Below are 72,089 nucleotides of genomic sequence, written 5' to 3' on the forward strand. Positions count from 1 at the left end.
TTATATACACCTATACCTATACAGTAATAATTCAAGATATCAATGTAAGTTGCTAGTGTTAATCATTAACTGTACAAAGTAAATATCAAACACTTGCTGCCTACTCCTTGGACATCAAATCGAGTTATCAGTTATGTTGGAGTGTCTCAGGGTGAACAGATCAAAAGCAGGGGACTATCTGCCGCTGGCGGACCGGGACGGAAGGAACTGTACCTATTTAACCATATAGCGGGAGCTTACAAAGAGACTTCTTGAGCTGGCAGCTTATCTAGATAGTTAAGTAGTGGTCTCCACTGAGTATAGAACCTGCCAGTTGACCCCCTAAGTGAGAATTTGATTTTCTCCAGTTTCAAAAGGCCTAAAATGTCATGTAACCAAACTTTGATTAATGGCGGTTGAGGGGACTTCCACAACAACAAAATTCTCTTGCGAGCAATAAGAGAGGCGAAGGCTATTATGTTATTTTGAGTGGTTGTGGTATGGATGTTGTCTGGGAGCTTGCCAAAAATAGCGATATGTGGGGTTGGAGTTATTTATGCCTAATATATTTGAAATTGTTTTAATGAATAGTCGCCAGAATTCAGACAACTTGGGGCATGTCCAAAACATGTGGGTAAGATTGCATGGGGCCTGCAAGCATCTGCTACAATTATCATCAAATTTGTCTGGATAGAGCTTTGACAATTTGTCCTTACTATAGTGTAATTTGTGAAAGACTCTAAATTGTATTAGTGACAGTCTAGCGCAGCTGGATGACGAGTTAACAACCCCCATGGCTCCCTCCCAAAATTTTTCCGAGAAATTCAATTGGAGTTCTGACTCCCAGTTCATCTTGATCTTATGTAAAATAGATTCATTGTTGGAGGACAATAAATTATAAAAAAAAGAAAATATGGCCCTTTGATAGAGTTTGGGCCTTAAGAGCCAGGTCCTTCCCACTGGGTGTTGGAATCTGTGGGAATAACGTGGCATGTGTTTTCGCAAAGTCCCACAACTGGAAGTATCGGAAAAAGTCTGATTTATGTAGATTGAAGGTAGAAATTAGTTGGTTAAAACTCGCAAACACACCATCAATGTATAGGTCCCCCAGACTACGCAGCCCTTTGTTTTCTAAAACTGAAAATCGTGAGTCCGTCTTTGCTGGAATGAACAGGTGATTGTTGCAAATAGGAGTTGCTGGGGGGGGGGTGAGCCATCCGAAGTGGCGTCTTATTTGCGTCCAAATTTTTAGAGTTCCAACTACAACCGGATTAGAAGTGAAGCTTGTTGGGGAAAAGGGCAAGGTATTACATGTTAAAGCTAGCAGCGATGAGGAGCAGGAGGCTGATTCACTCTGGCACCAACTGGATTGAGGGGAAGTAAACCAAGATATTATCTTATGCACATTGGCTGCCCAGTAGTAGCCAATGAGATTGGGTAGACCCAGTCCCCCAGCCGATCTATGCCTACAAAGCAGTGTACGTCTTGCCCTTGGCCGTTTACCAGCCCAAATGAATGATGAGATAATATTGTTTATAGCTGTGAAATAGGACTTGGGAGGAAGATGGGGAGGCATTGAAAAACATACAAGTATCTTGGTAATACATTCATTTTTATGATTTGTATCCTAACGGCTAAGGACAATGGAAGGTAATTCCATCTTTGTAAATCGGACTTGACCATCGTTGTTAATGAAGTAAGATTTTGCTCTCGCATTGTTCACAAGGATTGTGTAATTGTAATGCCAAGGTATTTAAATCCTGTGTTGGCAATTTTGAAGGGTATAGTTGATGGCGATATGGCTATGGCTAATTGGTTTATTGGGAAGTATCCGCTTTTAGAGATATTTAGCTTATATCCCGACAGACGACCAAAAAAGTTCAACAAAGTCAGGATACGTAGGATGCTTGCCAAAGGGTTACTTACATAAAGAAGCAGATCATCTGCATATAACGAAACTTGATGCTTTATGCCCCATCTTTCAATCCCCCCAAGTCCCCCCTCCATTTTTAAAGCAGCCGACAATGGTTCAATTGCCAGCACAAATAACAATGGGGATAACGGGCACTCCTGTCGTGTTCCCCGAAAAAGTGGGAATGGAATAGAACGTTGGTTATTTGTGCACACTGAGGCGCAGGGAGACGAGTAAAGAAATCTGATCCATGATATTAAGTTAGTATTTAAACCAAACTGTCTCAGGGAAAAGAGGAGGTAGTCCCACTCCACCCTGTCGAAGGCCTTCTCGGCGTCAAGAGATATTATTGCCTCTGGGATGTTAGAGGAAGCTGGAGAGAGGATGACGCCGAGAAGCCGCCTTATGTTGGAGTATCAATGTCTTCCCCTTATAAATCCCATCTGGTCCTCTGAAATGATTTTGGGCATGACAGATTCCAATCTCCGAGCTAAGATTTTTGCGAGTATTTTAACATCTACCGGGCGAAGTATATTGGTCGATAAGAAGCACAGCTAAGTGGGTCCTTACCCCCCTTATAAATTAAAGAGATGGAAGCTTGCATAAGAGTGGACGGCAGAGTGCCTCGATTAAATGAGTAGTTAAACATTTCAAGTAATAGAGGAGCTAACTGATCAGAGAATTTTTTATAGAATTCGACAGGGTATCCGTCGGGGCCTGGGGATTTGCCACTGTTCATTGAGTGTATTGCTTCTTTAATTTCTGAGAGAGTAAGAGCGGCGTCTAGTCTTAGATTGTCCTCGGGTGACACTTTGGGTAAGTCCAATTTTCCAAAAAAGTTATTTAGTTGGTTTTCATCTGTGAGAGACTCCGATGTGTATAGTTGGGAAAAAAATGATTTAAAAGTGTCATTTATTCTGTCCGGGTTAGCAGTTATTGAGCCTGACTCATCAATTATCTGAGTAATTTGAAATGATGCTGCTTTTGCCTTCAGCTGATGAGCTAAAAGGCGTCCAGCTTTGTCACCATGTTCGTACACTAACCCCCGAGAGTGAAGGAAAAGCTGTTCAGCTTCAGAAGTGAGAAAGAGATTAAGTTCAGTTTGGAGTCTTATTCTTTCTTTATATAAATCCGGTGAATTTGCGGAGGATAGTAGGTTATCTAGATTCGCAATAGCTTTCTCCAGCTCCTTCTGCCAAGCTCTGCGCAATTTATTCGTATGTGATGTGAAAGAGATAATTTTACCCCTTATGTAGGCTTTGAAAGTTTCCCATAATATGGATGGGGAGGTTTCATCACTCTTATTAGTTTCACAGGACAAAGTGATCGATTCAGAAATATGTTTGCAAAAGTTGTCATCTGCCAGCGAGAGAGGGTTTAGCCTCCAGTGTCTGAATCCCTTCTGCTTCATGCTTAAAGTGAAGGTCCAAGACCACTGTGGCATGATCCGACACTGTTATGGGTAGATACTGGGTGGAGACGATCGCTGGAATAAGCTTTTTATCTATCACAAAATAGTCTATGCATGAGAATGAGCGATGTGCGTGAGAGAAAAAGAATATTGTCTTACAGAGGGATGTAAAAATCGCCATGGGTCCACCAATCCATATTGACTCATAAACGTGGAAAAAGCCTGGGACATTTTTATGACCGAGGTTGATCTTAGACTAGATCTGTCCAATTTTGCATCTATCACAAAGTTCATGTCTCCTCCCATTATCAGAAGGTGAGAATCTAAATTTGGAATGGTAGCAAACAATGAACTAACAAAATTATAGTCGTCCCAATTAGGAGCATATACGGATACCAGGATTACCTGCTTTTCATATAATGTACCAGTAACAATAACATAGCGACCGTTCGAATCTGTCTTTATTTTATCTGAGGTGAAATTAACATTTTTACGGATTAATATAGCCGTGCCTCTTGATTTTACATTAAATTGTGAGTGAAAAATTTGGTCAATCCAAGGTTTATTTAATTTTCTATGGTCAATGTAACATGAATACACACATAACACAGAACACAAAATAAACAAATTCAAGTGAAAACTTCCCTCCCCATCCCTTCTCCCCTGTCCCATTCATCAAAACTAAAACCAAGTAGTCATACTTCCCTTTCTGCGTCGTCTTTCCTCTTATCCTTAATTTGTCCCAGCTCCTGCAGTTTAAAGAGCCAGTTGGGACCCCCAAAGTAATGAACGTGAACATTAAATTTTTCATAACGGTTATACAGGTCCTTCTAAAAAAATTAGCATACTGTGATAAAATTCATTATTTTCCATAATGTAATGATAAAAATTAAGCTTTCATATATTTTAGATTCATTGCACACCAACTGAAATATTTCAGGCCTTTTATTGTTTTAATACTGATGATTTTGGCATACAGCTCATGAAAACCCAAAATTCCTATCTCAAAAAATTAGCATATCATGAAAAGGTTCTTTAAACAAGCTATTAACCTAATCATCTGAATCAACTAATTAACTCTAAACACCTGCAAAAGATTCCTGAGGCTTTTAAAACTCCCAGCCTGGTTCATTACTCAAAACCGCAATCATGGGTAAGACTGCTGACCAGAAGGCCATCATTGACACCCTCAAGCGAGGGGGTAAGACACAGAAAGAACTTTCTGAACGAATAGGCTGTTCCCAGAGTGCTGTATCAAGGCACCTCAGTGGGAAGTCTGTGGGAAGGAAAAAGTGTGGCAAAAAACGCTGCAAAACAAGAAGAGGTGACCGGACCCTGAAGAAGATTGTGGAGAAGGACCGATTCCAGACCTTGGGGGACCTGCGGAAGCAGTGGACTGAGTCTGGAGTAGAAACATCCAGAGCCACCGTGCACAGGCGTGTGCAGGAAATGGGCTACAGAGAAGCAGCACTGGACTGTTGCTCAGTGGTCCAAAGTACTTTTTTCGGATGAAAGCAAATTTTGCATGTCATTCGGAAATCAAGGTGCCAGAGTCTGGAGGAAGACTGGGGAGAAGGAAATGCCAAAATGCCTGAAGTCCAGTGTCAAGTACCCACAGTCAGTGATGGTCTGGGGTGCCATGTCAGCTGCTGGTGTTGGTCCACTGTGTTTTATCAAGGGCAGGGTCAATGCAGCTAGTTATCAGGAGATTTTGGAGCACTTCATGCTTCCATCTGCTGAAAAGCTTTATGGAGATGAAGATTTCGTATTTCAGCACGACCTGGCACCTGCTCACAGTGCCAAAACCACTGGTAAATGGTTTACTGACCATGGTATTACTGTGCTCAATTGGCCTGCCAACTCTCCTAACCTGAACCCCATAGAGAATCTGTGGGATATTGTGAAGAGAAAGTTGAGAGACGCAAGACCCAACACTCTGGATGAGCTCAAGGCCGCTATCGAAGCATCCTGGGCCTCCATAACACCTCAGCAGTGCCACAGGCTGATTGCCTCCATGCCACGCCGCATTGAAGCAGTCATTTCTGCAAAAGGATTCCCGACCAAGTATTGAGTGCATAACTGAACATAATTATTTGAAGGTTGACTTTTTTTGTATTAAAAACACTTTTCTTTTATTGGTCGGATGAAATATGCTAATTTTTTGAGATAGGAATTTTGGGTTTTCATGAGCTGTATGCCAAAATCATCAGTATTAAAACAATAAAAGACCTGAAATATTTCAGTTGGTGTGCAATGAATCTAAAATATATGAAAGTTTAATTTTTATCATTACATTATGGAAAATAATGAACTTTATCACAATATGCTAATTTTTTTAGAAGGACCTGTATAGTACGAGTAGATATCAAGATAGATTTAACTAATTTATCAAATTAGGATTAAATGTAAATGGAGTGTAATACACAACACTAACATTAGCTTCTGAACCCGCTGAACTAGATACAGGGCTAATCCAGCATAACAGTTAAAAGGTAAACATCCAGCATAGGCCCCACAGAGTCCAACCAGTTCTTAAATCTCTTTGAGATAAATTCAATAACTCACTAAGTGTATTGTCTTTGTAAAAAATGCAGCGCGCAAAGGCTCAGCAGGTTCCCGTCTTAATCTTAAATCTTACCAATATGAAAACAGCTCATCCTGTAAGGAGAAAGCTAGCTAGGTTAGCATGGACCACGTTAGCCACGAGTAAAATAGCAGTCAATCTAGTCGGGCCTCGGGGTCTGTTGATATTTTGCAGCGAAGATAGTGGCTTCCTCGAGAGATGAAAATCTCTTCTTCGCTCCACTCTCCAGAGTAATCTGTAAACGGGCAGGGAAGAGAAGTGCTGGCCGAAGAGCGAGGTTGTAGAGATCGGCCATCACCGCTCGATATTTAGCTCGTTCGCTGGCGACTTCTGGTGTGTAGTCCTCAAAGATCTGGATTGGTGTCCCTTGGTATTGAAGTTTCCCACGTCTCTTACGAGCCTCTCGAATGATCAGCTCCTTGGTTTGATAATGATGCAGGTGAAGTATAACTGGTCTGGGCCGTGATCCGGGTTGAGGTTTATCGGTGAGCGTTCTATGCGATCGGTCCAATTCAGGAGGAGACTGAAGGATCTGGTCGCCAAGTACTTCAGCCAAGAGCTCGGCGAAAAAACTCGTAGGCCTGGGTCCCTCGATTGATTCTGGAAGGCCGATTATTCTAATATTATTTCTGTGGCTGCGGCTCTCAAGATCGTTCATCTTCGCTGTTAGTTTAGCGTTGTGATCTGCTAATGCGTCACACCTCTCCTCAAGTGCTTGAATTCGTTGGTCTTGCAGCTCAGCGTGGGATTCTAATGAGCCCATTCGCTGACCATGTTCTGTTATTGTTGTCTGCATTTTGTCGAGTCTCAATTCCAGGGCAGCGAATGTTGCTTTGAAGTCGGCTGCAATACTAGCTCTGTGGTCTTCTAGCATGTTAGCTATGCTAGCTAACGTTGTGCTGCTGCCTGTAGGAGAGTCGTCTGCTTCAGTCTTTTTGGACGCTTTTGACATTTTTCTAGGGTGTTCGGGGTTCTAATGTTAAATCTTCTACTCTTAGTTGGTTGGGGTTTTGAGGAAAAAGTAAGTTTTCAAAGTTACTGCTGCGGGAGCCTGAGACAACGCTGCTTTCACATGTTCACCCAAACCGGAAGTCCCCAAATTCTTATTACTTCTGAATTATACAGAAACTCTTAAATCATTTTCTCTAGTCTGTTTTGACTGACATTTCCAACAGTTCCTCTATATGATTTAAATATTTTTAGAGGTGCACTCAGCAATTTGTACTCATTAAAACATTTTATTTTTTGTCAAAAAAAGAACTATACATTTGAAAAATAGACCTTTTCTGTTTAAAGTGATGTACTATAGAGACTCTAGTCATAAAAACAGTTTAATAATAACAGTTTATTTTACACATCACACTATTGCTTACAGAACATTAATCATCAGGGCTGATGGCAAATAACTTTTTCTACAGTGACATTAATAACTTCATAGTTGAAGATGACTGACATATTAGCTACTATAATAACATTACTGAGATCATCTTTAAGGTACACTCTGAATGTGTGTAAATGTGTAATTATTTTTCTGCTGTTGAATTGGAAACACTAACAGAATGTTTGCATGGGAATTTGATGGCTGGAGAGCCCAGTATGGCATACATTAGTAATGTTCTGTTAATAGGAGGGGCAAAAACAATAAAATTTACAGAAAATAGAAACACTTTACAATAAGGTCCCATTACTCATGTTAGTTCACAGTGCATTAACTAATGTTAACAGATGTGTTTTTAAAAATGTATTAATTCTGAAATTAACTTTGAGGTTAATAAATGCTGTGGCAGTACTGTTCCTTGTTAGTTTGTTACTGATGTAATTAACTAATCTTAAAAAAACATGGAAAGTGAATCCCACAAAAAAAAAATGTTTTGATTAAATCATTACTCACCATTCAAATTACAATGATTGTAATTGCAGTTGCCGAAGTTGCTGAATAAAAACGCCTGCTAAATGAATAAATAAAGATAAATGCAAATGTTAAGTTTCCTTTAGAATGACCAAACAAAGAAGATTAAACAATTAAATAACAATAATTACAATATTCTTTCAAATGTGGGTATCAGAGACAGAGTAGATTACAGTGAATGTCTGTCTGATATCAAAGCTTTCAACTTGATACCATAATAATGCTTGTGACCTATGCTGACAAGTGGCAAAGCCCCAATGGCATAGCTGACCGACCAGCTATAGTTGTGTAATGTCCTAATATGGCCACCCTTAGGGAAAGATGCCTTAGAATTTTATTGACCACATGTTCCCATCTTATAGGGTGTCAACATCTTAGAATTTATTCCACAGCCTCCTGCCATCTTCTTGAAAAGCCGGATGCATTGCATTGTCCTTGAAAGGAAAAGCAAAAGGACAAGGGCATAATCCAAAGTCAGGCACACAGCAATCAGGGTGCTTTTATGATGCAATCATGTATTAGTGTTTTCATTACTGCTCAGAACCATAACACAAGACTCAGTTATCATGGATTTAGTCATCAAGTGATCATACATTTATCCCAGGCACTGACCCTACTCTCGCTTAAAACAAAACTGGCCAATTTGAATCATGCAATAGAACAAAACCCACCAATATTTAAATCTCTTAATTGCATTTACATGCTCAGATAAGCCTAAATCGGGTGCCCGGGAAGCAGTTGGGGGTTCAGTGCCTTGCTCAAGGGCACCTTCGATACCACCAACTGCTCCCCGGGCGCCGCAGCATAAATGGCTGCCTACTGCTCCGGGTGTGTGTTCACAGTGTGTGTTTACTGCTCTGTGTGTGTGCACTTTGGATGGGTTAAATGCAGAGCACGAATTCTGAGTATGGGTCACCATACTTGGCTGAATGTCACGTCACTTTCACTTTTTTAAAGTCAATGCGGCAATGATATATGTGCTAGTAGAGGATCACTTGTATCACTTTATATCATCATACTGTCCAGCCATTAGATAAGACATGATACCCCTAAAAGTATGACTTTCTGTAAAGCTGCTTTGAAACCATGTGTATTGTGAAAAGTGCAAAAAAGACTTTAATTGACTTTAATATGGAATACGACTTTGCGATCAACAAAATGTCACAAATGAACAGACACCGGAAGCCCAACAGATTAGCACAGACATTAGAAGAGCGTAAAACTGAAATAACAAGCTGGAAATAAGCAGAGAGATAGGAGAAGATAAATAAAATGCATGGCCAAAAACAAAGCTAGCTTTTAGTCCAAATAAGAACCAAATGAAACCAGATGATTTAATGTGTTTAACTGCTACATGTCTAATGTATTAGACATTTCCATTATTCAACTTATTAGGATGTCTAAAAGAGAAAAATAAATGACTAATTTCTCCAAACACATCTCATTCTTTTTCATAGGTTTGTCTAAACAGCAATGCAGCGTTAATGTGTCAGATTGCGGCTGGACTTTAGCATGAGTGTCACCATATGTAAAGTTCACAGAATGACAACTGCTGTGCTCAAATTTGCTCCTTTAACACATGAAAAGCTTCCAAGGCTTCTGGGAACAGTATCCTAGTGACATTTGAGAGCTTCTCCACAGCTAAACTGGGCTCTAATGTAGTGCCAAGGCACTTGAAGAAGATTGTGCTAAACATAAGACCCAAACAATGTCTGAACTCCAGTAACTGATACCCTTCACATAACATCCCTTTCTCAAGGTTAAGGGGCTTGATCACAAGTCATGCCCATAAATACATCAAGTATAATTTTTAATCACAGTATTGGTGGCTTATTTTCAAATATTAATTTAATACATCAGGATGTCAATTCACCTCATCTTAGGGAAGCATTCATTTAAACAGATATCAATATATTATGTTCTACAAGATGTTTTCTAACATTTCAGTATTACCTATAAACAAAACCAAAAAAATACAATAATTAAGGCTGGACATTTAACTAGCATATATTGATATCAGTGCAATGATATTGATGAATGTAACAATCAGTTCCAAAAATTCCTGTTGAAACAGAGCTAGGAATACATGACCAAATACAGTGAGTGTGTTCTGCTGAGTGAACATTATTCTGTCTATATAAGACGCTGCTTCAGGATCATCTAAAGACTGACTGGAACTCAAAGGTGGGTGAGTTTCTCAACATGTTCTCCTTCTACTATTAACCTAATATTACAGACTAGTGTTTTGCATTTTAGAGTGGATAACCCTGACTCATGGTAATTAGTTAAGTCAAGTCACCTTTATTTATACAGCGCTTTAAACAAAATACATTGCGTCAAAGCAACTGAACAACATTCATAAGGAAAACAGTGTGTCAAATAATGCAACATGATAGTTAAAGGCAGTTCATCATTGAATTCAGTGATGTCATCTCTGTTCAGTTAAATAGTGTCTGTGCATTTATTTGCAATCAAGTCAACGATATCGCTGTAGATGAAGTGACCCCAACTAAGCAAGCCAGAGGCGACAGCGGCAAGGAACCGAAAATCCATCGGTGACAGAATGGAGAAAAAAACCTTGGGAGAAACCAGGCTCAGTTGGGGGGCCAGTTCTCCTCTGACCAGACGAAACCAGTAGTTCAATTCCAGACTGCAGCAAAGTCAGATTGTGCAGAAGAATCATCTGTTTCCTGTGGTCTTGTCCTGGTGCTCCTCTGAGACAAGGTCTTTACAGGGGATCTGTATCTGGGGCTCTAGTTGTCCTGGTCTCCGCTGTCTTTCAGGGATGTAGAGGTCCTTTCTAGGTGCTGATCCACCATCTGGTCTGGATACGTACTGGATCCGGGTGACTGCAGTGACCCTCTGATCTGGACACAGACTGGATCTGGTGGCCACGGTGACCTCGGAATAAGAGAGAAACAGACAAATATTAGCGTAGATGCCATTCTTCTAATGATGTAGCAAGTATATCGGGTGTTATGGGAAGTGTTCCCGGTTCCGGTTTATCTAATTAATGCAGCCTAAAAATCCTTTAACGGATTTGGATATTAAAAGCATATTAGTGTGTTATGTGTATGCCAGGTTAAAGAGATGGGTCTTTAATCTAGATTTAAACTGCAAGAGTGTGTCTGCCTCCCGAACAATGTTAGGTAGGTTATTCCAGAGTTTGGGCGCCAAATAGGAAAAGGATCTGCCGCCTGCAGTTGATTTTGATATTCTAGGTATTATCAAATTGCCTGAGTTTTGAGAACGTAGCGGACGTAGAGGATTATAATGTAAAAGGAGCTCATTCAAATACTGAGGTGCTAAACCATTCAGGGCTTTATAAGTAATAAGCAATATTTTAAAATCTATGCGATGCTTGATAGGGAGCCAGTGCAGTGTTGACAGGACCGGGCTAATATGGTCATACTTCCTGGTTCTAGTAAGAACTCTTGCTGCTGCATTTTGGACTAGCTGTAGTTTGTTTACTAAGCGTGCAGAACAACCACCCAATAAAGCATTACAATAATCTAACCTTAAAGCTACCAACAGATTTAAAGTTAAAACAATTTAAACAGCATCATGGTTGGGTGATGGTTGTGGGGATGGTTAGGGTGTATTTGTTTGTTTGGGGCAAAAATTACAAAATGACAAAAAAAACTTTTTTTTAGAAATATCATGATTTTATCATGATCGTTTGTCATGCTGGTTTTTCTATTTTGCAAGCTGTTTGAGCATTATAGCCAAACTAATATCCATATAAAAAAGACAAAGCTTGTTACATTAAGGTAACAAATATATGAAAAAGTATGGCAGATATTTAGGCCAAAGTGGGAGAAGATCTTTGTCATTATTTGATCTTTGTTATTAAAAAAATAAATAAAAATAAAATAAAACAAAGATACACATTACAAATACACATAATACACAAATAAAATAAACAGTGTTTTGCAGGTACAATAGTTTTTAGCAGAAGCATTCAAAAAATTTATTTTTGTTTTGTTTTGTTTTTTTATATCTTCATGTACCCACACAAAAATAGTTTTAAACCTGAATGAGTTTCTTCTTCTGCTAAACATAAACTCTATTTTGAAAGAAGGTGGAAAACCAAGCAGATGCTGGTTCACAGTGACTTCCTGAGTATTTGTATATTCCTATCCTAGGAACTACCAAAAGTACAGCGTTTTGTGACCTTAGGGAGCGTGATGTATTGTAACGTGGTATGAGGCTAGTTAGGTACGCAGGAGCTAAACCATTTAGGGCCTTATAGGTAAGTAATGATAATTTGTAGCTAATACAGAACTTAATAGGTAGCCAGTGCAGAGACTGTAAAATTGAGGTAATATGATCATATTTTCTTGACCTGGTAAGGACTCTAGCTGCTGCATTTTGGACGACCTGTAGCTTGTTTATTGAAGAAGCAGGACAACCACCTAGAAGTCCATTACAATAGTCCATTCTAGAGGTCATGAAAGCATGAACTAGCTTTTCTGCATCAGAAACAGATAACATGTTTCGTAGCTTGGCAATGTTTCTAAGATGGATGAATGCAGTTTTTGTAACATGGGAAATATGATTTTCAAAAGACAACTTGCTGTCTAATATAACATCCAGATTTTTGACTGCAGTGGAAATAACAGTACATTTTATACATATATACATTTTCCTTAAATCATCCTGGCAACCCATTTTTTAAGTCTCAGGGTTTGAAAACCACTGCTCTATAGTACCGAAGTGAAGGACCGTCAGCACATTCTCTTCTTCTCATTTGTCACAGTAAACCGAAATCATGGGACATGGTCAAATGGAGTGTTTCGGCCCGGCGGCTATTTTCCTCCGGAAGCCATAAAAAAAGAGAATTGAGGCTCAGAACACCCCCTTTGATGACAAAACGGCGTTCTTCGTGGCAGAGTCAGAAGAGATATACCTGAAGGGTACTCTTGTTAGCAGAGAAGGTGGCAAAGCTACGGTCAAAACTCTGTGTGGGAAAGTAAGTACAATTACAAAAAGTGTTGATCTTCTGTAAAACAATTTAGCATGATGCTATGCCACGTGAATCAAACATTTTGATTTTTAGTAAATGTCTCACCCTTGCTGAAAACTTTTTATACCCTCATGGTAAAAGAAGCTGAAATCTTCCCCATGAATCCTCCCAAGTTTGACAAATTGAGGACATGGCCATGATGACCCACCTCAATGAGCCTACTGTGCTCTACAACCTTAAAGAGAGTTACGCAGCATGGTAATATTCTAAAATATGTTATTTTCCATCTTTTCCACTCAGTGGAGAATCTGGTCCAGTACTTTGCAACAATCGCTGTGTCTGGAGCAAGGAAGGCAGAACCTGTCCCCGGCAAAATGCTAAAGATAGTTAGTCGGAAAGATAGGAGGGAGCAAGACCTTTAAGTGCCTTAAAGGTGAGCAGAAGAATTTTGTATTGCACACGAGTAGATACAGGCAACCAGTGAAGTTTAAATAAAATAGGGGTGATGTGAGCAGACTTTTTTGTTGAAGTTAGTAATCTGGCAGCAGAATTTTGAATGTACTGCAGACGAACAATGGAGTGAGCTGGTAAACCAGCGAAAAGAGCAATAGTCTAGGCGAGTGGTAACGAATGCATGCACTAATGATTCCGCATCTTTTCTACTCAGAAAAGAAGAAGTTGTGCAACTCGACGTAGTTGAAAAAAAAGCAGCTTTGGAGAGTTTGGTAATGTGGTCACCCAAGGATAGCGATGAGTCTAGAATGACACCTACATTTCTAACAGTAGCTGATGGAAAAATAGAAATAGGGCCAAGGTCAAAGCTAGAAACATCAGTTTTATTTTTTATTAGAGATGGGGGACCAATTATTAAAATTTCAGTTTTATTCAAGTTCAGACTGAGAAAATTAGAATGTAGCCAATCGTTTAACTCACTGACACATGAAGATAAGGATGTCATCGACTGGGTAGAATCTGGTTGACAAGCAGTATATATCTGGATGTCATCAGCATAACAGTGGTAGTTAAAACCATGACGACGATTTATTTGGCCAAGAGGCTGAATATAGAGGATGAATAATAATGGTCCGAGAACTGAGCCCTGGGGAACTCCTTGTTTGAGCAAGACACCAGGAGATTTGGACTTTTGCAGTGAGATGAAGTATTGCCTATCTGTGAGATATGAGGAGAACCAAGATAATGCAGAACCTGAGATGCCAACTTCTGCCAGGCGAGAGAGTAGTATCTTATGGCAAATAGTATCAAAAGCTGAGCTAAGATCAAGTAATAAAAGAATTGATAAACTGCCTGAATCGCCAGAAAGTAATAGATCATTGAGAACCTTTACTAGTGCAGTTTCTGTACTGTGCCGTGTGCGAAAACCAGACTGAAAAAATATCAAAGAGATTGTTGCGAGCTAAAAATGACTGCAGCTGAGAGGCAACAGTCTTTTCCATGATTTTAGATACAAATGGCAGGTTAGAGATTGGACGATAGTTGGATAGATTTACAGGATCCAGATTCATTTTTTTAAGAATAGGAGTAACAGCATCAGTCTTGAGTGAGATAGGAACAGTGGAAGAAATGAAAGACATGTTCATGAGGTGTGAGATAGGGGCACAAATTACAGGGATACAGTGTTTCAGGAGAAAAGTAGGTGCAGGGTCTAGTCGGCTTGAAGAGGAATTTGATTTCTGTATAACATCAGCAATTAGAGATGGATTAGTTAAGGCAAAGGTAGTCAATGATTGGGTAGACTGAGTTTGCTCACAATTAGAAATAGTCGGTTCATCATCAAAAGTCCTGCATAAAACATCCAACTTTCCCTGAAAGTGGTGCAAAAAAGTGAAACATAAATCATCAGATTCATGTTGGCTGATACTATGATTTTGTGGCTGGATTAGTTTGCTTACCATGCTAAATAGTGCTTTAGACCTATTTTTAGCTTTGTTAATGATGCTGGAGATATAAGAAGACTGGGCTGCATTCACGGCAGTTTTGTAGTTCTTGATGTAATCAGAATAAGCAAGATAATGGACAGTTAAACCTGTTTTCCTGAAAAGACATTCAAGTTGTCTGCTTTTTGCTTTCATAGCACGAAGCTCTGCATTAAACCAAGGTGAGGAGTGGGACATGGGAACAGACCTGGTTCTAATTGGAGCATACTCATCCAGGATGTTAGAAATAGAAGAATGATACATATAATAAATCATAGATGGACATGTACAATTTAAAACTTCAGTAACATTAGAGGATGCAACAGAAGCAGAGAATGTACTGGTATCAACAGCCTTTACATTTACCCTTATGACTATCCAATGATCAGCCAGGGTGAAATCACTGTCAAGAGCATCAATGATGTGGAGGAGTTCATTGCCACAGATGTATGTGGACAACTTCATTATTATTAGTAGAAGTACTATTTCCAAAATCTATTATATGAGCAAATAAACATCAGGAAAACACTGACATGAACTGAATAGTGCATGACACACAATAAAAAAATAAGTCTCTTCCTTTTTTGATTCTGTAATAAATTATGCAATTTATTTGGTCTGTGTGAAAATAGACTGCCATTGATATTCTGGGCTTCACTGCTAATGAGAAAATCAGCATCTACAAGCTGACAGGTGCTGTGATGCATCATAGGAACATGAAGTTCAAACAGACGCAGAGAGAAGATTAGGCTGATTAAGCTGATGACTAACCTGAGGAGCACTCACCCTCACTTTGTGCGCTGCTTGATCCCTAATGAATCCAAGACTCCAGGTAAACTTAATCTCTGAACACTCAAATGTATCACAGTTTTGAAAATATCTCTGGAACCTCAGGAACATTTGTGTTGCAGGTCTGATGGAGAACTTCCTGGTCATCCACCAGCTCAGATGTAATGGTGTGTTGGAGGGTATCAGAATCTGCTGGAAAGTTTTCCCCAGCAGAATCCTATATGGTGACTTCAAGCAGAAGTAAAGACACCTTTCTGCAATCTCCTAATGGGAGATAATGCACCACCTAATCTTCACCATCTTATAAAGTGTTTTTTTTTTGTGGATTCAAAAGAAAATGACCCTCCTCTAAATGTCCTCTAGACACAAAGTATTAAATGCTAGCGTCATCCCTGAGGGACAGTTCAATAACAACAAAAAGGCTTCAGAGAAACTTCTGGGCTCTATTAATGTTGACCACAGCCTATATAAGTTTGGACACACAAAAGTAAGCTGTAAAACAAAATCAACCTCAACTTTAGATGGAAAGGCTTTTTTTATCATGTACCTGTGATGAGTGGGGCGGGGCCGAGAGCCGTGGGAACGGAGCGAGGCCGGTGGAGTGATTGGAAATCAGCGACACTCACTGGTCTTGAGTCCCACGGAGGAGATTGGAAGGATATAAAATAGGAGCGATGACAGTGAAGGACGAGAGAGGACCAGGCCTGGATTTTATTTGTGTTTGGTTTTTATTTGTGCACGGCAGTCATCCGTGAGGGGCTGCCGCGCTGTTTTGTGTTTATTTTGTAATTAAAGTTTCATTTTGATTATCCGCCGGTTCCCGCCTCCTTCTTCCCACGAAAGAACATTGTTACATAGGTGCCGAAGCCAGGAGGAAGGAGGGACGCGCTGCCGAAAATCCCTCGCCACTGGAGTGAACCCGTGGTGCCATCGAGCGGGCGTAGCAGTCGGGCGCCGTGGATGCTCGAGGCTGTGGGCTGGAGTGAGTTGCCGGCGACGGACGAGCTTGCTGCCGGCCGCCCGTGATATGGAGGGGTGGCTGCCATCCGTGAGGGAGCGGAGGAGTCGCCGCCGTTTGTCAGGGGGCCAGAGCCTGCTGCCATCCTTGATGGAATCGGGTGAAGCAGGGAATGGGGGACTCCTGCCGGCTGCCCAAAACCGGAGGAGCCGTCGACATCCACCGGGCGATGGAGGAGTGTCGTGCCATCCACCGAAGGCCATCCAGTGCCACCATCAGGCACTGTGGAGGAGTTCACCCAGCTGGTGGAGGGCCGAGCGGCAGCGGGTCTGGGAACTGGAACTAATTTTTTTCTCCTCTCCTCTCTCCCCTATCTTGTCTCTGTCACTCCTCATCCTTCCATCTCCTTTTCTCTTGCCTCGTCTGTCCTACCCCCAGGTTCCCGCAGGTCACCCTGAGCGCACCAGTAGAGCACAGTCTCGTGGGTACCCCCTGGCCTGCGAGGGGCGATGGGGGTATGTGACAAGTGGTGCGGGGCCAAGAGCCATGGGAACAGAGCGAGGCCGGTGGAGTGATTGGAAATTAGCAAAACTCACCGGTCTCGAGTCCCACAGAGGAGATTGGAAGGATATAAAATAGGAGCGACGACAGTGAAGGACGAGAGAGGACCAGACCTGGATTTTAATTAATATTGTTGCTAATTAATATTTTAATGATCATTTTTTTGTCACAGTAGCTTGAGGGCTCATTGGAGCAAGAGAAGAAGCTCCGTATGGACCTTGAGAGAGCCAAGAGAAAGCTTGAGGGCACGTCTGACTTTACAAAATTACACATTTGACAAAACACTACATTTAAAAAAGGAAGGACTTTGAGATAAGTCAACTTCTCAACAAGATTGAGGATGAACAGTCTTTGGGAGAACAGCTTCAGAAGAAGAAACAAAGAAACTTCAGGTAAACACTAACCCCAATCTTTCTGATGTGAAATGGTGAAGTAGATGAATAGCTGTGAAAACTCATATCCAAAGATCACTAAATAATTTAATTTCTTTATTTACTCAGGCCCGTATTGAAGAGCTGGAAGAGGAAATAGAGGCAGAGAGAGCTGCTCGTGCTAAAGTGGAGAAGCAGAGAGCTGATCTTTCAGGGAACTTGAAGAGATCAGCGAGAGGCTTGAGGAAGCTGGTGGTGCCACTGCTGCCCAGATTGAGATGAACAAGAAGTGCAAAGCCGAATTCCAGAAGTTGTGTCGTGAACTGGAAGAATCTACCTTGCAGCATGAAGCTACAGCTGCAGCTCTCCGAAAAAGAAGCAGGCAGACAGTGTGGCTTCACAAGCAACATGGAGGCTGTGGCTAAAGCAAAGGTATAATCTTGAGAAAACTTAAAAAGTAAAGATCTAATATTAGTTTTTCAAAACTACTTTAACTTTAGCAGCATAAAATTTGAACAATTTCCAAAAGAATCTCAGTGAGTTTATATTTCTTAATTTATGTAGGCAAACCTTGAAAAGATGTGCCGTACATTAGAAGACCAAGCAAGTGAGCTAAGGACAAAGAATGATGAGTTTGTAAGCCAACTTAATGATTTAAGTGCCCAGAAGGCAAGGCTCCAAACTGGAAATGGTATGTAAATACTGAATATACCATCACACAATGCCACAGAACTGTGCAAACACAAAAGTGATTCAAACCCCCATTACTAACATCATACAACTCTTCTGTGGCTCTTTCATAAATTATACATTGTCTCACACTAGGTGAATTTGGCCGTCAACTAGAAGAGAAAGAAGCTTGTTTCTCAAATGACAAGAGGCAAACAGGTTTACACTTAACAGATTGAGGAACTCAAGAAACATATTGAAGAAGATGTTAAGTTGTGTACCTACAAAAAAAAAAATGTTATTAAGTAATGTGTATAGATGGGAACATAGCTGTATAAAATAGGAAAGGAACATTTTCACTGCAATGCTTTTCACTTTTGATTTCAAGGCCAAGAATGCTCTGGCCCATGCGGTTCAGTCTGCAAGTCATGACTGTATGAGGAGGAGCAGGAAGCCAAAGCTGAACTCCAGCATGGAATGTCCAAAGCCAACAGTGAGGTGTCTCAGTGGAGAACCAAATATGAGACCGATGCCATCCAAAGCACTGAGGAGCTTGAGGAATCCAAGTAAATACAGCAAAGAAAATAGTTTTCAGCACCCTACTTTTAATATCACAAATATTAGTAATATTTCATCATTTCATAACACTTTCTTCAGGAAAAAGCTTGCCCAGCGTCTGCAGGATGCAGAAGAATCAGTTGGGGCAGTGAACTCCAAGTGTGAAGGTTAAGTAGAGGACATCATGACTGATGTGGAGAGGGCAAATGCATTGGCTGCCAACCTTGACAAGAAGCAGAGAAACTTTGATAAGGTCAAAGTCAAAGTCACCTTTATTTATATAGCGCTTTAAACAAAATACATTGCGTCAAAGCAACTGAACAACATTCATTAGGAAAACAGTGTCAATAATGCAAAATGATAGTTAAAGGCAGTTCATAATTGAATTCAGTGATGTCATCTCTGTTCAGTTAAATAGTGTCTGTGCATTTATTTGCAATCAAGTCAACGATATCGCTGTAGATGAAGTGACCCCAACTAAGCAAGCCAGAGGCGACAGCCGCAAGGAACCGAAACTCCATCGGTGACAGAATGGAGAAAAAAACCTTGGGAGAAACCAGGCTCAGTTGGGGGGCCAGTTCTCCTCTGACCAGACGAAACCAGTAGTTCAATTCCAGGCTGCAGCAAAGTCAGATTGTGCAGAAGAATCATCTGTTTCCTGTGGTCTTGTCCTGGTGCTCCTCTGAGACAAGGTCTTTACAGGGGATCTGTATCTGGGGCTCTAGTTGTCCTGGTCTCCGCTGTCTTTCAGGGATGTAGAGGTCCTTTCTAGGTGCTGATCCAGCATCTGGTCTGGATACGTACTGGATCCGGGTGACTGCAGTGACTCTCTGATCTGGACACAGACTGGATCTGGTGGCCACGGTGACCTCGGAACAAGAGAGAAACAGACAAATATTAGCGTAGATGCCATTCTTCTAATGATGTAGCAAGTACATCGGGTGTTATGGGAAGTGTTTCCGGTTCCGGTTTACCTAATTAATGCAGCCTAAAAATCCTTTAACGGATTTGGATAATAAAAGCATATTAGTATGTTATGTGTATGCCAGGTTAAAGAGATGGGTCTTTAATCTAGATTTAAACTGCAAGAGTGTGTGTGCCTCCTGAACAATGTTAGGTAGGTTATTCCAGAGTTTAGGCGCCAAATATGAAAAGGATCTGCCGCCCGCAGTTGATTTTGATATTCTAGGTATTATCAAATTGCCTGAGTTTTGAGAACGTAGCGGACGTAGAGGATTATAATGTAAAAGGAGCTCATTCAAATACTGAGGTGCTAAACCATTCAGGGCTTTATAGGTAATAAGCAATATTTTAAAATCTATACGATGCTTGATAGGGAGCCAGTGCAGTGTTGACAGGACCGGGCTAATATGGTCATACTTCCTGGTTCTAGTAAGAACTCTTGCTGCTGCATTTTGGACTAGCTGTAGTTTGTTTACTAAGCGTGCAGAACAACCACCCAATAAAGCATTACAATAATCTAACCTTGAGGTCATAAATGCATGGATTAACATTTCTGCATTTGACATTGAGAGCATAGGCCGTAATTTAGATATATTTTGTGATAAACAAAAATGCAGTTTTACAAATGCTAGAAACGTGGCTTTCTAAGGAAAGATTGCGATCAAATAGCACACCTAGGTTCCTAACTGATGACGAAGAATTGACAGAGCAACCATCAAGTCTTAGACAGGTAAGAAATATGTGCATAACCTATAAACCTAAACCTTGAACCATGGCCTTTGCTAATTAGCAATGAATATGTTTACTCTTCAGGTCCTAGCATAGTGGAAACAGAAGTATGAGGAAAGCCAGGATGAACTGGAAGGTGCTCAGAAAGAAGCTTGCTCTCCCAGTACTGAGCTGTTCAAAACTCCTATGAAGAAGCTCTTGACAACCTCAAGACCCTGACGAGGGAGAACAAGAACTTGCTATGTAATTTACACTTATTTGTTTGCTAAGGTTATAAGAAAAGAGATGCATTAAAGCAAATTTTTAAAATTGTTATTTTTAGAAACCCTTTAGAGGAGATTTCTGACCTCACTGAGCAACTTGGAGGGACTGGAAGAGCATTCATGAACTGGAAAAGGCAAAGAAGACTGTGGAGACTGAGAAAGCAGAAATCCAGACTGCACTTGAAGAAGCTGAAGTAACATGGTAAGCATTAAACGATTTTCCTGTCAGTTTGACACAATTCTTACTATAACTACTATCTATCAGGGCACGATGGAGCATGAAGAGTGAGATTGAGAAGGATGGAACAGATCAAGAGGAACAGCCAAAGAGTGATCGACTCCATGCAGAGCACTTTGGACTCTGAGGTTCGGAGCAGAAATTATGCCCTGAGAGTCAAAAAGAAGTTGGAGGGAGATCTGAAGAGATGGAGATGGAGAGTCATGCCAACCACCAGGCTCACAGCTCAGGGACGTCCAAGGCCAACTCATGGTATCTTTCTGTTGGGGATGCCCCCATACTGGTTTTTAATACTCATTCTCATACTCCTTGAAATGCTCCGATACCACACAGCATGTAAACAGTGTTGTGTCCAGGCAAAGAAACACAGACAATAGAACAAACAGAAAGCAGAATCGAGTTATTATAAACTAAGAATGTCCATGAAGTACATGTATTTAATTAATATAATTTTAAACATTTGATTCACACCTGTATAGCTGAGGTGTGCAAGCTGATGAGCAAAGCACGCCATGTGGATTCAGCGTGTGGTGGCTAAGATGAACAACGTTGTCGAGTAAATATCCCTTTCTCACAGATATCACTGGAAAGTAGGGCTGTGAATCTTTGGGTAGACAGCGATGATTCATAGGTTTTCAATTCGATTCAAGAATAATTTTTGCAAATTAAAAACAATTTCATTTCGATTCACAATTATATTCAATATGATTTGCTGAACAATTCGATTCTGCAAGTGCATTCACAGGATTATTTAAATGCTTCCCCTAAATTCTTTAAATGATTAGTCAGGGGACAAATTACACAGCAGCATTTATGGTTATAGAACGATGGGCTAGAAAGAAACACTTTAGTCCATTGTTAGATAGCTTAATGATGCTATGGCATGACATTGTAACAGTATTTGTCTAAGGAGAGAGTACCACATGGAATTCCAAAGAAGTAGAATTTTAATTATAACAACAATGGAGACAAACTACATACATAACTTTAAGAACCGACAAAGAAGAACCAAACAGACAGGACTTATAAACACATGGAACGTAATCAGGAAGAACAGAAACAGGTGGGGAGTAATCAATTAACTAAACAAGAAAAGGAACATTACCAAATAATGTACTCAATGGGGCGGCAGTGGCTCAGTGGTTCATGTGTCTACAAACCGGAAGGTTGGTGGTTCAATCCTCGGCTCCACCTGACCAAGTGTCGAGGTGTCCTTGAGCAACAAAGCCTGCCTCGGCCTCGGCCTCTATGGCTGGATCCCTACTAATCCCCCTCCCCCAAAATTTATGGGGGAACTTATGGGCTAAACTCAAGGCCTGGAGCAGACACTGGAGCGAGCTCTGGGGCTGGAGCTGACACCGGAGCGAGCTCTGGGGCTGGAGCCAACACTTGACTTAACTGGGGGTCAGGAGGCTTAACAGGGAACTTGTAGCCCTTCCTGGGCCAAACGGTGAAACCAAAGGACAAGATTAATCAGCTCGATCAAGGGGAAATCTTAATCAGGAAGATCGCAGTGGATTGTATACTCATCCAGCCCCAGCAGAAAACAAGTGCCCAGGAACGAATAGCGAGCTCAAGGAAATCCTCTGTATATCACTCCAACCTCGAACCGCTCTGCCACAAACACCTTAGAGCGTCCTCAGCCATCATCGTTTGTAGCGGTCAGTTCTTCTGTAATGGTACCTGTCTAAGGAGAGAGTACCACACGGAATTCCAAAGAAGTAGAATTTAATTATAAAAACAACAGACACCAACCACGTATATAACTTTAAGAACCGACAAATAAGAACCAAACAGACAGGGCTTATAAACACATGGAACGTAATCAGGGAGAACAGAAACAGGTGGGGAGTAATCAATTAACTAAACAAGAAAGGGAACATGACCAAATAAGGAAACTCAGAAAGAACAGGTGAACAGAAGTCCATAACCATGACAGACATGACATATGTAGAAATTTAGTAAGCCGCAAGATGTTAAAAAAGAGCTTTAAAAGTATTATGTATAAAAAAAAAATTCACACCAGGGGTGTAGCCATCATTTCAGAAGTCACAGAAATGTCCAATACAATCATTTTATGTAGGCCTATGAATGTGTTATATACTTTCACTTTTCACTTTTTTTTTCAAAAGTCAATGTCAATGTCACCTTTATTTATATAGCGCTTTAAACAAAATACATTGCGTCAAAGCAACTGAACAACATTCATTAGGAAAACAGTGTCAATAATGCAAAAATGATAGTTAAAGGCAGTTCATCATTGGATTCAGTTATGTCATCTCTGTTCAGTTAAATAGTGTCTGTGCATTTATTTGCAATCAAGTCAACGATATCGCTGTAGATGAAGTGACCCCAACTAAGCAAGCCAGAGGCGACAGCGGCAAGGAACCGAAACTCCATCGGTGACAGAATGGAGAAAAAAACCTTGGGAGAAACCAGGCTCAGTTGGGGGGCCAGTTCTCCTCTGACCAGACGAAACCAGTAGTTCAATTCCAGGCTGCAGCAAAGTCAGATTGTGCAGAAGAATCATCTGTTTCCTGTGGTCTTGTCCTGGTGCTCCTCTGAGACAAGGTCTTTACAGGGGATCTGTATCTGGGGCTCTAGTTGTCCTGGTCTCCGCTGTCTTTCAGGGATGTAGAGGTCCTTTCTAGGTGCTGATCCAGCATCTGGTCTGGATACGTACTGGATCCGGGTGACTGCAGTGACCCTCTGATCTGGACACAGACTGGATCTGGTGGCCACGGTGACCTCGGAACAAGAGAGAAACAGACAAATATTAGCGTAAATGCCATTCTTCTAATGATGTAGCAAGTACATAGGTTGTTATGGGAAGTGTTTCCGGTTCCGGTTTACCTAATTAATGCAGCCTAAAAATCCTTTAACGGATTTGGATAATAAAAGCATATTAGTATGTTATGTGTATGCCAGGTTAAAGAGATGGGTCTTTAATCTAGATTTAAACTGCAGGAGTGTGTCTGCCTCCCGAACAATGTTAGGTAGGTTATTCCAGACCAAAAGTAAAAGTGACATGTGGCTAATTTTTGCTGCGGCACCCGGGGAGCAGTTTGGGGTTCAGTGCTTTGCTCAAGGGCACCTCAGTCTTGGTATTGAAGGTGAGAGACAGCGCTGTACATTCACTCCCCCCACCTACAATCCCTGCCTGTATAAGACTCAAACCCGCAACCTTTGGGGAGACTCTCTAACCATTAGGCCATGACTGATAATGACTGGTACATGAATGAATTGTATCAAGTCCAGTCACCTTTATTTATATAGTGCTTTAAACAAAATACATTGCGTCAAAGCAACTGAACAACATTCATTAGGAAAACAGTGTTTATATATATATGATGCCAATTCTGCATCATATATATATATATATATATATATATATATACTAATTTAGGATTGAAAAAAAACAGCATGTAACTTAATTTATCTTTTTGGTTACTGAAGAGCAAAGATGAAGAATGAAGATGAGCCATCACACCACATCTACAAGCAATCATACAATATGACTTACATGTGCTGTGTCTTATATATGCATTAAATACAGTCTCTCAAGCCACTCTCTGTTTGTGTTATCGTAGCTAAACAGGTAGATCACGGAGGAACAATGCCAAGATCACAGGATCTCAGGGAATCAAGAAATTAATTAAAAAAAATACTATCAAGTCAAGTCACCTTTATTTATATAGTGCTTTATACAATACAGATTGCCAAAGCAGCTTTACAGTGTTAAACAGGAAAATAAAGTTTCAATGATGCATACAAAATTCAGTCCTGTTGTGAAGCAGCTCTAAAATAAGGACATTAGTATACAGATTTTTTTTTCAGTTAAAGTTAGCTTATTGTTCAGTTCAGTTTAATAACTGTGTTAAATTAATCAATTATGTAATGAGTTCAATTCATTTATAAAACAGTTCTGAAGAGAACAATGTATACCATCATCCAGTTTGGTTCAGTTCTCTTCCAAAAGTGTCAGTGCAATTAAGCTGTCATTGTTATGTTATGGGACACAAATATTATGTGTCCCCAAATAAGTAAGCCAAAAGGCCACCGTGGCAAGGAGCCCAAACTCCAAAAACTAGGCTAAGTTGGGGGGGGGGGGGGGGGGCAATTCTCCTTTGGCCAGAAGAACCAACATAGTGTGGTTTAATTCCAGGCTGCAACACAAGACATTTTGTGGATTGGTATTATTCAGAAAATGCATTCAGTTCCATCTGCTTTAAGATTGAATACACCACATAGTGAAGTGATTGAAGCTGGCAACAGGGTCTGTGCAGAGCTTGAAGTGTATACTTTTAAATGAAGTAAGTCATGACGAAAATGAGTAATCTCCATTAAAGTAATCTGTATGAAACCAACAAGAGATCGTGTAGGGGCCTGCACAAACTGGGACACGTTTAGTGCATCCAGTTGTAATTGTAAGGATGATGGAGGGTCAAACATATCCCACTTCAAGTCCCCTAACAATATAAATTTAGAAGAGATGTACGGAGCATTTATTTCACTTAAAACAGCAGAGGGCAGTCTATAACAACCATCTACAATGATAGAGACATTTTTAGATAAGATGATTTTCAAACGTATTAACTCAAAATGTTTAGGAAAAGATTTTGAGGTATTTACTGAAAACTGTAAATTATCCTTGATTAAGCCATGATTCAGAGGTGACAAGAATATCAGGATTTGCAGTATGAAGGTATGCAGTACGATCAGCAACTTTAGGGAGAAGATTACATATGTTCAGATGCATTAGTCCAAGTCCTTTACCATGGCAAAAACAGTCAAAAGTTAATGAATGTTTAGATTTGTGTGCCAAGATAACAGAAAATGAACAATCAAATGGCCTGGGATTTGGTTCAATATTCCTCAACATCAACAACAAAAGGATGAGAAGACATCTCTGTGTGAACAATTTGATGGTAAAGTCCTTATTAACAGTCTTACAAGGATGAAGGGGCACAGAAAAATTGTCCTGTAGGGCCATGATGCTGATTATACAAACCAAAAAAACTGATCTGTCATTGACTGGAGATGATAAAGGCAATGGTTTGCCCCGTGCTAGGCAGCTGTAGACAGAGTAGATAGAACTGCAACTAGGCTGCACATTGACGGAGATGACGTTTAATTAGATTGCGTGAGATGAGCCAGCCCTTTATCGTATCTTTATCCTAACAGTACTTGTAGCAGAAACTGGAAAAACAGAGATCTGGTAAACATCAAGATAGCCAACACACAAGTCAAGTCAATTCAAGTCTGCTTTATTGTCAATTCTTCCACATGTACAGCACATACATACAGAGAATTAAAATCGCATTACTCTTAGACCCTTGGTGCATACAGATAACACTAACAGTAGAACATTAAATACAGATAATAAAATTATAAAATATAAAGGACAACTTTACAAATATATAAATGGCTGCCCACTGCTCCGGGTGTGTGTTCACAGTGTGTGTGTGTGTGTGTGTTCACTGCTCTGTGTGTGTGCACTTCGGATGGGTTAAATGCAGAGCACAAATTCTGAGTATGGGTCACCATACTTGGCTGAATGTCACCTCACTTTCACTTTCACTTTCAAATAGGTCATGTAAAAAAGAAAGATAAGTAGAGCAGCAAAAGGCACACCAGTGAAGTAAACGATGAAGATATAATTATTGTAGTGCAAAAGAGCTTATTTGGTCTGGTTAAAGTGTCAATGCTAGATGAAGTAGTGAGCAGACCAATGCTGTACAAAGTGTCTGCTGCAGGTTCCAGTGTATTAGTGGGAGCTGGTGGGGGGGTGGTTCAGTGGTGCATTGGGAAAAAGGAGGTCGGGAGGGAGTTCAGCTTCCTGACAGCCTGATGAATGAAGCTGTCCTTCAGTAGCTGTGTGATGGGTGGGTGGGATCTCCTGTGATGCAGAGGGCTTTACAGGTGAGACGGGTTCCATAAATGTACTGGAGGGGGTGGAGAGAGACGCCAACTATCTTCTCAGCTGCTCTCACTATGCATTGAAGGGTCTTCCGACAAGACGCGTTGCAGGCACCATACCACACAGTAATGGATGGTGCCTCGATTGTACCTCTGTAGAAGGTGCACATGATAGGGCCGGGGTTCTGGCTCTTCTTAGTTTGCAGAGGAAGTAGAGATGTTCCTGTGCTTTTTGCACAATACAATGATTAAATGTAATGTTCTTGTCCAGTGCTGCGGTGTTGAACCCAACAAAGGACCAGTAGTTTCCGTGCAGCTCATGCGCCACACAAAGACAACGTCCAACTAGACACTGGATCATCAAAAGAGCAACAGATCCCCCAACTCATCGTCAAAAGCACTCAACCAGCGCCCGCAATCTAAAAATGTTCCACAGACACACACAGAGAGCTGATAAACTTGTATTTTTGTATTTTTGTACTTGTATATTTAAAAAAAAAAATGAAATGCACCAGCATTACTGAAAAATTTACACAAAAACAGAAATAAAAAGGAGACATGTAACGTGTAACCAGCTTGTTGCCATCTTGGAGGACTGTACCATCTAAAGTAGTTATTGCAGGTAAAGAAGTTGAGAAGGTAAATTTCATTTCAAAGTATTTGGGTACAGTTATTGATGATTAAGTTAAGCTGGGTGGAAAACAAATCTTATTGTATCAAAGGCACAGAAATTTTATTATTTATTGAGGAAGCTTAAGTCCTTTGATGTTGATAAATCTATTTTGATCATGTTTTATAGATATTTTATTGAACTTTCTTGACTTGCTTAATAAATGATCCATCTCACATTTTGTATTCAGAATTTGAACAGCTCCCCTCAGGCAGACGATACAGAGTGCCAAAGTGTAGGACTGTTAGAGCATCTAGATCTGTTGTTTCAAACGCAGTCTTGGTTGGAAACAATTATTTGAAACAAAGATAAAGGTGTACTATACATTTTAAAACTATATTTTAATATATAAAAAATGGTGCATTGTTAATACCCAGGCTTTTGTTGTTGTGGTTGTACTTGTGAATTTTTAATTTAGCAGTTTTGCCACAATACAATTTGTCTGTTTGTGAGGTTGATGCTGTATAAATTGCCTTGTGAAGGGACAAATAAAGATATTACTACTACTACTAACTAAAAAAACGGAAACTGTTCCCTGAAAACATATGTTATGATTAGATCATAACTCAACATTCAAATGAGACTAATTTTAGCTTAAAATCTTCAGTAAATCTTTATAATAACTTACATTAACTAATCAACAAACATTATGTAATGTTTAACATATCATTAGTTAATATATATTCATATAGCAATTTAAATTAAAAAAGAAATAACATGACTGTTAATGTTTACTAATGTAAATATGAATACCTAATGATTAACAGATCTTTGATTAAAGGGGGCCTATTATGCTCTTTTACGAAGTCTTGGTTTTGTTTTGGGGTGTAATAGAACAGGCTCTCATACTAGGTTGTTCAAAAAAACACATTATTTTTCACCTATTTTACATTATTACAACTCCTCTCTCCCCAGTCTGGCATAAACGGCTCGAATACTTCCTGTCTCAAATGAAGACCCGCCTTCTAAAAAGATGAGATGTGCTGTGATTGGTTAGTTGGGCCAGTGTGTGCTGTGATTGGCAGCACTCGGTGCCTGGTCGGGAAATGTCACGCCCCTTAGCCGCCTGCAAGCTTCAGTGTAAATATTGCATCAAAATCAAATCAGTTTGAGCGTGATTTAAAACCTGGATGATTTTAACCACTCTAAATTTATCTGTCTTGGGAAGGCTAGCATGTCAATAGCATGTAGTGCAGCTCAATCAGATCTCGTCCCATTCATCAATATTTGTGATATCACAAATCCCCAAAAAAAATGCGTTGTAGTTTTTCATAAGTGATTTCTGTTAAATAAAATATCTCCTTTTGAAGTGGACTTTGAGGTTTGTAACTTTGCAGATATTTTTTATGCTCAAACAGCAACATTACAGACTAACTAAAGATGAAAAAGCGTAAAAAGAACCCTTTTAATGTTACTTGAAAATTACAAATGTCATTAAGCTTTCAATTCATATGATCAAGCACTTTTTAAAAATCTACAAATTAATTTAACAGAAATTATGCAATGATTACAAGCTTATTTGTACTGATTTGTACTTTTGAATGCTAACAAATGTCATTAAACTTCAGTTCACATATTAGCTAATGCTCATTTTTACATTTACAAATGTTGTGAAAATACAAATAAATTAGTCATTTTAAGTACTTCAAAAACTATGCATGTTAACATATTTTTCATTAACTCAATCACAGTCTGTAAAGGTCTGTGTAAAGGCTTCATTTGTTGTGTAGACCTCTACTATTTTCCCATTATAACAAATTTTGTATTAATTATTTGTTCAAATTTTTGCAGTACCCAATCTAAAGTTGAGACTTTTCATCATTTGTAAATATTTAGAAACGTTTACTAATCATTAGTACCTTTATGAGCAGTCATTTTGATGGCAAAATGTGTCCCAAATGACCTGAATTCACCCCAATTACACATCTTTAACAAATCATTAATTAATTATATGTTCCAATGTTGAGACCATTCATCATTTGTAAAAGTCTATAAACATTTACTATTTTTTGTATCTTTATGTGCATTGGGCTTTCAGCTGCTTTAACAATGTTTGTGTAAAGGGAGGTTATAGTGTAGCTAAATGTGTGCTAAAGACATAACACATTGTAATTTGGGTGCAAAACATGTTTTTATTACCTCAAAACTTATTATATTAGTGTACTATTGTGTATCATTAAACAGAATATTCCTTAAATCATACATCATCAGGAAGAACAAAACTCCATTAATCATTTATCAAAACAATGTAATTTAAACAGATTGAACCGTGTTCCCTTATAGTAATCAAACTGACCACTGTACACTATTTACCCCTTAACCAACCCATATCACCAAAACTGTCCCTAACCTTATTGTACATCAATATTATCCAACCCATAAACCAACCCATACCACCAAACCTCTCCCGTATCTCACACACACACACACACACACACACACACACAATGTTACCTGTCCTGTTCAGGTGTTTTCCACTACTGAATGTCAACAACAGGAAAGCTGTACAATCAAACTGTATACCAGTTGCTGAAGCTGCTGAATAAAAGCACATCCTAAATTAATAAATAAATAAAATGCTAATGTAAAGTATAATTTTATTGTGACCAAACAAAGGAATGGTCAGTAACTATAGACTAATAACTTGACTGAAGACCAACTAAAGAGTCAGTAGTGTCCTACAATATTCTTTCAAATATGGGTGTCCGAGACAGACTAAATTAAAGCGAATGACTGTTTGATATCAAGCTTTCAACTTGATACCATAATAATGCTTGTGACCTATGCTGACAAATGGCAAAGCCCCAATGGCATAGCTGACCGACCAGCTATATTTGTGTAATGTCCTAATATGGCCACCCTTAGGGAAAGATGCCTTAGAATTTTATTGACCACATGTTCCCATCTTATAGGGTGTCAACATCTTAGAATTTATTCCACAGCCTCCTGCCATCTTCTCAAAAAGGACTAGAAAAGACGGTTGGACACATTGCATTGTCGTTGCAAGAAAAAGGAAAAGACAAGCACGTGGCACACCAACGCCACACCATCCTGGATACCCCTGTAGAAATCAGGGGTGCTTTCATGATGCATTCATGCATTAGCGCTTTCATTACTGCTCAGAACCATAACACAATACTCACCGATCTTGGATTTAGTCATCCAATAATCATAAATGCATTAAGTCACTGCGGCACTGATATTTGTGCAAGATCTAAATGTGGAGGAACACTTGTATCATTTTAATATATTGTCATACCATCCAGTGATTACTCAAGACATGATATACCTAAAAATATGACTTTCTGTAAAGCTGCTTTGAAACCATGTGTATTGTGAAAAGTGCAAAAAAGTGCTTTGATTGAGTGTAATATGAATTACAACTCTGGGAACAAAATGTCACAAATGAACAGACACCTGAAGCCCAACAGACTAGTACAGCAATTAGAAGAGCGTAAAACTGAAATAACAAGGAAATAACAAGCTTTGTAAAGCATTACTTGTAACTGTGTTTATGTTATTACTTTGGAATATGACCTGACAAAAAATAACAAATTATACCAAACATATCTCAATCTTTTTCATTGTTTTGTCTACACAGCAATGCAGCATTATTATACCAGATCGCGGCTGGCCTTTATCATAAATTTCACAGACATGAATGACAACTGCTTTGCCGAAATTTGCTCCTTTATCACACAAAAAGCTTCCAAGACATTTGAGAGCTTCTCCACAGCTAAACTGGGCTCTAATGTAGTGCCAAGGCACTTGAAGAAGATTGTGCTAAACATAAGACCCAAACAATGTCTGAACTCCAGTAACTGATACCCTTCACATAACATCCCTTTCTCAAGGTTAAGGGGCTTGATCACAAGTCATGCCCATAAATACATCAAGTATAATTTTTAATCACAGTATTGGTGGCTTATTTTCAAATATTAATTTAATACATCAGGATGTCAATTCACCTCATCTTAGGGAAGCATTCATTTAAACAGATATCAATATATTATGTTCTACAAGATGTTTTCTAACACAGCATTTCCTATAAACAAAACCAAAAAAATTAAATTATTATTAAAATGTAATTATTAAAATAAAATAATTAAGGCTGGACATTTAACTAGCATATATTGATATCAGTGCAATGATATTGATGAATGTAACAATCAGTTCCAAAAATTCCTGTTGAAACAGAGCTAGGAATACATGACCAAATACAGTGAGTGTGTTCTGCTGAGTGAACATTATTCTGTCTATATAAGACGCTGCTTCAGGATCATCTAAAGACTGACTGGAACTCAAAGGTGGGTGAGTTTCTCATCATGTTCTCCTTCTACTATTAACCTAATATTACAGACTAGTGTTTTGCATTTTAGAGTGGATAACCCTGACTCATGGTAATTAGTCAGCATATCTAAGAGTTTACATTATGGACATGCACTGTATATTCCACATGCTTTTGAATCTAATCTGACTGAATTACTGGGAGTAAGCACATATTTGCTGCATGGTATTGATAGATTATTTGCCTTTCTCTTAGCATCTCCTACCTCAGACACATCAGACACATTCTCTCTGGACACGACAGCAGGTATCATGCATGTGATTATGTAGTGATAATATATGCATTTTAAAAATCATTGGTTTTCATTTTAAAAGAAAGGAAAATGATGTATCCCACTCAGTTAGGGCAAACATTTGGCTCAAAAGAGTACCATATTGTAATTTTTAAGCGTGTATCTTTGATGGTTAATGAGTGAAGAGAGCCGCTCATGTGTTATAGCAGTGGTTATAGCAAATAGCAGGGAAGTCAAGTCAGGTCACCTTTATTTATATAGCGCTTTAAACAAAAAAGATTGTGTCAAGGCAACTGAACAACATTCATTAGGAAAACAATAATGTGTGACTAATTCAAAATGACAGTTAAAGGCAGTTCATCATTGAATTCAGTGATGTCATCTCTGTTCAGTTAAATAGTGTCTGTGCATTTATTTGCAATCAAGTCAACGATATCGCTGTAGATGAAGTGTCCCCAACTAAGCAAGCCAGAGGCGACAGCGGCAAGGAACCGAAACTCCATCGGTGACAGAATGGAGAAAAAAACCTTGGGAGAAACCAGGCTCAGTTGGGGGCCAGTTCTCCTCTGACCAGACGAAACCAGTAGTTCAATTCCAGACTGCAGCAAAGTCAGATTGTGCAGAAGAATCATCTGTTTCCTGTGGTCTTGTCCTGGTGCTCCTCTGAGACAAGGTCTTTACAGGGGATCTGTATCTGGGGCTCTAGTTGTCCTGGTCTCCGCTGTCTTTCAGGGATGTAGAGGTCCTTTCTAGGTGCTGATCCAGCATCTGGTCTGGATACGTACTGGATCCGGGTGACTGCAGTGACCCTCTGATCTGGATACAGACTGGATCTGGTGGCTACGGTGACCTCGGAATAAGAGAGAAACAGACAAATATTAGCGTAGATGCCATTCTTCTAATGATGTAGCAAGTATATCGGGTGTTATGGGAAGTGTTCCCGGTTCCGGTTTACCTAATTAATGCAGCCTAAAAATCCTTTAACGGATTTGGATATTAAAAGCATATTAGTGTGTTATGTGTATGCCAGGTTAAAGAGATGGGCCTTTAATCTAGATTTAAACTGCAAGAGTGTGTCTGCCTCCAGAACAATGTTAGGTAGGTTATTCCAGAGTTTAGGTGCTAAATAGGAAAAGGATCTGCCGCCCGCAGTTGATTTTGATATTCTAGGTATCATCAAATTGCAAGAGTTTTGAGAAAGCAGTGGACATGGAGGACTATAGTGCAATAAGAGCTCCCTCAAATACTGAGGTGCTAAACCATTCATGGCTTTATAAGTAATAAGCAAGATTTTAAAATATATATGATGTTTGAAAGGAAGCCAGTGCAGTGTTGACAGGACCGGGCTAATATGGTCATACTTCCTGGTTCTAGTAAGAACATTAGCTGCTGCATTTTGGACTAACTGGAGTTTGTTTATTAAGCGTGCAGAACAACCACCCAATACAGCATTACAATAATCTAACCTTGAGGTCAAAAAAACATGGATTAACATTTCTGCATTTGACATCGAGAGCATAGGCCGTAATTTAGATATATTTTTGGGAGGGAAAAATGCAGTTTTACAAATTCCAGAAACATGGCTTTTTAAGGAAAGGTTATTATCAAATAGCACACCTAGGTTCCTAACTGATGATGAAGAATTGACCGAGCAGCCATCACGTTTTAGACAGCATTCTAGGTTATTACATCCAGTTTTTAGGTCCTATAGTTAACACCTCTATTTTTTCAGAATTTAGCATTAAGAAATTACTCGTCATCCAGTTTTTTATATCGACTTTGCATTCTGTTAGTTTTTCAAATTGGTATATTTTGCTGGGCCGTGAAGAAATATAGAGCTGAGTATCATCAGCATAACAGTGAAAGCTAACACTGTGTTTCATGATGATATTTCCCAAGGATAAAATGTAAAGCGTGAAGAGTAGCGGCCCTAATACTGAGCCTTGAGGTACTTCATACTGCACTTGTGATCGATATGATACCTCTTCATTCACTGCTACGAATTGATGGCGTTCAAATAAGTATGATTTAAACCATGCTAATGCACTTCCATTAATGCCAACAAAGTTTTCTAGTCTATACAAAAGAATGTTGTGTTGAATAGCGTTTAAATCTGGGCTAAGATCCAATAGCACCAATAGAAAGATACAACCACGATCAGATGATAAGAGCAGGTCATTTGTAGCTCTAAGAAGAGCAGTCTCAGTACTATGATATGGTCTAAATCCTGACTGGAAATCCTCACATATACCATTTTTCTCTAAGAGGGAATATAATTGTGAGGATACCACCTTTTCTAGTATCTTGGACAGAAAAGGGAGATTCGAGATTGGTCTATAATTAACTAGTTCTTTGGGGTCAAGTTGTGGTTTTTTGATGAGAGGCTTAATAACAGCCAGTTTGAAGGTTTTGGGGACATGTCCTAATGACAATGAGGAATTAATAATAGTCAGAAGAGGATCTATGACTTCTGGAAGCACCTCTTTTAGGAGCTTAGATGGTATAGGGTCTAACATACATGTTGTTGGTTTAGATGATTTAACAAGTTTATACAATTCTTCATCTCCTATAGTAGAGAATGAGTGGAACTGTTCCTCAGGGGGTCTATAGTGCACTGTCTGATGCGATAATGTAGTTGATGGCTGCATGGTTACAATTTTATCTCTAATAGTATCGATCTTATAAGTAAAGTAGTTCATAAAGTCATTAATGCTGTGCTGTTGGGAAATGTCAAAACTTCTTGATGCTTTATTTTTCATTAATTTAGCCACACTGTATAGAATATCTGGGGTTATGTTTGTTTTCTTCTAAAAGAGATGACAATTAATCAGATCTAGCCATTTTTAATGCTTTTCTGTAGGATAGGTTACTTTCCCGCCAAGCAATACGAAATACCTCTAGTTTGGTTTTCTTCCAGCTGCGCTCCATTTTCCGGGCTGCTCTCTTTAGTGAAAGTTGTGACATTTGCCAAGTATGGTGACCCATACTCGGAAGGTGACCCATACTCGGAATTGATGCTCTGCATTTAACCCATCCAAGTGCACACACACAGCAGTGAGAAGTGAACACACCCCCCGGAGCAGTGGGCAGCTATATATCCAGCGCCCGGCGAGCAACTGGGGGTTCAGTGCCTTGCTCAAGGGCACTTCAGCCATGGGTATTGAGGGTGGAAGAGAGTGCTGTTCATTCACCCCCCCCACCTACAACTCCTACCAGCATCAAGTCCAAGTCTCTAACCATTAGGCCACAGCTGCGCACCTTACTTATTATACCACGGTGTGAACCTGTTTTCTTTAATCTTCCTTAGGCGTAAAGGAGCAACTGCATTTTAAATGCTAGAAAAGAGAGAGTCCATAGTTTCGGTTACATCATCAAGTTGTTCTGAGGTTTTGGATATGCTAAGGAATTTGGATACATCAGGAAGATTACTTACAAAGCAGTCTTTTGTGGTAGAAGAGATGGTACTACCATACTTGTAAAAAGAAGTAGAATTTACAGTTTTAGCTATATGAAGTTTGCTGATCCCAATGCATCCTTTTCATTATCAAATCACCAACAATTAAAACTTTGTCTGCAGCCAGAACTAACTCGGATGTAAAATCACCAAACTCTTTAATAAATTCTTTATGGTGACCTGGTGGCCTGTAAACAGTAGCCAGTACAAACATAACAGGGGATTTATCATTAACATTTGATTCTCTGAATAATGTTATATGAAGCACCATTACTTCAAACGAGTAATACTTGAAGCCTGCCCTCTGAGAAATCCTGAAAACATTGTTATAAATTGTAGCAACACCTCCCCCTTTACCTTTTAGACGCGGCTCATGTAACAGTAATCTTGGGGACTAGACTCATTTAAAATAATGTAATCATCATAAGTGCAACAACTGCGCCACAAACCAGTCTGGAGTCCCACAGAGGAGCTCTGGAAGGATGCTCTGTTCAAGAACCAAACCACTGTCGGTGCTGCTGAAATAAGTGAGGCTACTTAAGCCTTCATGCTCATCTATTTTGACATATATTTTGTCCAGTCCACTGTTATTTTCATCAATGTGTCAGTCATTGCGATTTCAAGATAAAGAGAAACTTTGAAGCATGTATGCCACATTGGTCCTCTTAGCAGCATGAAAAACTAAACTTTTATATATTTATATATATATATATATATATATATATATATATATATATATATCTGAATGAAAACTCTGGTGTTTTGAGCATTGAGTGGATTCTGACTAAACTGAATCGCCTCTGATTGGCCGTTGCATTACATAAATCAACAGATTTCAACAACGCAAACACAAATACACACTGGATTCTGCTTTGAGGCGGTAGCTGCTTACTTTCGTTTTATTTATCTTTGTGTTTATATTGTTATTAAAGTAAAGTTTGCAATTTCCCGCTTTTGCCTTCTCTGAATAATGAACTTTGTTGCATACCTTTCTTTTATGCATATATACACTTTTCTTTAAATCATCCTGGCAACCCATTTTTTAACTCTCAGGGTTTGAAAACCACTGTGCTATAGTACCAGAGTGAATGACCCTCACCACATTCTCTCTGTTGTCATTTGTCACAGTAGACCGAAATCATGGGAGATGGTGAAATGGAGTGTTTCGGCCCGGCGGCTATTTTCCTCCGGAAGCCAGAAAGAGAGAGAATCGAGGCTCAGACTGCCCCATTTGATGCCAAAACGGCATTCTTTGTGTCAGAGCCAGAAGAGATATACCTCAAGGGTACTCTTATTAGTAAAGAAGGTGGCAAAGCTACTGTCAAAACTCTGTGTGGGAAAGTAAGTACAATCAGAAAAAGTGTTGATCTTCTGTAAAACAAATTTGCATGATGCTATGTCACTTGAATCAAACATATCCATTTTTAGTAAATATCTCACCCTTGCTGAAAACTTTTTAGACACTCACGGTAAAAGAAGATGAAATCTTCCCCATGAATCCTCCCAAGTTTGACAAAATTGAGGACATGGCCATGATGACCCACCTCAATGAGCCTACTGTGCTCTATAACCTTAAAGAGCGTTACGCAGCATGGATGATCTACGTAAGTCTAAGTTAATCATGTTTTATTCCTAGTATAGGGCGACAGCCCTGTAAAACTGGACTATCTATCTCTGTTTCAGACCTACTCTGGCTTGTTCTGCGTCACTGTCAATCCCTACAAGTGGCTCCCAGTGTACGACTCAGTTGTTGTGGCTGGATACAGAGGCAAAAAGAGGGTTGAAGCCCCACCTCACATCTTCTCCATCTCCGACAACGCCTACCAGTTCATGCTCACTGGTAAGTGGGGATATAAATTTTCAATCCAATTAGCAAACAAATAAAATAATTAGATTTGCTTAGAAGTAGGGCTGTCAATCAATTAAATTTTTTAATCTAATTAAATCACACCCTTTTTCTGTGATTAATCGCACATTTCATGAAATTAAGCATAGACCATTTATGTTGTTTCAAATATTTATTTTGTCATCATTTGCTATATCCACCAAAGTAAACCAAAAGAATAAAGGGTGTTTCTGAAAAATCTTTTTTTTTTTTTTTTGGCAAGCTTTTTTCAAGATAAATTTAGATCTTTCCAAATTAGTCTTTCCAAAAAAGGACACTTACAAACTCCAAAAGGACACCAAAGGGGCCTATAAGCACATTTGAAAGAAACTAAATCAAAATGTTATAATATGTATACAGAGCTTTTTTACATTTTAGAGAAGTCAAGTTACTTAACGAAAAGGGCCACATGGAGATGCCAAAAAAAAACAACAACAACAACCGCCTGCTGACTGCATATATCTACTATTGGGGAAGTCGTGGCCTAATGGTTAGAGAGTCGGACTCCCAATCGAAAGGTTGTGAGTTCGAGTCCCGGGCCGGCAGGAATTGTGGGTGGGGGGAGTGCATGTACAGTTCTCTCTCCACCTTCAATACCACGACTTAGGTGTCCTTGAGCAAGGCATCGAACCCCCAACTGCTCCCTGGGCGCCGTTTCCCATTTCCAACCGTTTCCCATTTCCAACCCATTTCGGATGGGTTAAATGCAGAGCACAAATTCTGAGTATGGGTCACCATACTTGGCTGAATGTCACTTCACTTTGACTTTCACTATTGTAGACAGATCCATTCATTCAATTCAATTCAAGTTTATTTGTATAGCGCTTTTTACAGTACAAATCACTACAAAGCAACTTTACAGAAAATTACGTTTCTACAATATTTAGTAGAAGCTTCTAAGTGGTGATCAGTTTATGTGCAAATGACAGGAATTTTCAGAAAATGTATACAAGACATAGTCAGCCAGACGATGAACATTATTAACAGCAATTATTATATGATGCAGTCACACTTGTAGCAATATTTGTTAGTTCTGTTGTTGGTTCAGGGTCAGCATCATCTGGGGTCCTCTGAGGGTCAGCATCATCTCTTCTCAGGTGTTCTGGATCCAGACTGGAGCTTGTGTAAATCCTAGTTACCACGGGATGAAGATCCAGCAGAAACAGAGAAACAAACAGAGACATCATTAGCATAGCTGCTGGTCCAACAAAGTAAAATTAATTAGTTTAACCCAAGCTAAAGAATAAGAATGCACATTTGATCAGATACAACTGCAGTCACAATTTAAGAGATGTATTATTCGAATGCTTGGCAAAAGAGATGCGTTTTTAATCTAGATTTAAACAGAGAGAGTGTGTCTGAACCCCGAACATTATCAGGAAGGCTATTCCAGAGTTTGGGAGCCAAATGTGAAAAAGCTCTACCTCCTTTAGTGGACTTTGCTATCCTAGGAACTACCAAAAGTCCAGTGTTTTGTGTCCTTAGGGAGCGTGATGGGTTGTAGCGTTTCCGGATTATTGGACTGAAAACTTTACCGGAGTTTAGCTTCAATTGATCTGATCGCAAGCAGGGAAGGACAATTGGGTTAAAGGGTTAGAATACAAATTGTGCTTCAGTAATTTTGCGTTAACGGCGTTAAATTCTTTTAACGCATTATGGATTGTAAAATGAATTGCATGCAGTAACGCATTAAGGATGACAGCCCTACTTAGAAGTGTGCTTATTTTGTGTTTATCCTGAGCCTGCCTATATTTTGTTTGTTAAATTTATAATTTAAATTTTAAAAAAAAGTGGGAAAATCTGTTTAGTGGTTTCACTTAAAATAACACTATGAACTTGTTTCAGACAGGGAGAATCAGTCTATCCTGATTACGTAAGTAGACTATGATTGTTAAATGTTTTTTCTCTAAGTAGTTCTATTTTTAAATGCATGTGAGAAAACTGCTTATTCAAGGGTTTTTGCAGAAAGCAGCACTATGAAATGTAAAAGTGAAAGCTGTTAATTCGATTGAGAGTAAGCTGTGGCTTACGTGGACATGTCAATTCAAAAACATTGTTCTAAAAGGCATGCATTGGAAAAAAATGGGATGACCAAAAAAGATGTGGGGAAAAGCTGATTACTGACAGTGCTGCATGTATACAAGGTTAAGACCACGCTGCTAAAACAAAGCATGTACATACAAATGCCATTTTCACATCTTATGTGGCTTTTAAATGTGCATGTAAATGTAGTGCCTGAAGATTATGGTTTTTAAAGAAGTTACATGAAAGCTAATGTATTTACATAAAAGAAAATGTATTAAACGAGCCATTTCTAATTTCCCATGTTTAACACATCTACTCAGTGGAGAATCTGGTGCAGGAAAGACTGTCAACACCAAACGTGTGATCCAGTACTTTGCGACAATTGCTGTATCTGGACCGAAGAAGGCAGAACCTGTCCCCGGCAAAATGCAGGTGACTAAATCAAGCAACAGCCAAAGTAGAGTGACAGAATAATTCTACATGATGAAATTACTTAAATACTCACCAGGGTTCGCTAGAGGATCAAATCATTGCAGCCAACCCTCTGCTGGAGGCTTATGGAAATGCCAAGACTGTACGGAATGACAACTCTTCTCGTTTTGTAAGTTACTGAAGTCAAATGAAATGCTTTATACAAATTCAGTTCAAATTCCAAATATGGGAAATTCTAAGATGAATATTTCCTCTCTGTAGGGTAAATTCATCAGAATTCACTTTGCGACCACTGGAAAACTGGCCTCAGCTGATATTGAAACTTGTGAGTCAACCTTGTTTTAAGCCAAATATTTTTTATTTGGAGGGTAATGGAGGGATCAATCAATTGGACTCAAATTTCTTTTTTTTTATCATTTTTTTTTTTTTTTTGAAAGATCTGCTGGAAAAGTCAAGAGTGACATTCCAGCTGTCGGCTGAGAGGAGTTACCACATCTTCTACCAGCTCATGACTGGACACAAGCCAGAGCTGCTCGGTGAGAAATGAACAGGATTGTGTGTTTCAGTTAATTCCTAGTGTAAGAGCACTATTAACATTCAGCACATCAACTCTTTACAGAGGCCCTGCTCATCACCACCAACCCTTATGACTATCCGATGATCAGCCAGGGTGAAATCACTGTCAAGAGCATCAATGATGTAGAGGAGTTCATTGCCACAGATGTATGTGGACAACTTCATTATTATTAGTAGTAGTGGTAATATTTCATATTCTTTGCAATATTTCTCAGGAAATGAACATCAGAAAAACACCAGCATACCCTGAATACTGCATGACATACAACAAGAAATATGTTTCTCTGTTGGCTCTATAGCAAATAATTTGCAATTTATTTGGTCGTTGTGAAAACAGACTGCCATTGACATTCTGGGCTTTACTGCTGATGAGAAATTCAGCATCTACAAGCTAACAGGTGCTGTGATGCATCATGGGAACATGAAGTTCAAACAGAAGCAGAGAGAGGAGCAGGCTGAACCTGACGGCACTGAGGGTAGGGTATATTATTAACACAAATTAGCATGCAAACAATGACTTCATTAGTGAAAGTAATGTATAAAACTGTTCTTCCTCAGTGGCTGATAAAATCGCTTACCTCATGGGCCTCAACTCTGCTGACATGCTGAAAGCTCTGTGCTTCCCCAGAGTGAAGGTTGGGAATGAGATGGTGACAAAAGGCCAGACAGTACCACAGGTGACCACTTACCTTATCAATAGATGAAAAACTAGAAATGTCCCAAAAACATTCATAAGATACATTCATACTTCAGAAAGTTACACTAATAGCAATTACACTGATCTTTAAATTTCTCAGGTGAACAACGCAGTCTCTGCTCTTTGCAAGTCTGTCTATGAGAAAATGTTCTTGTGGATGGTCGTACGAATCAATGAGATGCTGGACACCAAACAGCCTAGACAGTTCTTCATTGGTGTGCTGGACATCGCTGGATTTGAGATCTTTGATGTGAGCATCAGTCATTAATGTCTCTGTAAGAATCAAGATATAAAAGATTGCAGTAGGCAGTGAGAACTTGCTTCTGTTGAATTATCAGTATAACAGCTTGGAGCAGCTATGCATCAACTTTACAAATGAGAAACTGCAACAGTTCTTCAACCACCACATGTTTGTTCTGGAGCAAGAGGAGTACAAGAAAGAAGGCATTGAATGGGAGTTCATTGACTTTGGTATGGACTTGGCTGCTTGCATTGAGCTCATTGAGAAGGTAAGAGGATATTCGGAAAATGTAAATTAATATTCACATTGTGTCTGTACTTGAGTGTGAACATTTCTTCAACAGCCAATGGGCATCTTCTCCATCCTTGAAGAGGAGTGCATGTTCCCCAAGGCAACAGACACAAGCTTCAAAAACAAGCTCCATGATCAGCATCTGGGTAAAACTGCAGCTTTCCAGAAGCCCAAGCCTGCCAAAGGTAAGGCAGAGGCCCACTTCTCTCTGGTGCACTACGCCGGCACTGTGGACTACAACATTGTTGGCTGGTTGGACAAGAACAAGGATCCATTGAACGACTCTGTGGTGCAACTCTACCAGAAGTCATCGATGAAACTGCTGTCCTTTCTGTATGTCGCACATGCAGGAGCAGATGGTATGAACATACGAACATTTGCATTTCCTCAATGACTTTGTGTTTTAATTATGTACAAGGCCCATGCATATACAAAAACTGAGAAAAGAATAAGATTCTTAAAATGCAGCCATCTATGTGGTCACATATTTAAAAAGGTTTCAAAATATGAAGTAAATATATGCAAGATAATAATTAGATTCAACAATATTTAAATTGAGGTTGATTGAAGGGGTTAATGGAATGCAACACAATATCAACAAATAAAAAAAAACTTCTGTCATTGTTATAAAACAGCTGAGGGTGGCGGTGGAAAGAAAGGCAAGAAGAAGGGTGGTTCCTTCCAGACGGTGTCTGCACTTTTTAGGGTAAAAAGATTCTCTCTTTTAATTAAGGATATGAACGTCTTCTCCGTTAAAGACTGAACTAATCGGATAAATATTTCCACAGGAGAACTTGGGTAAGCTGATGACTAACCTGAGGAGCACTCACCCTCACTTTGTGCGTTGCTTGATTCCTAATGAGTCCAAGACTCCAGGTAAACTTGATCTCTGAAGACTCAAATGTATCACAGTTTCAAAACATCTATGCAACCTTAAGAACATTTGCATTGCAGGTCTGATGGAGAACTTCCTGGTCATCCACCAGCTCAGATGTAATGGTGTGCTGGAGGGTATCAGAATCTGCAGGAAGGGTTTCCCCAGCAGAATCCTATATGGTGACTTCAAGCAGAGGTAAAGACACCTTTCTGCAAACCTCCTTATTTGAGATTATGCATCACCTTTTCATACCCATCTTATATGCTTCACGAGAACACTCAAAAAAATATTTTTTTGATGCTGTTCACTTTATTTAAAGGAGACATATTATGCATTTTTTTACAATGTTGTTAAAGAGAAAATGTTGAAATAAAGTGTTATTTTATGCATTTTTAGAGAGATGTGATAACAGGGAGACTATTTCATGTCTAATGCTCTAATATGTGGTCATTTTAAAAGACTTTCTATTGATGTAGTTTGTGCGAGTTACCACTGTGGTAAAGTGTGGAGTGTCTGGTTGGGTTGAGGACTAAAATGAAAGGTCTAATATACTTTAATTAAAAAAAAACGTCTCTAATGAGAGTGCTAGTGCATGATGTACACATAGTACCATCCTTAAACCGCCAACAACTAACATTATATCTGTCAAGAAAAGTTATATCTTATAATGTTTGTACAACACTTTGGCTAAACTTGCATGGACAGTGGTTCTACATGATGTAAACACATTATCTCTTCTCAGATATTTCATGTAGGATGAATTAAAGCAAACTGAGTAAACTCAACTAAATGTAGACATGTCCTAATAACTTGATTTATTCATGTTCAAATAACATGGTACAAACATGTGGAACCACTGTCCATGATTTAATCATGTTCAGCCAAAGAGTTATTTTTTTTTGAGTGCATGACTCTCTCCTAAATGTCGTCTAGATACAAAGTATTAAATGCTAGTGTGATCCCTGAGGGACAGTTCATTGACAACAAAAAGGCTTCAGAGAAACTCTTGGGCTCTATTGATGTTGACCACACCCAATACAAGTTTGGACACACAAAAGTGAGCTACAACAACAAATGACTAAACTCAAATCTACATGTAATGGCTTCCATAACATACTACTTTATTTGTACATTATTTTATTTGTACAGGTGTTCTTTAAAGCTGGTCTGTTGGGTACTCTTGAAGAGATGAGAGATGACAAACTAGCAACGCTGGTTACCATGACTCAGGCTCTTTGTCGTGGCTTCCTCATGAGAAGGGAGTTTGTAAAGATGATGGAGAGGAGGTGAGTAAAATTTACATGATTTGATTTACAAGAAAATAAATAAAGCTTAAGATTTTGGAAAAACAAAAACTCCCTTCCACAGAGAGTCAATTTTTGCCATCCAATACAACATCCGCTCTTTTATGAATGTCAAACATTGGCCATGGATGAAGCTGTATTTCAAGATTAAGCCTCTTCTAAAAAGTGCAGAGACTGAGAAAGAGATGGCAGCAATGAAAGAGAACTTTGAGAAAATGAAAGAAGATTTAAAAAAGGCATTAGCTAAAAAGAAGGAGCTTGAGGAGAAAATGGTGTCACTTATTCAGGAGAAAAACGACCTTCAACTGCAAGTAGCTTCTGTGAGTATTTCAGCTTTTACTGATCCTAATATGGATCCTATAGCTATGAACATAAGTAATTAACGATATCCATGTGAATGAACAGGAATCTGAAAACCTCTCTGATGCTGAGGAGAGATGTGAAGGGCTCATCAAAAGCAAGATCCAGCTTGAGGCCAAACTCAAAGAGACAAACGAGAGACTTGAGGATGAGGAGGAAATCAATGCTGAACTGACTGCCAAGAAGAGGAAACTGGAGGATGAATGCTCAGAGCTGAAGAAAGACATCGATGACCTGGAGCTCACCTTGGCAAAAGTGGAGAAGGAGAAACATGCTACAGAAAATAAGGTAGTTATCTTTTATTATATCTTCATACTGCTGATTGTGATTCAGGCTCTTGAGAATGAAACCAGTAAACAATGTTTCCATGTAGGTGAAAAACCTGACAGAGGAGATGGCCTCTCAGGATGAGAGCATTGCCAAGCTGACCAAAGAAAAGAAAGCCCTCCAAGAGGCACACCAGCAGACTCTTGATGACCTTCAGGCAGAGGAAGACAAAGTCAACACTCTGACTAAAGCTAAGACAAAGCTTGAGCAGCAAGTCGACGATGTAAGAATTTCAACAATAGAACAAGACCGCAAATAATTAGGAAATTAATATTGCTGCCAATTCATATTTTATTGCTTTGGTTTCTATCACAATAGCTTGAGGGCTCACTGGAGCAAGAGAAGAAGCTCCGTATGGACCTTGAGAGAGCCAAGAGAAAGCTTGAGGGTGATCTGAAACTGGCCCAGGAGTCCATAATGGACCTGGAGAATGAAAAACAGCAATCAGATGAGAAGATCAAAAAGTGAGTGGATATCAGATGTTAGAATTTTACACAACTGCACATTAATAAGTATCTTGCACATTTTACAAAAAAACTACATTAAAAACAGGAAGGACTTTGAGATAAGTCAGCTTCTCAGCAAGATAGAGGATGAACAGTCTTTGGGAGCACAGCTTCAGAAGAAGATCAAAGAACTTCAAGTAATGCCAACCCAAATTTTTCTGTGTGAAACTGTGACGTAGATGCATAGATTTGAAAATCCTCATTACCAAAATCACTGAATAAATTATTTTATACTTTATTTAGGCCCGTATCGAGGAGCTGGAAGAGGAAATAGAGGCAGAGCGAGCTGCTCGTGCTAAAGTGGAGAAGCAAAGAGCTGATCTCTCCAGGGAACTTGAAGAGATCAGCGAGAGGCTTGAGGAAGCTGGTGGTGCTACTGCTGCCCAGATTGAGATGAACAAGAAGCGTGAAGCTGAATTCCAGAAGTTGCGTCGTGATCTGGAGGAGTCCACCTTGCAGCATGAAGCTACAGCTGCAGCTCTCCGAAAGAAGCAGGCAGACAGTGTGGCTGAACTCGGAGAACAGATCGACAACCTCCAGCGGGTCAAGCAGAAGCTGGAGAAGGAGAAGAGTGAATACAAGATGGAGATTGATGACTTGACAAGCAACATGGAGGCTGTGGCTAAAGCAAAGGTACAATTTTGAGAAAACTTTTAAAACTTAAAGATCTATTATCAGTTTTACAAAACTACTTTAACTTTAGCAGCTTGAAATTGTAACAATTTCCAAAAGAAATTCCAAAGTTTGGTATTTCCAACCTTTGATATTTCTTAATTTATGTAGGCAAACCTTGAAAAGATGTGCCGTACATTAGAAGACCAAGCAAGTGAGCTAAAGTCAAAAAATGATGAGTTTGTACGCCAACTTAATGATTTAAATGCCCAGAAGGCAAGGCTCCAAACTGAAAATGGTATGTAAATACTGAATATACCATACACACAATGCCACATACAACTCTTCTGTGACTATTTGATAAACTATACAGTGTCTCATACTAGGTGAATTTGGCCGTCAACTGGAAGAGAAAGAAGCTCTTGTTTCTCAACTAACAAGAGTCAAACAGGCTTACACTCAACAGATTGAGGAACTCAAGAGACATATTGAAGAAGAGGTTAAGGTGTGTACCTACTATATATATATATATATATATATATATATATATATATATATATATATATATATATATATATATATATATATATATATATATATATATATATATATGTATATGTATATATATATTATCTGGTACTATGTATAGCTGATTGTTTTTCACTTTTGACTTCAAGGCCAAGAATGCTCTGGCCCATGCGGTTCAGTCTGCCCGTCATGACTGTGACTTGCTCAGAGAGCAGTATGAGGAGGAGCAGGAGGCCAAAGCTGAACTCCAGCGGGGAATGTCTAAGGCCAACAGTGAGGTGGCTCAATGGAGAACCAAATATGAGACTGATGCAATCCAGCGAACTGAGGAGCTTGAGGAATCCAAGTAATTACAGCAAAGAACAATGTCTCCAGCACACTACATTTAATTTCACAAATATTAGAAATATTTCATCATTTCATACTACTCTCTTCAGGAAAAAGCTTGCCCAGCGTCTGCAAGATGCTGAAGAATCCATTGAAGCGGTGAACTCCAAGTGTGCTTCACTGGAAAAGACCAAACAGAGACTGCAGGGTGAAGTAGAGGACCTCATGATTGATGTGGAGAGGGCGAATTCATTGGCTGCCAACCTTGACAAGAAGCAGAGAAACTTTGACAAAGTGAGAAAGATGCAGATAATCTTCTAATCTAAACCTTGATCCATGGACTTAGCTAATTAACAATAACTACCTTTTTCCTAGGTCCTAGCAGAGTGGAAACAGAAGTATGAGGAAAGCCAGGCTGAACTAGAAGGTGCTCAGAAAGAAGCTCGTTCTCTCAGCACTGAGCTGTTCAAAATGAAGAACTCCTATGAAGAAGCTCTTGATCACCTCGAGACCCTGAAGAGGGAAAACAAGAATCTGCAACGTAAATTACACTTTTATTCGTAAATAAAGGATAAAAGACACATTAAAACAGAAAGTTTTCACAATTCTTCTTTTTTAAAACCCTTTAGAGGAGATTTCTGACCTCACTGAGCAGCTTGGAGAGACTGGAAAGAGCATTCATGAACTGGAAAAGGCAAAGAAGACAGTGGAGTCTGAGAAAGCAGAAATCCAGGCTGCACTTGAAGAAGCTGAAGTATTGTTACTTAAAACTGTCAAATCATTTAATTTCCTAACATGTTGATCATTACATCACTTTCCTGTCAGTATGTCACAATTCCTACTATTGACTACTATCCATCAGGGCACCCTGGAGCATGAAGAGTCGAAGATTCTTCGTGTGCAGCTGGAGCTGAACCAGGTGAAGAGTGAGATTGACAGGAAGCTGGCTGAGAAGGATGAGGAGATGGAACAGATCAAGAGAAACAGCCAAAGAGTGATCGACTCCATGCAGAGCACTCTGGACTCTGAGGTTCGGAGCAGAAATGATGCCCTGAGAGTCAAAAAGAAGATGGAGGGTGATCTGAATGAGATGGAGGTCCAGCTGAGTCATGCCAACCGCCAGGCTGCTGAGGCCCAGAAACAGCTCAGGAACGTCCAAGGACAACTCAAGGTATTCTTCTATAGAATGAGGAATTGAAAAGCATATTAAATGTATGATAATATGATACATGAATTAACTGAGCATGACATGCAACTAACAAATGAAAGAACATTGCCACAGGATGCCCAACTGCACCTTGATGAAGCTGTCAGAGGACAGGAGGACATGAAGGAGCAGGTGGCCATGGTGGAGCGCAGGAATAACCTGATGCAAGCAGAGATTGAGGAGCTGAGAGCTGGCCTGGAGCAAACAGAGAGAGGCCGCAAAGTGGCAGAGCAGGAGCTGGTGGATGCCAGCGAGCGTGTGGGACTGCTGCACTCACAAGTACAGAAAAACTATACTCGAAGCAAATTAAGTTTACATGATAGCAGAATTTAGTTAAATGTAGACTACATAAACTACCTGCTTAAATCCCACAGAATACAAGTCTTATTAACACCAAGAAGAAGCTTGAGGCTGATCTGGTCCAGGTTCAAAGTGAGGTGGATGATGCAGTCCAGGAGGCTAGAAATGCAGAGGAGAAGGCCAAGAAGGCCATCACTGATGTGAGCGCTTACATTCTGTTGCTCTATTCTAAATTAAACAGTTATTTGACTTTGTTTATCTTCATGTGGTTAGAAAAGGATCTTTGCGTGGAAGGCATTCCTGTCTATATTGGCTAGTTTATTTGAATTGGCTTATATTTCAGGCTGCCATGATGGCTGAAGAGCTGAAGAAGGAGCAGGACACCAGTGCTCACCTGGAGAGGATGAAGAAGAACCTGGAGGTGACTGTCAAAGACCTGCAGCACCGTCTGGATGAAGCTGAGAGTCTGGCCATGAAGGGTGGAAAGAAACAGCTCCAGAAACTGGAGTCCAGGGTAAATTACAAGCTAAATACAGTGTTAGGTGAACTGGCTATGGCAGAGATTCGACAGGTGATAACAATAACTCTCTACTGAAGGTGCATGAGTTGGAGGCTGAAGTTGAAGCTGAACAGAGACGTGGTGCAGATGCTGTGAAAGGAGTGCGCAAATATGAAAGGAGAGTTAAGGAGCTCACCTACCAGGTAAAACACTGGATTTAGACATTTAAATTGCATTACAATATACATAGTTCAACTAAGACCATGAACAATACTTACACCCAAAGACTGAGGAAGACAAGAAGAACGTGATCCGACTGCAGGATCTGGTAGACAAGCTGCAGCTGAAAGTGAAGGCCTACAAGCGCCAGGCTGAAGAAGCTGTAAGTTTAATGTCAAATGTCTTAAGTGTGAAGTTTTGACATTTTCCATTCAATACATTCAGTGTCATGAGTGCAATGCTCTGAAAGGGGTTGGATATCTGGTGTTATCCTAACAGGAGGAGCAGGCCAACACTCACCTGTCCAGGTACAGGAAGGTGCAGCATGAGCTGGAGGAGGCTCAGGAGCGCGCTGATATCTCTGAGTCCCAGGTCAACAAGCTGAGAGCCAAGAGCCGTGAAGCTGGGAAGGTAACAGTCAAACCTATACTACCACGACATACTATACTACCATACTATTTAACGTTTAACATTTAATCAGTAAGCAGACACTCCAAAGCGACTTACAAATGAGAACAATATAAGCAATCAGACCAGCGAGAGAACAAAAACAGTATACAAATGTCATGACAAATCTCAGTTAGTCTAGCACAGAACCCGCAGCTATGTTTTTTAAAATTCTATTTCAAGAATAGGATAGACAAGAAAAGGTAAGTTCTAGTATTAGTTGGTCAAGTGCTGGCAAAAAAGATGAGTCTTTAGATGTTTTTTGAAAATGAGTAAAGTCTCAAATTGAGATTGGGAGGTCATTCCACCAGCTGGGTACAGTCCAGGAAAAGGTTCGTGACGGTGATTTTGAATCTCTTTGGGATGGCACCACAAGGCGTCGTTCACTTGCAGAGTGCAAGTTTCTGGAGGGTGCATAAGTTTGAACTAGTGAGTTTAGGTATGTTGGTGCCTTGCCAGTGGTCGTCTTGTAGGCAAGCATCAGTACCTTGAATTTGATGCGAGCAGCTACTGGTAGCCTGTGTAACCTGCTGAGGAGAGGAGTAACGTGAGCTTTTTTGGCTCATCGAAGACAACCCTCGCTGCTGCATTCTGGATCAGCTGCAGAGGCTTAGTACATACAGGAAGAGCCAGAAGAGCATTACAATAGTCCAGTCTGGAGAGAACAAGAACAAGAAGCTTGCTCTGACAGAAAGGGTCTAATCTTCATAATGTTGTATAAGGCAAATCTGCAGGACTGGGCCATTGTAGCAATATGGTCTGTGAAGCTTAACTGATGATCCATCACAACTCCTAGGTTTCTGGCTGTCCTGGAAGGTTGATGAACCCATCTTTATAGAGAAGTTGTGATGAAACGATGGGTTTGCTGGAACCACCAGCAGTTCTGTCTGTAAAGTTGAGCTGAAGGTGATGGTCATTCATCTAGCTAGAAATGTCACTCAGACAGGCTGAAATGTGAGCAGCTACCGTCGGATCATCTGGTTGGAATGAGAAGTAGAGTTGAGTGTCATCAGCGTAGCAGTGATAGGAAAAGCCATGCTTCTGAATGACAGATCCTAATGACGTCATGTAGATGGAGAAGAGAAGTGGTCCAAGTACTGAGCCTTGAGGAACCCCGATAGCAAGAAGTTGTGACTTAGAAACTTCATCCCTCCAAGACACCCTGAAGGATCTTTCTGAGAGGTAGGACTTTAACCATAGGAGTGCGATCCAGAGATGCACCACTCTCTGAGGGTGGACAGTAGAATCTGATGATTAACAGTGTCAAAAGCACCAGACAGATTCAGCAAGATGAGTACTGAGGATTTGGAAGCTGCTCTTGCCAGTCGCAGGGCTTCATTAACCGAGAGCAGGGCTGTTTCAGTTGAGTAACCCCTTTTGAAGCCAGATTGGTTGCTGTCCAGGAGGTTGTTCTGTACAAGAAACATAGAGAGTTGCTTGAACACAACTCGCTTAAGTGTCTTGGCAATGAATGGAAGAAGGGATAGCGGTCTGTAGTTGTCTGGATTTGGTGCTGGATTTAGAGATGGTTTCTTAAGCAGTGGGCTTACCCAAGCCTGCTTAAATGCTGAGGGAAATTTTATCAGAGCGAAGAGAGGTGTTGATAATGTGAGTAAGTGAAGGTATGACTGAAGAAGAAATGGCTTGAAGGAGGTGAGTGGGGATAGGATCAAGTGGACAAGTAGTAGGATTGGAGAGAAGGAGGAGAGAGAGTGTATATTAGTTGTTATGAAGTTATCATCAGTGGAGAATTGGTTACTGATGGTTCTTGTCTTATTTGTGAAGAAAACTGCAAAGTCTTCAGCTGTAATAGTCGAAGGAGGAGGAGGTGGAGGCAGACAAAGAAGAGAAAAGAAAGTTTTGAAAAGTGTGCGAGAGTCAGAACAGTTGTTAATTTTGTTGTGGTAGTATGATGTTTTTGCAGTGAAGACATTTGCAGAGAAGGAAGAGAGGAGAGACTGATACACACTGAGGTCGGTAGAGTTTCTTGATTTATGCCATTTCCTCTCTGCAGCCCTGACTTTAGAGCGATGTTCACTGAGAACATCGGACAGCCAGGGAGCAGATGGGGTGATGCATGTTGGTCTGGATGACAATGGGCCAAAGTATTATACTACCATAACAGTGTTGGGCAGAACAATAGCTTCAAAGAGCAAAGATGTCAGTTAAGTTAGTTCTACTATTCAGCTCAAAACAATTTGACTGTGTTTCACGGGTCGCTCACCAGAATGTTTTAGTAAAATCTTGTCTTCTGTTGGGGGTCTGGCAAGTGATGGAAAAAATAGAACGGGGCTGACAGAATAAACGACTACAATACAACTTTTCTTTTTATCCACGTGAAGCTCACTGAAATAAAAACTGCAGCACTGCAAAAATATTGTGATTGAATTAGGGTTGCAATGAACAATTATGTTGATTGATAATGGATATTGATTTTTTTTCTAATAATCAGAAGGCAAAATAATTTTGCCAGCATCTTTACATAATTAAATTAAATATATAACAATTAGTATAAACTTTACATTATGCCATTTTTAAGCAGCAGAAGTTGTGTACATACATAACCTTGTCATAAATAAGCAAAATACCAGAAACATATAGTTAGGCCCAGTTCACATTTGATGCATGAAGCGCCTATATTTTTTAGGAGCCCATGTTATCAGGTTATTTGTTCACACAGCACTAATTTTATCATAGAAAATACACTACACCACATGGATACATGGTGTTGACTATCACCTTGTCCAAAATTCGAAAGACTAGATTGCTAATAAATTATCTTAATAAATGAAGAAGTTTATACTTTAAGTGTGCAAATCCTGTACAGTATAATGAAAATAAAGCCTAATTCAGTGTAACATTTTTAGCAAGCCACGTCAATTACAACATTTTTGAGATAAAAAGATTTTTGAGTTTAAAGTTTGTGCTAAATCTTGAATATCTGGTTCAGGTGTTTTAGGGATTAGGAATGGATCTAAACTTGGGAAGTTGAGCTCTGCATGAAACTCACACATAAACATAAAATAGTCTAGTGAGGCCATAATGACCCTAATATGTTCTTGTTTTCAGGGCAAAGAAGCAGAGGAGTGAGGAACAATATCCAGACACAGTAGCAAGTCATCATATAATATGAATTGCTTGTGAAATGTCAGTATGCCATTAGCCACAATAAAAGTAAACCTGCACACTTCTTGCTGTTGTCCTTCTGTAACTATCAAGACTTTCAATTAAGCGTTCCATCATATGGGATGAGAAGTGTCATAGCATCCCAAGTTGTGTAAAAGTACCGCGATAGCAATTGGTACTGAAATTTTAAAACTGTCTGTTTCCTGCTAACATTTGAGCAGATTCTTAAACACTGATTGGCCATTGTGGTTGCACGCTCAACAGATAAGTCTGTTAACTCTTACACAATATTTTAAAGCCTTTATTATTTTTTAACTCTACAGTTGTTAAGTAGAATTCACTTTAAAGATTCACTTTTCATTCATGGAGATGACATGAAAAAATTTCCCAAAAATCCTGGTGGAAAACAAAAACTTGTGGTGACAATCACATGAAATTACCATTATATCCAGTAGATGGCAGCAGAAGATCACTCATCAGCTCAGTTGCCATTCCCACTCCCTAGTTTTCATGTCTTGATTTTGAATTTATTATAAAATGACCATTATAACAAATTGTTGTACTGTACTGAAATAGTATATCAAGTAGATTTGATTAAAAAACACATTTTTTTAAACATTTCCTTAAAAAGGAAACATTAAAAAGTGTGTTTTAAGCTTTATCTTTAACTGTAGAAGCTGCTAAATATATTCATATGCTAAATATGCCTTGCCTTGCCTAAATATATTCAGGCAACACAGATTTGTTGCTGTCGTGGTTTAGTACTCTGAATTTATAATTATACATAATTAACAGCTCTATTTTTGACATCGGCTCGTCAGACAGTTCGTTCCCACCATTACTACAGTTATCACTGTCAATCACGAATCAGGAGATGTACCAGTTCTTTCAACTCAATCACGAATGAGAAAATCTCTCTCATTCATACTCAAAAGAAACTCGTCAGTGAAGGGCCTATTTGTTGACTACATTCAACAAATCACATGCTCTGTCACATCTCATACTCGAAGGCTATTGGCTCGAGGTCATTCTTTGACAAGATTAAACATTCCACAGAGCTACCATCTCACTGAACTGCGCATGCGCTGCTAATAGCACCGCGCTGCTCTGGAGGGTTGGATTTCAGTGAATGAGAAATAAAAGTCAATGGATTCCGTGAAGGAGAACAATTCTTTCACCTAAAAGACAAACGTAACATCACTAACACATGAGCGTTTGTAAGCCGCATCTATCTATCAGCGGATCCGTCAATGTGCAGATATATTAGGGATCCGCTGATAGATAGACTTTCAAACGCTCCCGTGTGCTAAGAGTGTAAAGCGATGACCATTGTAGTCAATCACAGTCATATCTGATGAGCGCGTGAACACAATAGCCATGTATCCACTGTCGGGCCAGTGCAAACCAGTGCTTTAAACGGGCCGAGCGGGGCTAATAGTCTCAGACCTGTAGCCAAAATAGTGCTGCGTTTCCACCGTCGGGCCAGAAAGATCTGCTCCACTCCACTAAAACCCGCCCTTTACACGCCTCTCAGAAACAACATCCTGCAACCCCATCATTTCACCAACAAAGAGAAGTTATCAGAAAACTAATAATAAATAAGTCACTGGAACTAGTGCGATCATAAACCGAACATGATAAAAGTGGCCGCTTGTTTGCATGCTTTGTTAAATATTTAAATCCAAAAGCATCAATGTTTTACTATAATAAGTGATACATTGATCATGATGACTTAATTTATCATAATTAAAAATTTCACACATAAATAAAACATTATGAACATATCCTGCTTATTCATTAATTGAAAGGTATTTTTTAAAAAGGATTGTTTGATTCTGAAATATTAGTAAGACTAGTAATAATAAATTTTTATATCGGCATATCATACCGTCCACGATAACACACTTATGCATTTTACATGATAAAAAAAGTGTCATATCGCGATATCAATGATATTAAGAATAAAAGACACATTTACTAGGGATGCACCGAAAGTTCAGCAGCCCCGAAATTATTTGGCCGAATATAGAAAAAATACATAATAAATAGTACCAATTACCGAACAATGAAGTGATGCGATCAAACAGAGGCGCGCACTAATGCAGCAAACATGATGGCAGTGTGTGAGCATTTAAAACTCTCCTAGAAATACGCAAAATCATTACAAGCATGGCCTTAAACAATTAAGTTAAACTGCAGAACGTTATGTTTTCTAATAAATCCACAACCTGCATGTGTTCAAGCAGCACTGTGCGAGCTTGTGTCACCGGGGTTTAGTCCAAACCGCGTGTTGCTCAGTAACATTTTTATGAATTTATCAAAAGGTATGTGAAAATGTGATATGTGCATCTTCCCCAATAAGTAATGAGAATAATTTATAAATCTGCTGCTGTCAACAAATAGAAGCACTGAGGACTTCCTGTGGGTTTCTGTCAAAATAAAAGTTCCATCACCATTCATTAATGTTAGTTAATGTTCTGTTGTTCTGTTAAATAAAATTAAAAAGACAATAATTAATGATAATAATTACAACAGCTCTATTAATACATTTATTATAACATTCACACAGTGTTTATATTGGGATCTGTAATATTTTCTAATGTTTTAAAGTAATTCCCATCTGCTCAGCAAGGCTGAATTTGTTTGCAAACCTGCTTCAAGATGGGGGTCTCAAAAATGGCCACAAAATATTATTTAATAACTCATTAATTTTAAGTTAAATTGTGCTTTGTTGGTATAATGTCTGCTAGAATGTATATATACAGTGCCCTCCATAAGTATTGGAACAGTAAAGACAAAATAGCTTTCTCTGCTGTGGAGTCAAGACATTTGCAAATATGTTTAAAAGGTGAATATGTGACAAAACTACAGAATGTCAAATTTTATTATTAGGTCTTTCGACACATACATGTTTTACCAAATAAAAAGCACAGCACTTTTAGAGTTCATCCCAATATTTGATGATAATAATAATAATAATAATAATAATAATAATGCATTTTATTTCATGGCGCCTTTCAGAACACCCAAGGTCACCTTACAAGCAATATACAGGTCACTGCATAAGACAAAACAAACAACAAACAAACAGCATATACATATAAGGTGGATTTACATTGACCATATTATATTTAGATTTACATTGACCATATTATGACCATATTAGCCCGGTCCTGTCAACACTGCACTGGCTCCCTATCAAGCATCGCATAGATTTTAAAATATTGCTTATTACTTATAAAGCCCTGAATGGTTTAGCACCTCAGTATTTGAATGAGCTCCTTTTACATTATAATCCTCTACGTCCGCTGCTTTCTCAAAACTCAGGCAATTTGATAATACCTAGAATATCAAAATCAACTGCAGGCGGCAGATCCTTTTCCTATTTGGCGCCCAAACTCTGGAATAACCTACCTAACATTGTTCGGGAGGCAGACACACTCTTGCAGTTTAAATCTAGATTAAAGACCCATCTCTTTAACCTGGCATACACATAACATACTAATATGCTTTTATTATCCAAATCCGTTAAAGGATTTTTAGGCTGCATTAATTAGGTAAACCGGAACCGGAAACACTTCCCATAACAACCTATGTACTTGCTACATCATTAGAAGAATGGCATCTACGCTAATATTTGTCTGTTTCTCTCTTGTTCCGAGGTCACCGTGGCCACCAGATCCAGTCTGTGTCCAGATCAGAGGGTCACTCCAGTCACCCGGATCCAGTACGTATCCAGACCAGATGGTGGATCAGCACCTAGAAAGGACCTCTACATCCCTGAAAGACAGCGGAGACCAGGACAACTAGAGCCCCAGATACAGATCCCCTGTAAAGACCTTGTCTCAGAGGAGCACCAGGACAAGACCACAGGAAACAGATGATTCTTCTGCACAATCTGACTTTGCTGCAGTCTGGAATTGAACTACTGGTTTCGTCTGGTCAGAGGAGAACTGGCCCCCCAACTGAGCCTGGTTTCTCCCAAGGTTTTTTTCTCCATTCTGTCACCGATGGAGTTTCGGTTCCTTGCCGCTGTCGCCTCTGGCTTGCTTAGTTGGGGTCACTTCATCTACAGCGATATCGTTGACTTGATTGCAAATAAATGCACAGACACTATTTAACTGAACAGAGATGACATAACTGAATCCAATGATGAACTGCCTTTAACTATCATTTTTGCATTATTGACACTGTTTTCCTAATGAATGTTGTTCAGTTGCTTTGACGCAATGTATTTTGTTTAAAGCGCTATATAAGTAAAGGTGACATTGACATAGACATTGACATTGACATTTAAGTCTCAATAAAAAATATTATAAAAAAGCCTGTATAAAAAGATATGTCTTAAGACGCTTTGTAAAAGTCAACAAGCAATCGCTATTGCGAACATCGAGGGGAAGAGAGTTCCATAGGCGGGGGGCAACATAACTAAAAGATCTGGCACCCATAGTAGTAAGTCGAATCCGAGGTACCGCAAGAGAAATTAAAGATGAAGATCTAAGTGCACGTGAAGGAGCATAAACCTGGAGAAGTTGAGTAAGGTATTGTGGTGCGAGATTATGAAGTGCCCTATAAGTGAGTAGCAAGATTTTGAATTCAACTCTATATTTTACTGGAAGCCAGTGCAATTGCTGGAGAACTGGAGAAATGTGATCAGTATAAGGTGTTCTAGAGAGAACACGTGCTGCAGAATTCGGAACCAATTGAAGCTTCTGCAGCAATTTGGAGGGAATACCTGTAAGAAGAGCATTGCAGTAGTCTATACGTGAGGTGACTAGTGCATGAATGAGAACTGCAGTATTATTATTTGAAAGAAATGGACGTAGACGATTAATATTGCGCAAATGGAAGTATGCAATCCGTGTGATATTATTAATCTGAGCTTTAAAAGATAGTGTGCTATCCATGATGACACCCAAACTTTTAACCTGAGAGGAAGGACAGTATTATCAATGTGTAAAGAGAAACAATTAGATTTAGACACAGCAGATCTAGTGCCAACAAGCAGAGCCTCAGTTTTATTGCCATTTAATTTCAAGAAGTTTGCTGAAAGCCAGTCTTTAATTTCAGCTAAACAGCTTGACAAAGATGGCGGAGGAAAAGAACCGGTAGGTTTGGCGGACAGGTAAAGTTGGGTGTCATCTGCATAACAGTGAAAATTAATACCATATTTCTTTAAAATATCACCAAGAGGGAGCATATATATAATGAAGAGAAGCGGGCCCAAAACAGAACCCTGGGGAACACCAGCGGTGACTGTAGATAGTCTTGCTAGATACAGTCCAGATAGATATGAACTAAACCAAGACAGAGCAGTGCCAGTAATACCAATGGAAACTAATCTGTCAAGAAGTATGTTATGTGAGACAGTATCAAAGGCAGCGCCCAGGTCAAGAAGGACAAGTATAGTTAAAAGCCCAGAGTCAGCTGCCAACAGTAGATCATTGGTTATTCTGACAAGAGCAGTCTCAGTGCTATGGTGGGGATGAAAACCAGATTGGAATTGTTCATACAAGTTATTATTGGACAGATGTTCATGAATTTGAATTGCAATACACTTTTCAACTACCTTAGAGATGAATGGTAAATTGGAAATTGGACGAAAATTTTCAAAATCAAATGGATCACCCCCTGGTTTCTTAAGTATGGGTGTAATAATAGCAGATTTAAGAGATGGAGATACAAAACCAGAACCAAGTGAAGCATGAACAATTTTAGTAATCAACGGCAAAAGGGCTGGTAAACAAGCTTTTACTAAAGGAGTTGGTAGAGGGTCTTATTGACAAGTCGAAGATTTAGATTTACCTATCAGACCCACTATCTCTGAAATAGTTGGTAGTGTAAAGTTAGAGAAGACAGAGTGGGGGGGTATGTGAGTGATAGACTGACAGGAGTCATTGTGAAGAGTACCAGTAAGTAATTGCCGATGTACATTTTCAACCTTAGATGTAAAAAAAGTCAAAAAGCGATCACATAAGTCAGTGGAATACATATCAGATGGCAAAGAATCAGGGGGTTTCAGAATATTGTTTACCACCAAAAAAGAGACCTAGAGTTCCCATTGCTAACTCCAATTACATTGGAGTAGTAATCGGATTTAGCTGTAGTCAGTGCATTCTTATAATTTTGAATATCTTCAACATACATGTCTTTATGAACAGTAAGGCCAGACCTGACGTACAGCCGCTCTAACCTACGGCCTTTAGTTTTAAGTTCACACAGTTCAGGTGTAAACCAAGGAGCTGAATGCACAAACGAAACCCTTCGAGTTTTCACGGGTGCGAATTCATCTAAAAGCATGTTCAGTCCATCATTGTAATATTTTACCAGTTCATCAACAGTAGTGAAATCAGATTTACTGGAAAAGATGGCAAGTTCATCAGCAAGAGTAGGCAAATCAATGCTCTTAATATTCCGAAATCTAAGCGATCGTATATTAAGTAATCCAAAGAAAAAATTGTTTTTACCAGAATCGTTGCCAACCGATCTGGCCGGGTTGATTAGTACACTGCGATTGACACTGCGAGTCCGTGTACCTCCTAGGCGGGCGTGGTTTAGATGACCAAAAGGACCATATTTGACATGAGCCATCGGTGTTATAACTCCGCCGAGACCCGCGATGTATATATTTCCGACGTGGAATGTACACAATATCCAAGGGAAGATGTGGAGCTGACAGAAGATTAAAATGACGCAAACGGAGCTGAGTAAGTTCCGCCACCGAATACTGGAGCATCGCCCATGCTACCGAGTGGTATACTGCAGAAAGAACGACCCAGATGTAGTTCATCCGCACCAGTAGCTCAGTGATCTTCATAGTTGAACCGCGTGCCAGAGGTACCGCAAAGAACACTTAGTAACCGGCAGTCAATCGGCAACCGCACAGAGCATCAGCAGTCATATGTACGCAGGTAGATCAACCAGCGTACAAACCCGCCAAATCAGTGTGGATACAGAGGTCAGACTCCTTAAAATGATATACAAACAGTTCATAGATGCATCCATGCATTCATAAGTGCAGGACGATTTTGAAGCGCTAAAAGTTTTAAAATTCCCTCCCTGAGCAGCGGCAGCTAACAGCGCCAGCGTTCACCCGGAAGCGTGAATACACTCTTAAAAATAAAGTTGTGAGCATAAGTATTGGAACAGTTGAATTTAAGACAGAGTTTAAAGATTAAAAGCTAATATTTAGTCTGGAGATTGATTTGGGCAATCTAAGACTACATTTCTTTGCCCTGATAAAGTCCTTGACTGAACTGGCAGGGTGTTTTGGGTCATTGTCCTTATCCAATATGAATTGCTTTCTAATGAGTTTGGTGGCATATTTTTGAATATTGGTAGCCAAGATGATTTTGTACCCTTCCAAATTCATTCTGCTACTGCCATACATGATGATGATACACTTCATACATGAAGTGATCATTAAAATGAAGAGGTCCTGTTCTAGAGACCATGACACCACCTCCACCAAGCTTTAGGTAAACCGGAACCGGAAACAATTCCCATAACATAATGTACTTGCTACATCATTAGAAGAATGGCATCTACGCTAATATTTGTCTGTTTCTCTCTTATTCCGAGGTCACCGTAGCCACCAGATCCAGTCTGTATCCAGATCAGAGGGTCACTGCAGTCACCCGGATCCAGTACGTATCCAGATCAGATGGTGGATCAGCACCTAGAAAGGACCTCTACATCCCTGAAAGACAGCGGAGACCAGGACAACTAAAGCCCCAGATACAGATCCCCTGTAAAGACCTTGTCTCAGAGGAGCACCAGGACAAGACCACAGGAAACAGATGATTCTTCTGCACAATCTGACTTTGCTGCAGCCTGGAATTGAACTACTGGTTTCGTCTGGTCAGAGGAGAACTGGCCCCCCAACTGAGCCTGGTTTCTCCCAAGGTTTTTTTCTCCATTCTGTCACCGATGGAGTTTCGGTTCCTTGCCGCTGTCGCCTCTGGCTTGCTTAGTTGGGGTCACTTCATCTACAGCGATATCGTTGACTTGATTGCAAATAAATGCACAGACACTATTTAATTGAACAGAGATGACATCACTGAATTCAATGATGAACTGCCTTTAACTATCATTTTTGCATTATTGACACTGTTTTCCTAATGAATGTTGTTCAGTTGCTTTGACGCAATGTATTTTGTTTAAAGCGCTTTATAAATAAAGGTGACTTGACTTGACTTTACAGATGAGCTTGTATGCTTAGGATCATTTCAGTTTCCTTTTTTCTCCACATTTTGCTTTCCAATCACTTAGATAAAGGTTAATCTCTGTCTCATCGGTCCATCATCTCTATTGGCTCACATTTGTGAAGAATCTTGCCTTTCTATGTTTGGTGCTGATCAGAGGTTTGCATCTTGCTGTGTATCTTCTGTAATTCTGTGTCAGAGTCTCCTGCGGACTGTAGATTGACAGAGCATCACCCCAGCTTTCTGGGGTTGTTGGTGATTTTACAGACATGTATTTCAGGGTTCATTTTCACAGCTTTTATGATTTGTCTGTCATCGACTACTGTTGTTTTTCTCAGCCGATCAGGTCGTTGTTGATTGCTGATGTCACCGGTAGTTTCCAAACTCTTTTTTTTTCTTCATGCCCTTTGTTTTTTCTATAGTTCTAAGTGACTTTTAATTATCTTTTAGCATTAAAATTGCTTGCTTTTCTTTCAGAGTTGACTTTCTCGTCTTAATCCTGGTTTGTGTCATCAAGTCATCATCGAATGCAAGAATTAGAATGCAGAAGCAATGGATATAACTGATAAGACACATTCCCTGCTTTTAAAATCTGAATAATTAATGCAACAGGACACAGCTGAACACTTAGAAAGACCTGTGAGGCAGCTGTTCCAATACTTCTGCTCACATCAGATAGAGATGAAACTCTAAAAGTGCTGATCTTCTTAGCTGGTAGTTGTTATCCAATAGTTACTACTTTTCCTGATAATTGGTTACTTTTATGTTGATGTAGCTCAGTTACTAACTCAGTTACTATTTGTGAGAAGTAACTAGTAACTATACATAATAAAAATATTTAAGTAACTTGGCCAAGTTTTGCACTATAATGCTGCTTCTGCCACCTTATGACAATAGATTTAGACCTACACTGTCATCAGTGACAGTAGCTCATTGGAAAAGGATGAAAGATGCCCTTCATTGTGTTTGAACTAATAAATGCTGCTGGCCGCCTGCTGCAATCACCAATAAAATGTTGTTCCATATTTTTTTCTATATCGTCATTAATATCATTATCATTATCACAAATATTATTGAAATATTGTGATATAATTTTGAGGTTATATCACCCTACGCTAATTTACAGAACTTAAAATATAAATGTTCTTCTTGAAGGTTATAAATACAGTAACTGAATCACGAACATAAACAGGACAATAATCACTAAACTTCACACAAGGGACAATAAAATGATAATCAAACTTACCTTTCTAGTCATCTTGTTGTTGTACGCTGTCCATGTTAATGTTGGTGACGAGTTTCATTTCTATTTTACTTACATTCAACTAGGTATACACATCTTACTAAACTATTTAGCAACGCCTTATCAATCACTTCATATAGCCTAGGAACACCCTACGAACCAACCAGAAAAACTCAGTTACCTCAGAATTCAAATAATAATTTGTTGTTTTATGCTCTGAGAAGGATCCTGTCTGTAAACAAGAAGATGTCACCCATCACTGGCAAACAATTAGCAGTTTAAATAAATGAGGACATCATTCTTTATTTTTAGATAAGGAACTTTGATGAGAAGTTGTAATGGCCAGCGGACTGACACTGAGCCTCAGCTGCAGTGTAAATACTTTGCACTATTTCAACCTGCAGTTGGATCATTACATTTTTTACTCTAAAACTGCTTAGCTTAATTTAAAATATAAAACCATGAAAAGTTAATGAAGTTCACATCCATTTTACGTTATTCTGTCAAGTGCTAAAACAAATACACTTTACCTCACATCTCTGACCAAAACTTCTGTGTGGATTTCTATCATGCGGACACAGAACTGATTTATCTCTCAACTAGTGCGAGAGTAATCCATCTTTTTTTTTCCCCTGCACACTAAACATTAACGTTACAATAGTTAACATGGTAAATGCAACCACTTGGAGAAATCAGACGTCAGCTTCTTATTCTTTATCACAATTGTGTATTTATTTAGTAACATATTTTATCTGTCGTCTTGTCTCGAGAGTTTAGCTCCACATAGCATATCATCAAAATAAAATAAATTTGTTCGGGAGCTTTTATAAAAATAGACAGTCTGCACTGCGGATCATTTCAGAAAGCTAACAGCTATAACACCAGCATTAAACACTTTTTTAAATAAGTTGAGCTCAAAACTCACAAGTCTCGTCGAGAGATTAGCTCCACGTAGCCTATCATAGAAATATAATAATGTTTTTGTTCTAAGCGTTTATAAACATAGAGATATTATCATTCATTCTAAATGTGACATAGGCTACTGTGGCTACAAATAAACAGAAACAGACTCGACTGAATAAGCAGGCTATTTTCATAAGCATTAAAAATAAATAATTAAAATATAAATAAATGTATTTCTGTGTGATTAATTTTGAGTCCTAATGAATTAATTTATTATGATCAATGTATCACTTATTCTATAGTAAAACATTGATGCTTTTGAATTTGAATATATAACAAAGCATGCAAACAAACTGCAGCTTTTATCGTGTTTGTGTGTGATCGCGCATGTTCCAGTGACTTATTTCTTATTCGTTTTCTGATAACTTCTCTTTGTTGCTGAAATGATAGGGTTGCGTGACGTTGTTCCTGAGAGGCGTGTAAAGGGTGTGTTTTAGTGAAGTGCAGTAGAGCTTCAGGCTCGACTGTGAAAACACTGCGCTATTCTGGCCTCGGTGCTACTGGCCTGAGGCTATTAGCCCTGCTCAGCCCATTTTAAGCCCTGGCTCGCACTGGCCCCACAGTAGAAATGAGGCTAATAACCTTATGTCTTTGTGCTCTTCCTTGCCATTTGACTTTTTAAGACTGATTGGATTAGCACCTATGCATTTGAATGACACTGTTATGCTGATGAGATCAGGGATGGGGAAACTCTTGTAACAGGAGTTTCCTGTACTGCATTTGGATGCTATGTTTAGATGGTCTCCACCTCTATGTATCCCTCCCCCTTGAAATGTATAAAAACTCCAAACTATAAAAAATATATAAAAACTCCTGACTGCAGCGACACACAGTGAGTCCTCAATAAAGAGTAACTTCTGGAAGAAAGATATCCTAACATCTCCTGGTCTTCGCTTCTGAGTTTCCAACAATAGATAGATAGACAGACAGACAGACAGACAGACAGACAGACAGACAGATAGATAGATAGATAGATAGATAGATAGATAGATAGATTGATTGATTGATAGATTGATAGATTGCCGTCAGGTTTCGGGACCATGACGATGGGGCTGGACCACGGGCTGTGCGATTGTTCGATCACCCCTAACCTAAGCATCTCCTGTACCTCCTCCTCGATGGCGTTTCGCCGAGCCTCCGGGACACGGTAGGGCCGCTGCTGGACGATGGTTCCCGGTGGTGTGCGGACATCGTGCTCCAGCATGTGGGTCCGCCCCAGCTGGGGGGAGAACACATCCGGAAACTGACTGACCAGGTGCTGCAGCTCCGACTTCTAGGCGGCGGAAAGTTGGAGATCAATATCGACAACCACGGGAGTGGAGTTGGCATAGGCGGAGAGCTGGGGCCTGGTCCCAATCCAGCGCTTCAGCAGATTAATGTGATATAGCTGATCCTCTCTTCTCCTACTGGGCTGCCGCACACGGTACGTAACGGATGCTCACCTCGGTGAGATGTTTTAGCAGCTCTTCCATCGTCAGGGGAGGAGCGCCACCTGGGGAACCAGAGAAGATTTGTCAGGTAGAGACCGTGAGGGGATAAAAAACAAAGAAATCCAAACCAATTGACTCGTTGCACGCGGTGAGTGGTAGGGTCGTCGGTGTCCACTTCACTGAGTTGCCCGCATTCTCCACCAGTGTGGGCGGGGTGAAGTAGGACACGACACGAGAAGGATGGTAAATTGCCCGAAGGGTGGATTTATTAAAAGAATCCGTGTGAGAACTGGCGGTGCTGGGAGGTGGTTTGGGTGTTCGGTGCTCGGCGTCCTGTCTTGGCAGTGCTCTAGTGCAGTGTGGGTCCGTGCTCTCCTGTGGCGTTGGGGTCACACGCTGCTGTCTAGGGCATAAGGAAAAGACAATGTTAGCCGATTCTCGTGGAGACATCTCTCACCTCTGTGGCTGCTTGCAGGGTTTTTAAGGGCAGCGGCTGATGACACGCAGGTGTGGCCGCTCAGCCCGTGATGAGTAGGCGCAGGTGTGTCTGCGCCGTTGCCAGGGCGACGTTGATGAGCGCTCGGGACACGTGTCACAATATCTATACATATACTGTATGTAAAAAAGAATCAGAGGACTTAATCGACATCGCAGGCCATGGGGAAGAAACCCTCTGGTGAAGTGGATCCAGCATTGAGAAGGCAGCAGGTTTCTCTCACCACAGGACAGTTCTTAAACACTAACATGTTGTGTCTTACAATTCTGCACAAGATTCTCTTCCACTCTTCTTTTGCTGTTCTTTTGATTATGGTGTCCACAGAGAATCTGCTCAGTTTAGGTTGAACTGTTCTTGGTCTTGCTCTTCCTCGTCCTCCTCTTCCTCTCTACCTCTCAGACTGATGAGTGCACTTTGAACTGGCTTATACAGGTGCTGGTCATATAATTAGAATATCATCAAAAAGTTGATTTATTTCACTAATTCCATTCAAAGAGTGAAACTTGTATATTATATTCATTCATTACACACAGACTGATATATTTCAAATGTTTATTTCTTTAAATTTTGATGATTATAACTGAAACCTAAGGAAAATCCCAAATTCAGTATCTCAGAAAATTGGAATATAACTTAAGACCAATACAAAGAAAGAATTTTTAGAAATCTTGGCCAACTGAAAAGTATGAACATGAAAAGTATGAGCATGTACAGCACTCAATACTTAGGATTTGGGGCTCCTTTTGGCTGAATTACTGCATCAATGCGGCGTGGCATGGAGTCGATCAGTCTGTGGCACTGCTCAGGTGTTATGAGAGCCCAGGTTACTCTGATAGTGGCCTTCAGCTCTTCTGCATTCTTAGGTCTGGCATATCACATCTTCCTCTTCACAATACCCCATAGATTTTCTATGAGGTTAAGGTCAGGCGAGTTTGCGGGCCAATTAAGAACAGGGATACCATGGTCCTTAAACCAGGTACTGGTAGCTTTGGCACTGTGTGCAGGTGTCAAGTCCTGTTGGAAAATGAAATCTGCATCTCCATAAAGTTGGTCAGCAGCAGGAAGCATGAAGTGCTCTAAAAATTCCTGGTTTATGGCTGTGTTAACCTTGAACCTCAGAAAAGACAATGGACCAACACCAGCAGATGACATGGCACCCCAAACCATCACTGACTGTGGAAACTTTACACTGGACCTCAAGCAACGTGGATTGTGTGCCTCTCCTCTCTTACTTCAGACTCTGGGACCCTGATATCCAAAGGAAATGCAAAATTTACTTTCATCAGAGAACATAACTTTGGACCACTCAGCAGCAGTCCAGTCCTTTCTGAAGCGAGAGTGGCTTGACACAAGGAATGCGACAGCTGAAACCCATGTCTTACATACGTCTGTGTGTAGTGGTTCTTGAAGCACTGAATCCAGCTGCAGTCCACTCTTTGTGAGTCTCCCCCACATTTTTGAATGGGTTTTGTTTCACAATCCTCTCCGGGGTGCTGTTATCCCTATTGCTTGTACACTTTTCTACCACATCTTTTCCTTCCCTTCACCTCTCTATTAATGTGCTTGGACTCAGAGCTCTGTGAACAGCCAGCCTCTTTTGCAATCACCTTTTGTGTTTTTCCCTCCTTGTGCAAGGTGTCAATGGTCGTCTTTTGGACAACTGTCAAGTCAGCAGTGTTTTTTTTTTTTGTTTTTTTTTATCCCCTCTCCCGGAATGGCCTTACCAGCAGTCCAACTCCTGTGCCTGGAGCAACTGGACCGTTTGCTGGAGGACCACACCAGGGACTTTCTCGATTCTGGCGTGCCTTACCCACTTCCCCGATCACTCGTTCAGTAACTTTTATTAAACCGGCCTGAGCGAGCGGTGTAAGGCACGCCTGTCAGCGAACGGTCCCAGAGAAGATTTCGCCGCTTTCGTGGAGTGGGTGCTGGAGAAAAATGGATCCTCGTTCACCATCTGCACCGCTGAAGAGGATATCTCCAGCCCCACTCCCGAACCAGAGACCAGCCAGCCACCATCCCGCTGCACGGAGCGAACACCAGAGCCCACCGCAGCCACAGAGCCCGTGCCAATCGCTATCGGAGAGCAAGGACTCGAGAGCGCGACTGACCAGGTGTGTGAGCCGGCAACACCGTGCGTCGTGGGATTACTGGCGGAGATCGAGGGCGTGGAGGAAAGACCTGCCCACATTCCTGTGACTGAGGGTTAGCTGTACTTGGTTTCTGTGAATTATATGGAAGAATTAATGGACCTTATAGACTGGTTTGTGGAGGTAAATCCCGAATCTCTTTTTTCTCCGCTGGTTCCGCCCAGCCCTGAACCTCCTGTATTCCCTCCCAGCCTCCCACTCCCACCTCCTCCTAGACCACTCTGTTCCTCTGCTCCACTTCCACTGGTTCAATACAGCCCCGTGTCTCCTGTTTCTCTGCTGGCTCTGTCCAGCCCTGATCCTCCCGTGTTTCCTCCCGGCCTCCCTCTCTCATCTCCTCCTAGACCAGCCAGTTCCTCGACCTCATCTCCACTGGTGCCAGTCAGTCCCGCAGCTAACCCTCAGTCAGCGCCATCTAGGCGTGATGGTTCGCCGCGTGTCTTCCAGTCCAGTAGATTCCCTGTCTCCACCTCCAGCCTCCGAGCCCTGGACTACTCCTCTGTCCTTCGACCCTGCAGCTCCAGCCTTGGCACCCTGCTCCCTCGTCTTCACCGTGGCCCATCATCCCACCAGCTCCACCGGGCTCCCTCGTCCCTCGGGCTCCACCTTGGTCAGTCGTCGACCATCCAGACTCCACTCCTATGGCTTCACCTCATCATTCCATCCCTCCGGCTCTGTCAGGCTCCTCCTTGCCTCCAGCTCCACCTCCATCCTCAGTCGCTCCGACTCTGCAGCGAGCTACCGGAGCCCCACCTCGGTCGCCGGTGCCTTCTGCTCTGCCTTGGCCCTCCCCATCCTCAGCTTCACCCTGGCTCTGCGGCTGCTCTGCTCCATCTTGGGCTCCTCACCCACCGGCGCAGTCTCCTGGTTTCGTTGGCTCCTCCACCATGGCTCCTCCCGCCATCGACTCCAGGGGGCCGACAGATGGAGACTGCACCGTGGATCACCATCCTGACTGGTCTCTGGAGCACCATCTGGCTCTTCCTGCTCCGGGTTCCTCCCTGGCTCCTCCCTCCTACTCCACCCTGGGTCCTCTCCATTCCCTGCCCCTTGCGACAAGGGACTTTCTCATTTTTATTTCCGCATTTCGTACACATTTCTTTTTCCTTTCTATTTCACAATTACAAATATAACAAACACAAACACATTGTAATGTGTGTGTTTTTTTTGGGGGGGGGGGGGTTAGACCACTAGTAAAAGTGTAACTGTCATATCCAGTCTTTTTCAATCAATATCCCACATACAGTAATGTGTACATTTGTATACATTTGTACCTGTACTTTTGAAAACTGTCATCCGAACTGTTGTCATAGTTTAATCAGGTAATACTAACAGAGTGCAGTGTTATATTGACAACATGACAGTTTTTTCTTGTTTGCATGTGAGAGGATTTTAAGGCCAGTAAAGCCTGTTCGGCCTTTTCCGGAACAAAAACAGGATACTATACAATAATTATTTTTGTTGTTGTTTGCTGTATTGTATGACGGCGTTTTAGTGCCACATTGAAAAAAATGTAAAATTCTAAAATGACGAGAATAAAGTCTAAATATTATGAGAATAAAGTTGAAATATCACAAGAACACATTTTCACATAGCCTATTTGGAATTTTCACAAAGAAACAGTTGTAATGAATTGTTTCACATAAATACAGTGATCTGGTCATTAAAGAGCTTGAAAAACACATTATTGTAAGACACATAATTTGTGTTTCACTATAAAACTGATTTTGAAAGCTGAGACATTAAAAGTAGGCCTTTCAAAAGCACGAATCTTATTGCAGTTGGATGGCTGGCGAACAACAAATAAAGAATGCAATGGAAGATATGAAATATTATTTCCAAGCATACTGTCCCCGCGAGTATGACACATGGTATGATTTCTGCTAATAATCCCACATATATTTATAGTGTATTTTAAAAAAGCATTAAATAAGAGAGCTACAGCGACCCCCGAAGGAATGACTATTGGGTGTGTAAACTGATGTTAAGATAAAAAGTGTTTCCTGTTCAGTCTGTTAATAAATATCATATTCTTGATATTAAGCTGTTTCAGTGAGTCTCTAAAACTGACTCTTCTTCATCCCGGTAAGATGATGCGGTCGCTCGAACACAACAATATTCAGATCAGTCTCGGTGGCCTGAACTTCTCCCGCTGCTCTCAATCCGGGAATAATAATATAAAATAAAATAATATAACTTTACTTTCTACTGTTTGAATTAAATCGACTTTATTCCCGTAATATTTCGACTTTATTCTCAAAGTATTTCAAGTTTATTCTTGAAGTACATTAAGGAATAAAACATTTACCGGTTTTTGTAGTATTGTTTTGAATTTATCTCATCAGGGTTTAAAACTGTGTTGAAGTGTGTATGTTCTTGACTGTTTGTGTGTCATATCTGAGAGCAAATTTTGTTTTTCAGCAAGATTGAGTTGTTTTGAGTGGAGAGCTTCATTTTGAACTGAATATAGGAATCTTGGTGAATTGAGTTTTTCATAACAATACACACACAATGAAGGACAGATTTATTCTGGTTCATCAGTGCTTGTGTGAACAGGTTTGAGCTATCAGCTCTTTTATTGACTAGAACTCAGCTTGACGAGTTCTAGTGTTTATGCTGCACAAAAATCAGATGAAATCAGTCACTGACCTCATGCTGTTATCAGCTGAAACGGGGGGCTGGTGTCATTTGGGCCACTTTTTGTCAAAGAGATTCACCCTGAATGCATGACACATTTCCACATGATGGGCTCTGGTGGGCGGGGCTATTGCTGTGAGGCCGGGGCTTGTTCTGAGCACCTGATGCAGGTGAAGGCATTCAAATCTACTTCAGCCTTCTGTATTCTATGGATCCCCGCACATGGCATGCAGGAAAAAATAGTAGGCTAAATCTTGTGCACGATTTACTAATTCATTCCCTCGATTTGCTAAATGTTGTGTGTGTGAGATGGAGTGTGTGAGTGTGTGTGTGCATGTAGATCTCACATGCACACTTCAGAAGAATTCAGCTCTTACATTTAATTAATTCAGTCATCATTAATTTCAGCTTTTTGTGTTTTCCCACAGTTCACTGGAGTTTGTCTCAGTGTGTCTGGACTGTGGATCCATCTGTGATTTACGTCCTTCATTCCACCTGGATTACAAATAAAATCATCTGAAAATGAGTATGACAAAGATATTCATTTCCATACAGTTAGAAATTAAGTTAGTTTGATTTGTTTGACACATACTCAGACACATACACCTGACAGATACAAGTACATTCATAGAAACCTGAGTGTTTGTTCCTAGCAGATGTGAACTGAAGCAGGGGCTCATTATTAATGTAAATTAAATAGTCTTGGCCATCTACATCCCTCCATCTAGAAATGAATCTCTCTGTCCATAAAGACAAAGGATTACAAAAAAAATTTAAACAAGGGTTCATAAAAATTATTTAGTCTGCGACTGTCCATCAATCACCGGGCTGAGCTCCATCCGAGAACGTCTTTGGCTCTTTTCCACAATTCAACTGTTTATTGATTTTCCTGTTAGAGACGATGATCACAATGGGACTGAGGGCAGCATACAGAGACGACAAGAAGGTCCTCAGATCTGTGATCAGCGAGGAGCCAAGCATATTAGGCACGGTCAGCGTATAAATCCACAATCCATTGTCCACTCCATAAATCACCACGTAGATCGTGACTAGCGTGACGACGGTGAGGGCAGCGCGGCGCTCTGCAGACAGACCCTGCCTCGCCCCGCCGCCCCGCAGACCCTTCACCTGCCGGCTGCGGCGGAGCAGGAACACCAGCAGGACCAGGCTGGCCGTTGCCATCAGAGATATCGGCACCACGTCTCGTCCCACTTGCACCCCGCCATTGGCATCCATCGACAGCTTGGACGGGAAGATCATGATACAGAACTTGAAGTTGATCCCATTCTGCAGGAGTATGGAGTCGTTCCGGGCCCCTACAGCGAACAGCAGCGTGGCGGTAGTCGTGGAGGTGTTGATTAGCCATAGAGCCAGGAAGAGGAGAGCCAGGTACTGGGCGAACAGAGCACGGGCGACGGCCAAACGCGAGCCCGGCGGAGCCACGCTCAGGCACTGATACACACTCAGCAGGAACGTCAGCCAGATGGACAGAGATCTGGACGTGCGGAAGATGAAGATGACCACCTTGCAGACGGTGTCATCAAACACATTGAGGATCTCAAACGTGGCTAGAACCTCCAGCAGGCAGCGAACGCCCACCACCATCAGGTTAGAAGACGCCAGGTGCAGCACGATGGTGTCGGTGGGCGAGAGACGGCCCTCGTGATACACCAACGAGAGGAAGGCACAGATGACCACGATGTTGCCTGGAACACCAGTCACGGCCAGAGTCAGGAAGAGCAGGCCACGCGTCAAAGTTTCCGAGTTCATCTCAACCGCTTCGGTTCTCTTGCAGCTTCTCTTGAAAGATTCCCTTCTTCAGATTAAGCTTTCGTTTTATAGTCTGGCTCGGGCCACTGGGATCTTCCTGTACGGGACGGTCCAGCGACTTCAGAGCTGAGCTCAATTATCTGAATGATGTGCAGTTGACTGATTCTGTCACAGATACAACACTCTCCCGTGAAAATACTCACTCTCCAGTGAGTGTCAGTTTGTGCCTGAAGGACAGCGAGTGCTTTAGCTGAGACTCTCTCAGAACATGTTCATTAAATGTAAGCACTTGACTCGATCCTGTAAAACTGTTTCTCAATATTGTCTCACTGTCTCTCGTTTCCATCTCTGATCAGGTCTCTATTTCTCTGAACAAATTTAGGACTTTAGGACTGTATTGTGAGTCATTCAGATTAAAATCAATAAATGCAAACTAAATCTTAATGTTTGAGCTTATTGGTTGACTTAATATGAAACCAGGGATGGGTTTGAGCTTCTGACTCTGTCATTCAATTAGTCATGATTTATGAAATTGAGAAATAAGAGCGTGCATCAAATGATAGCACATGTTGACTAGAGGAAACTGTGTAGTTCAGGTATAAACACGGTTCTGTTGACGTGCGTCTGGCCCGAGGGAATCCTGGGTCACTGATATCACAGTACATGAAGAACTCATTAACACCACATCAGAAAACAGACCAGCCCAGACCTGCTGTAAAGCATCCGCTCGTCCCAGACCTCCTCATTACAGACCATGTTTGCAAAGATTTAATTATCTAATGCTCCTAATGTTTTCTAATTCTCTCATGAGGGACACCATTAGTGGAAAATTAACAGCTGCTCTCACAAACGAAAAACCTTAGATTTTTTTGCTTCAGAAACAGTGTTAGTTGATTAAAAATGAAAATAGATTGACCACATTTACCACTCATCAGAAATATAAACATGAACACAATGAAAAACGCAAACATGAACAGAAACAGAAGAAAAACG

At 40.2% G+C, this 72,089-nt stretch overlaps 2 protein-coding genes across 3 annotated transcripts; one reads left to right on the forward strand and one right to left on the reverse strand.

Annotated features, from left to right (window-relative positions):
* The first annotated feature begins 15,024 nt into the window (after positions 1–15,024).
* On the forward strand, positions 15,025–52,267 carry LOC132131983 (myosin heavy chain, fast skeletal muscle-like). Of its 2 annotated transcripts, XM_059544182.1 has the most exons (39): positions 36,546–36,758; positions 36,878–37,021; positions 37,101–37,257; positions 39,148–39,175; positions 39,648–39,759; positions 39,836–39,928; positions 40,021–40,084; positions 40,197–40,295; positions 40,379–40,482; positions 40,673–40,811; positions 40,894–41,012; positions 41,133–41,282; positions 41,371–41,541; positions 41,617–41,923; positions 42,200–42,270; positions 42,353–42,440; positions 42,519–42,636; positions 43,375–43,498; positions 43,591–43,727; positions 43,810–44,065; positions 44,151–44,393; positions 44,479–44,655; positions 44,751–44,896; positions 44,985–45,075; positions 45,182–45,571; positions 45,722–45,848; positions 45,937–46,055; positions 46,228–46,424; positions 46,516–46,699; positions 46,781–46,946; positions 47,035–47,159; positions 47,268–47,576; positions 47,688–47,891; positions 47,987–48,112; positions 48,256–48,426; positions 48,510–48,614; positions 48,698–48,793; positions 48,910–49,041; positions 52,147–52,267. In XM_059544182.1, the coding sequence occupies exons 1-39, from the start codon at positions 36,558–36,560 to the stop codon at positions 52,165–52,167; spliced, it is 5,811 nt and encodes a 1,936-aa protein (XP_059400165.1). In that variant the 5' UTR covers positions 36,546–36,557; the 3' UTR covers positions 52,168–52,267. The 2 variants fall into 2 exon arrangements, with proteins under 2 accessions (XP_059400167.1, XP_059400165.1); XM_059544184.1 differs by lacking the exons at positions 36,546–36,758; positions 36,878–37,021; positions 37,101–37,257; ... (4 more) ...; positions 40,197–40,295; positions 40,379–40,482 and adding an exon at positions 15,025–15,142.
* Positions 52,268–70,142: 17,875 nt separating this feature from the next.
* Positions 70,143–71,096, reverse strand: LOC132131320 (olfactory receptor class A-like protein 1). The gene has a single exon (XM_059543344.1). The coding sequence runs from the start codon at positions 71,094–71,096 to the stop codon at positions 70,143–70,145; it is 954 nt and encodes a 317-aa protein (XP_059399327.1).
* Positions 71,097–72,089: the final 993 nt, after the last annotated feature.

This window comes from Carassius carassius, chromosome 48, assembly GCF_963082965.1.
Source record: "Carassius carassius chromosome 48, fCarCar2.1, whole genome shotgun sequence".
Taxonomy (NCBI): domain Eukaryota; kingdom Metazoa; phylum Chordata; class Actinopteri; order Cypriniformes; family Cyprinidae; genus Carassius; species Carassius carassius.

What these genes read in the sequence shown, in the direction of transcription:
- LOC132131983 (XM_059544182.1), top strand. Translation starts at nt 36,558, where the DNA reads ATGGGAGATGGTGAAATGGAGTGTTTCGGCCCGGCGGCTATTTTCCTC. An exon ending in CTACCAGTTCATGCTCACTG is followed by an intron (nt 37,258 to 39,147) that starts GTAAGTGGGGAT and finishes AACTTGTTTCAG; the next exon opens with ACAGGGAGAATCAGTCTATC. An exon ending in GGAAAACAAGAATCTGCAAC is followed by an intron (nt 46,947 to 47,034) that starts GTAAATTACACT and finishes AAAACCCTTTAG; the next exon opens with AGGAGATTTCTGACCTCACT.
- LOC132131320 (XM_059543344.1), bottom strand. Translation starts at nt 71,096, where the DNA reads ATGAACTCGGAAACTTTGACGCGTGGCCTGCTCTTCCTGACTCTGGCC.